General features: G+C 39.1%; 3 protein-coding genes across 3 annotated transcripts; 2 read left to right on the forward strand and 1 right to left on the reverse strand.

Moving 5' to 3' along the window:
- Nucleotides 1-1,292: 1,292 nt before the first annotated feature.
- Nucleotides 1,293-18,492, forward strand: LOC128514709 (solute carrier family 22 member 2-like). Its single transcript, XM_053488535.1, has 11 exons — nt 1,293-1,728; nt 2,573-2,676; nt 7,368-7,522; nt 8,158-8,326; nt 8,412-8,526; nt 9,208-9,308; nt 9,387-9,601; nt 14,493-14,601; nt 15,352-15,464; nt 16,226-16,325; nt 16,431-18,492. The coding sequence occupies exons 1-11, from the start codon at nt 1,312-1,314 to the stop codon at nt 16,516-16,518; spliced, it is 1,686 nt and encodes a 561-aa protein (XP_053344510.1). The 5' UTR covers nt 1,293-1,311; the 3' UTR covers nt 16,519-18,492.
- A 3,409-nt stretch (nt 18,493-21,901) lies between these two features.
- Nucleotides 21,902-34,535, forward strand: LOC128514729 (solute carrier family 22 member 2-like). The gene is made up of 11 exons (XM_053488560.1): nt 21,902-22,379; nt 23,186-23,289; nt 24,211-24,365; nt 27,734-27,902; nt 28,000-28,114; nt 29,380-29,480; nt 29,569-29,783; nt 30,155-30,263; nt 30,525-30,637; nt 32,386-32,485; nt 32,578-34,535. The coding sequence occupies exons 1-11, from the start codon at nt 21,963-21,965 to the stop codon at nt 32,663-32,665; spliced, it is 1,686 nt and encodes a 561-aa protein (XP_053344535.1). The 5' UTR covers nt 21,902-21,962; the 3' UTR covers nt 32,666-34,535.
- A 1,646-nt stretch (nt 34,536-36,181) lies between these two features.
- plg (plasminogen) lies at nt 36,182-51,095 on the reverse strand. The gene is made up of 20 exons (XM_053488557.1): nt 51,006-51,095; nt 50,675-50,704; nt 49,277-49,400; nt 49,020-49,126; nt 47,315-47,429; nt 47,093-47,232; nt 45,201-45,321; nt 44,279-44,397; nt 43,972-44,134; nt 42,468-42,592; nt 42,229-42,385; nt 40,645-40,850; nt 40,260-40,405; nt 39,273-39,366; nt 39,072-39,186; nt 38,894-38,968; nt 38,658-38,798; nt 37,712-37,818; nt 37,445-37,590; nt 36,182-36,521 (listed from the first exon to the last, which is right to left on the reverse strand). Exons 1-20 carry the CDS (start codon nt 51,052-51,054, stop codon nt 36,357-36,359), a joined length of 2,445 nt encoding a protein of 814 aa, XP_053344532.1. The 5' UTR covers nt 51,055-51,095; the 3' UTR covers nt 36,182-36,356.
- Between the last annotated feature and the right edge of the window lie 2,255 nt (nt 51,096-53,350).

Here is a 53,350-nt window from a genome sequence, read left to right on the forward strand (position 1 = left end):
GGCCGTTCCCTTAAGTCCTACTACATTTTCCAGTCTGTAAAGGGGAATACTATGATCAATCGTTTCAAAAGCTGTTTTGAGGTTGAGTAACACAAGTGATGCAACCCTGGTCAGAGGCCAATAGGAGGTCATTTACTACTTTAACAAGTGCTGTCTCTGTGCTGTGATGAGGCCCAAATCCTGACTGATACAGTTTGTTTATGCTATTTCTATGTAGATATGAACGTAGCTGCTGCGCTTCTATTTTCCAGAATCTTAGAGATAAAGGGGAGGTTTGATATCGGCCTGTAATTGGACAGCTGACAGGGGTCAAGGTAAGGTTTCTTAATTAGTGGTTTAATAACTTAAAAAATAAATAACATACCCACTGTTGAGTTAAGAATTAATTATTTTTAACAGAGGTTCTTAAAAAAATGTGTTGGTGTAGGATCTAATACACAGGTTGATGAATTTGCAGAAGAGATTAGTAAAATTAGTTCATTTTCTTCAAAGGGAGTCAAGTATTGTAGGTTCTGATCTAATATGGTTAGTTTATCATCTCTGCATCAATTTTAGTATGTTGTAGCTTTGCAGTGTCTCATCACTGCAACTACGAGGCACAAACCTGTTGCAGCATGACAATGCTCGTGTATACAAAGCCAGGTCCATGAAGACAGTGTGCATCGTTGGGATGAACGATGCACGATGAACGATGCTGGTTCTGGAGACTCAGACATCAGCGCCTGCACTCACTATAATCACAAATCCCCCCAAGCCATGCTCGAAAATGTAGTAAAAGGCCTTCCCCGAAAGAGCAAATTAGAAAACATCAGGAACAAGATGTTCAACAAGGACCTGAGGGGGCCACGGTGAGGGGTGCACTAATTTGTACATTTCATTTTTTTGCCCTAATTCCACCTTCACATGGCTTATCTTTAGACTTATTTTCCTTCGAGAGATTCACTGCACAACAACGCTGTCTCTGTTTAAGAGTCACATGTGGACAATGTGTTCTTATTGAAAGTATCGTTGATCAGGGGTGCTCTAACTTGTGCCAGTCTATTATATTTTGTATCAGTGATATATTTTGCCCTAAATCCATGTTCACATGAATCTGAGATTTTGGCATCTCTTCATCGAGAGTATTATTGCACAAAAGAGCTGTCTCTGTTACAGAGTCACATGTGGGCCATGTGTTATTCTTGATCAATCTCAGCATGACTGATTCCAGGGTCAGCCTGCTGTCTCTGGACTCTGCACTTGAACATGTGTAAATACCCCGTTGCTGCTCGCACATTGCACACTGACTGAAGCCATCGAGCTGTCGCCATCATGACCAACTTTGACGATATTCTGGAAGAAACCGGCAAATTCGGCTGGTTCCAGAAACGCGTTTTCATTTTGATGTCTCTCGTCTCGGTACCGCTCTCCGGAATTTACGTAGGGGTTGTGTTTCTGGGTTTCACGCCCAAGCACTGGTGCCATAACCCCTTGGTGAAGCAGGTCCAGATGCACTGTAACTGGAGTGTCGAGAAGGTAGTCAAGCTTACAGTACCTTTTAAGAACACGACTGCTGGAATGGTGCACAGTCAGTGCGAGAGGTTTGACATGGAGTGGAACATCACGGATCTCAGCTGTGATGAATTGGATGGCGAGATCACCCAGGCAGCACATGCTTCACTGTCCACGAGTTCCTGCAAGGATGGTTGGGACTACGATTACAAGGGACGAGAGTCCTTCGTCACTGAGGTACGACTGGACATTTATTCCTTGCCTTTCCAGATTTGTAATATACGTTGTGCAATAGTTTGTGCACTAAATATGGAATGCAACTAAATATTTTTAGTGTGGTAGGTTTCACAGATATTTCTTCATCACATGATATAAGTGGGTAAAAAAGGTCAGTTTGCATTAGCTTTACTAGAGTTCATAATGAAGCAGAACCTCTTAAATTCTCTGGGATCCAGGGTTCATGGTTTCGATCCTGCACTCAGGTCACTCAGTTCAGAGTTTTGGCATGCTCTCCTCATGACCCTGTGGGGTTGCATTAGGTTCCCAGAATTAAGGATAATAAAGTTATGGATACACCATAGACTTGACCAAGATAAAGATAAAACTCTCAAATAACATGTATGCCTGTCATTTTGGTTTTAATGCTCCTAACATATTTCAAACCGTTTGAGAAGCTTCTGGGGCTTCTTTTTAAGTTTTAATATTTACGTTAACTTTTAATGTACTTTTAACTTTTGTATGGCATATATACAGTATACATGCTTGCATTTGAGGCGGTAGAAAGTTGCAGTTCCTCTATGGGTCCTCCATGACCCTTATTCGCTGGTGTGCTCTAAACTCTTATCACATCACAGCATCCTCTGTGGTGATTCCCATTCCTAGTATTCTTAAGGGAGAAAATTCCAGAGGAGGAAACATGTCATCTTTTACATCTGGTTGACACCAGATAAGAAAGATTAGGAATCATTAAAGTATAAAGAAGTACATAAGACAATCTAATAAAAAAAAAGTCATAATAATCTTTATTAATTTTTTTAGAATGCTATCTAATCGTTATATTTCATGTTTCCCTATGTTTCAGTTCAATATGGTGTGTGATGACGCTTGGTTATTAGACATGTGCCAGGCCTCGCTCTCTCTTGGCTTTTTAGTAGGCAGCATTGCCATCGGATACTTCGCCGACAGGTACAACACACTTCTGTCACGCCTTCTTCCTGTTCATGATCATGCTAGCTCACAGTATAAGATTTAAAAGACTTCAGTTACTGACTGATGCATGCATTATGCTGTATAAGTGATGGCTAGACCTCTGCCACGATGAAAGGACCGCACTTACTCATCGGGCCTGGATCCTATGCCAGGAACTAAAGCACGAGGCGTGGTACACCCTGGATGGGGTGCCAATCTATCACAGGCACACACACACACACGAAATTTGGGAACACTAATTATAGCCTAATCTGCATGTCTTTGAACTGTGAGAGGCAACCGGAGCATGAAAGGATCTAGAACATTGAAATGACCTATTCCAGCAAAAGGGAATGTTTGTTGGCTGAAAATAAAGTAAAGAAAGTTAGCGTAATGTGCGGCCGAGATGAGCAGGACACGCAAAATCATAGAACAAGCAGACCACATGATAATCTGTGATTAAAGCAAAATCATGAGTTCAAAATTCGAAAAAAAACTGTCAACTGTTTGCGTAGCACTTTTAACAACTCACATTGTCGCTAAGCAGCTATAGAAATGATGTGTGTGTGTGTGTGTATATATATAAATTTTAGAAAAGCAATTATTCCCTGATGAGCAAGCCTCAGGACTGTGTGTGCATGAAGTTTGCATGTTCTACTTGACCTTGGTGGGTTTCCTCTGGGTGCTCTGGTTTCCTCTTACAGTCCAAAGACATGCAGATTAGGCTTTTTCCAAATTGATGAAAAAATGAATGGAAATATAATACCGTTGATCTACTTTGGGGAGATTACTTAATGATCATATTCAACATCGTAATTGCAGTATAGTACTGGTATAGTTGCAGTATAGTACTGCAATACTTGCAGTATTGACTATCATCCCATTTAATACAAGACCAGTCCACAAAAACGCCCCATTACATGTGTTTCTGGCCCACAAAAATAAAACAAATTCAATTTTAGCAATTTTTTTTTGATAGTTAATATTGCAAGTGCAATGTATTGTTAATGTATTGTAGCGTTTTTACGCCGAGAAGAATGCTGGAGAGACAAGTGAGCTTATTTGCTACCCAATGCAATGGCTGGGAGTACTTTATTTAGCATACAGCCGGTAATGGCATGAGCAGCACCTTCACTCAGGAGCCTACCTCTAATTCAGCGTCAGCCTGGACTAGAGCACATTTCACACGTCACACCTCAACACACACACAACAGGGCCGAGTCACAAACCCAAACACCTTTCCCCATCATGGTGAATACACCGACATCCCCGCAAGGCATGCTGGTCGTCAGCCGCCGCCCCGCCCACGCCACACTGCCCCCACCCGAGCTGTGACCGTCCCTGGTCACCATGACGAACTTTGTTTTGGAGGCGTGGAGGCGGTCGGCGCTGGCGGTGGGAACGCCGGTGTCCTTTGGCAGGTGAGGGATGAACGTGAACGTAGTCCTGAGGCGGTCCGGCCTCCACAGAGTTCAATGTTTCCCCGGCGTGCGGCTGGCAAGGCGCAAGACGATCCCGGTGGAGCAAAACTCGTGCCCGCCCCGCCAACCGCACCCGGTAGATGACATCGGAGAGCCGGGCTATTACCGTACAGGGGCCCACCCAGTGAGACACACGCCCGGCCGAGAGCCCCCTCCTTCTCCTTCCGGAGGAACACACCCACACCTGCTCGCCAGAAGCAAAATCTCGCCCCTGGCTGTGAGTGTCCACGCCCATTCGCTCCATGGGTGCCCCCACCCGAAAGTCTTGCAGCGGTGCCCGCGAGCGCTGGGTGGGGCCCTTCTGCCTGGCGATGAGCGGTTCACAGTTCTGTGAAACTGGCGGAGCGACTGCGGGTGACGCAGGAACATGGCTGCACGCTGGCTCGGACGGCTGCCCACCACTGGAGAGCCTGGAGGACTGCACGGGGACAATGTTCGGCGACGAGGGCTCTACGTCGTCACGGCGCTCCACTCGCTCGCAGCACCGAGGGTTTCCCGCTCGGTCTGCTACCGGAAGTTCCGCCCCCCGGGTGAGTGCTGCTAACCTGTCCGGCTGTGGTTTGGGTCCAAGCAACCTGGCTACCCCGAAGTTACCACGAAGAGTTCCGCTGGACAAGTTCAGCACCGCACCCCATCTACCCAAAATGTCCAACCCCAGAATGCAGTCCTCCTCGACATTCCCCACAACGAACCCGTGGGAATAAGTCCGTCCACCCACCTGGACTCGCACTGTGCGACACGCCCTTACCTTCACGTAGCCCCCAGCAACGGTGCCGATGCTGAAGGCAGGATCAGGCCGTCCGCAAACACGCTTGCTTTGCCCCAGTAATCCAGAGCGCAGCAGCGAAACAGTGGAGCCGGTGTCCACGAGCGCCCGCAGTAAGACGCCATCCAGCACACAGTCGATGTAGAGCCCGGCGGGGCTCCCCAACCGTCCACCCGGCGCTAGTTTAGCGGCTGCTGGTGTACGCTGTCCCTCAGGCCTGAGAACGTTGAAGCGGTAGTCCGGCTGTCCATCAGGCCTGAGAACGCTGCAGTGGTAGTCCGGCGGTCCGTGGCCTTGGCGTCGTCGCGGAATCTCGGAAGCGATGTCGAGGCCTAGCCGCGACGAGTAGCCCTGTCCCCGGCTAGGTTCACCTACCAAGCGCCACTGAGCTGCGGGCGGTCGCTTGGCTCTTTCGCCGTAATGTGCCGCCATTATGGGCTCAGCGCGCTCAGCCTCGCGCAGCGCCTCCTTACGATCACCCGCGCCGTCGCCTCGCCGCGAAACGTCGGAGAGCTGCTCGTTGCCTAGCCGCGACGGGTAGCCCTGTCCCCGGCTAGGTTCACGAACAGAGCGCCATCGAGCTGCAGGCGGTCGCTCGGCTCTTCCGCCGTGACGTACCGCCGATATGGGCTCAGCGCGCTCGGCCTCGCGCAGCGGCAGGTCGCTTTGCCGGCTAACAGCGCACGGAGCTGTCTCTTGCTCCGCCGCTTGCGCTGCGCCAGCCTCCGCCCCGAGATCCAGCGCCGGGATTTTCACTTTACCGCTCCGCGTTGGTTGCCGTGGTGTGCTCGCTTTAGCGCCGTCGGGAAAGCGCTTTTTCTTTGCGAGTAGTCGCTCCGCTACTCGGCGGCCCGCTTGGATTTTCAGTAGGTCTTCCGTTGTGCGCTCGAACCCGTTACTCTCCATCCCACTTCTGACACCAAATGTAGCGTTTTTACGCCGAGAAGAATGCTGGAGAGACAAGTGAGCTTATTTGCTACCCAATGCAATGGCTGGGAGTACTTTATTTAGCATACAGCCGGTAATGGCATGAGCAGCACCTTCACTCAGGAGCCTACCTCTAATTCAGCGTCAGCCTGAACTAGAGCACATTTCACACGTCACACCTCAACACACACACAACAGGGCCGAGTCACAAACCCAAACACCTTTCCCCATCATGGTGAATACACCGACATCCCCGCAAGGCATGCTGGTCGTCAGCCGCCGCCCCGCCCACGCCACACCGCCCCCACCCGAGCTCCAGCGCTTGCGCAATGCCAGCCGCACGCCGGGGAAACATTGAACTCTGTGGAGGCCGGACCGCCTCAGGACTACGTTCACGTTCATCCCTTACCTGCCAAAGGACACCGGCGTTCCCACCGCCAGCGCCGACCGCCTCCACGCCTCCAAAACAAAGTTCGTCATGGTGACCAGGGACGGTCACAGCTCGGGTGGGGGCAGTGTGGCGTGGGCGGGGCGGCGGCTGACGACCAGCATGCCTTGTGGGGATGTCGGTGTGTGTTCACCATGTTGGGGAAAGGTGTTTCGGTTGGTGGCTTCGGCCCTGTTTGTGTGAGGGGTGTGACGTGTGAAATGTGCTCCAGTTCAAGCTAGTGGTGAATTGGATGTAGGCTCCTGAGTGAAGGTGCTGCTCATGCCTTACATGCTGTGTGCTTAATAAAGTACTCCCAGCCATTGCATTGGGTAGCAAATAAGCTCACTCGTCTCTCCAGCATTCTTCTCGGCGTAAAAACGCTACAGTATTGAAGAATAATTTTATAAAAATCTGATGAGTGTATGGGTGTCGAAATAAATACATACATAAATAAAATGTATTTACAGTACTCTAAATACTGTCAGTGTGAGATAGGTGAGGGAATATTTTTTTGGTTTGAGCACCTGGCCCCAGGGCGGAGGCAGAAAAATGGAAGCAGAAGGCCCAAAAAAAATAAATAAAAAAAGCTCCTGTTGTGGAGGGTTTTCTGATCCTGAAACATGTTGTGTAGTCAGCTAGTGTACAAACATATCTTAACCATGTTTTACTAACTATGCATGACTGCAAATTAGCTAAATAGTTTAATGAAGTTTAAGAATCCTTGATTCTGATTGGTCAGAAGGTTATCGGTTAGCGTTGTTATAGTAACCACTTACACAGTTGCTCACAGATTTGTGGTGATCATTGATAAAGTTTTCTTTACTGTAGAATTTATGTAGCCTTTTAGCAGGATCATCATCTTCCAGGTCAGTCAGGCCACATTTATTTTTTATGTCTTACTTAAAAAAAAAGCTAAAATACTGCATAATACAACATACTGTATACTGTATATGCCTGGGTTATTGGGGATCAATATAAGAAGGAAACCTGATTCATTGAGTTACAGTAACAAAAATACACCGTGTGCATTGTGTTAATATATACAGTATGTACATTGAGACATCCTTATGCTATGTTCCTACAGGTTTGGTCGAAAATCAACTTTCCTGGTGACCTGTCTACTGAACACTGTTACAGGAATTCTAGTGGCAGTCTCTCCTAATTATATCTCCCTGCTGGTCTTCAGAGCACTGTACGGTTTTGGGTCTAAGGGTGGCTGGATGGTGGCATTTGTTCTAAGTAAGAAATTTCTCAGTGTTATACAGTGTTATAAAACTATACCCCGACTCAGTCCCAACCCAAGACCTACAAGTCCTTGTAGAACTGACCTGGTTCCAAGCTTTGCCCCATGTCCACACCCAGTTCGTTCTCCCGTTTATGGTTAGTTTATTTTAATGTAATAAATATAAACTAGGTCTTCATTTTCTTTGGCTGCTCAGGTTAGGGGATCACCACAGTGGACCATTTGTCTCCATCTAACTCTGTCTGCCACATCTTTCCTTGTGACTCCAACATCCTCCAGGCATCTCCTCCCTCACCACATCCATAAACCTCCTCTTGGGCCTTCTTCTCCTCCTCTTATCTGGCAACCCCGTCTCCAACATTTTCCCCCGATATACCCCTCATCCTCCCAGTGCACATGTCCAAACCATCTTAATCTGACCTCTCTAACTTTGTCCCCAAACTGTCCTAGCTGTACTGATTTGCTAATATACTCACTCCTAATCCTGTCAAAGCAAAACATGTTGGAGTATAAATCTTCCATTTTCTCAACAATATCTACATTTTCATCATATGACAGGGTTTCCAAGGTTGTATATTTATTCATTTTTGTTGATAGCTATAACTTGATTCCTCCCCTGTTCTATGCTCAGTTACAGAGCTGGTGGGAGTGGAGTACAGAAGGCCAGTAGCTGTGTACTTTCAGATAGTCTTCAGCACTGGGATCCTCATCCTGCCGCTCATGGCCTACCTCATCAGTAACTGGCGTTGGCTGCAGGTTGCCATCACAGCTCCATACCTCTTCTTCCTGTCTTACTATTGGTGAGACCTGGTGTTTGTTAAATCATACTGGTTTGTTGCTGCAGGAATGATGTTTTTTATTATTTTATCGTATGGATTTTGCCAGGTTTATAACTGAATCCCCAAGATGGCTTCTCTCTCAAAATAACTCCAGTGAAGCTGTGAAGATCACAAAGAAGATGGCCAAAGTGAACAAGAAGACGCTGTCCAAGAACATTGAAGTGTGTTCAGTAATAATTGTTTGATCGATTGATCCGGTTATAAATTTATTTAAGGCATTTGTTTACAATTGCTCAGTAAGACGAAACAATTTGTGCAAATGATTAAACACTGATCAGCCATAACGTTAAAACCATTAACATGACTAAACCGCCTTTGTGTGCATGAGACCTATAGTTATGACTCAGTGTTTCCGGTTGCTTCAAGAGTGATAATCTGAAATAAACGAAATGAAATTTGGGTGTAGTGGTAAGAGCGTTATAAATAATTGTCATTTTTCTTTTTATTTGTAAATGCACAGCCCAACCTACACAATTTTCCACTGGTGCTCATGATTATGTCACCAGTTTACTGGTGCACGATTGGTGCTTAGTGTTGTTCATGTAACTTATCAGTGGTCATAATGGTACAGTATGGCTGATCAGTGTAAAATGTATACAAGGTTATTACCAATTCTGAACAAAAACTTTATTTTAGCATTTTTAGCATGATAAATGCAGACTACCATTCCAAAATAATATTGGCTTTTAATACAAATTATTAATAAATTATCATAATTTCTTTAAAAGCAAGGATTAGAGGAATTTCAGAAAATTAAAATGCAAAAAAAAAAAAGAGTGACAATGTCTGTAAACATAAAATTTAAAACACAAACGTTACTTTAAAAGGTCTTTTTCTAACAGACACTGAAGGACGACACCCCTGAACTTGCTGCTGCATCGTTCATGGACCTGATCCGGACCCCCAATATGAGAAAGCACACTTTTATCCTCAGCTACAATTGGTACGTCTAAGAACCAAAGCACGGTTGTGAAGTGCAGAACACAGAGCTGTGTGTATAAAATGTGTGTTTGCCTGGCAGGTTCACTAGTGCTGTGGTGTATCAGGGTCTGGTCATGCGTCTGGGGATCCTGGAAGGAAATGTCTACATTGACTTCCTCATTTCTGCCTTAGTGGAATTCCCGGCTGCCTTCCTCATCCTCTTTACAATCGACCGTATCGGACGACGGCTGCCATTTGCAACGGCCAATATTGTTTCTGGTGTTGCCTGCCTTATAACAGCTTTTATTCCGGAAAGTAAGTTACACACAACAGCCTGTAGTAATATACATTATAATATAATATTCACTCACCTAAAGGATTATTAGGAACACCATACTACTGTAATACGGTGTTTGACCCGCTTTCGCCTTCAGAACTGCCTTAATTCTACGTGGCATTGATTCAACAAGGTGCTGAAAGCATTTTTTTAAAATGTTGGCCCATATTGATAGGATAGCATCTTGCAGTTGGTGGAGATTTATGGGATGCACATCCAGGGCACGAAGCTCCCGTTCCACTACAAAGATGCTCTATTGGGTTGAGATCTGGTGACTGTGGGGGCCATTTTAGTACAGTGAACTCATTGTCATGTACAAGAATCCGATTTGAAATGATTCGAGCTTTGTGACATGGTGCATTATCCTGCTGGAAGTAGCCATCAAAGGATGGACATGGTGGTCATAAAGAGATGGACATGGTCAGAAACAATGCTCAGGTAGCCTGTGGCATTTAAATGATGCCCAATTGGCACTAAGCGGCCTAAAGTGTGCCAAGAAAACATCCCTCACACCATTACACCACCACCACCAGCCTGCACAGTGGTAACAAGGCATGATGGATCCATGTTCTCATTCTGTTTACGCCAAATTCTGACTCTACCATTTGAATGCTTCAACTGTCCAATTTTGGTGAGCTCGTGCAAATTGTAGCCTCTTTTTCCTATTTGTAGTGGAGATGAGTGGTACCCGGTGGGGCCTTCTGCTGTTGTAGCCCATCCGCCTCAAGGTTGTGCGTGTTGTGGCTTCACAAATGCTTTGCTGCATACCTTGGTTGTGGTTATTTTAGTCAAAGTTGCTCTTCTATCAGTCGGCCCATTCTCCTCTGACCTCTAGCATCAACAAGGCATGTTCATCCACAGGATTGCCGCATACTGGATGTTTTTCCCTTTTCACACCATTCTTTGTAAACCCTAGAAATGGTTGTGCGTGAAAATCCCAGTAACTGAACAGATTGTGAAATACTCAGACCGGATAGACTGTGAAATACTCAGAACAGATTGTGAAAATACTCACAGCGTCTGGCACCAAAAACCATGCCACGCTGAAAATTGCTTAAATCACCTTTCTTTTCCATTCTGACATTCAGTTTGGAGTTCAGGAGATTGTTTTGACCAGGACCACACCCCTAAATACATTGAAGCAACTGCCATGTGATTGGTTAAATAGCTAATTGCATTAATGAGAAATTGAACAGGTGTTCCTAATAATCCTTTAGGTAAGTGTATTTACTATAATATATAATATTATATATACAATATATAGCCTGTAAAAAATATACTTGCTCACTCAGTTTCTATACTGCCTTATTCTGTATTCATGGTCATGGTGGGCCTGGAGCCTATCCCAGTAGGGACCAAGGTGGAGTACAATACACACACACTCTCACATTTACGCATTTGGTAGATGCTCTTATTCAGAGCGACTTTGTAGTGCTTTGAAGTTTCCGTCATTGGATAGGATTCATTCCGAATATCTAAGAAACAGATTTAGTTGTTGGTCTTTAGTCATCTCCTGAAGATTGTCAGAGACTCAGCTGTACGAACAGACATCTAAAGGAAATTTATTTCATCACCTACATGCCAGAACAGAACAGAAACAGTCTAGATGAAGGTCTTCCTCAATCAAAAGGGTAAGTTGCAGTAGTCCAGTTTTGAAAAAACTAAGGATTAAACAAGCATCGGAGTGGCCTGTGTGCAGATAAATGGACAAATTCTTATGATGCTGTAAACAAGAAATAGATAAGAATGAATAAGGTTAGCAATGTGTGGGAAAAATGACAGTTGGTTGACCAGAGTTACTCATAGGTTGTGGGCATTGACTGAAGAAGAAGTGATCCGATTGTTCCAGGGAGATCATAAGATCCTGATGGGGGGATGGATATGAGAATGATGAGATCTGGATGGAGACCTGGGTGTCTGAGAATGGAAAGGAGAGAATGTGTTGTATGTTATGCGCATAAGAATGGTATGAAAAGTTGTATGAGGATATACCCGTACCAAGAGACCAGGTATAGAGGTAGATTAGAGAACCAAGTAGTGAAAGAGAGAAGTGATACGGGGTGATAGTTATTCATGTACACTAGATCCAGGCAGGGTTTCTTGAGGATAGGAGTAATCTTTGCATTCTTAAATGCAGCAGAAACCTGACCAAATGATATGGAAAGGTCAATGATGGTTGTGATGAATGGGAGAGGGGGTCTTGTCATGTGGTCAGACATGTCTCAGCCTCACTCACTCTCAGCACTGAAGCCCCCCAGGGTTGTGTTCTGAGCCCCCTGCTGTACTCCTTGTACACCCACGACTGCGTGGCCACTACCAACTCCACCGCCATCATCAAGTTTGCTGACGACACTGTCGTGGTGGACCTGATCACCGACAATGATGAGTCGGCCTACCTAGAGGAGATTGTAAATCTGGAGAACTGGTGCCAGAGGAACAATCTTCTCCTGAATGTCAGCAAGACAAAGGAGCTGATAGTGGACTTTAGTACAAAGCAGGAGAGGAACTACCAGACCACCATCATCAACAGAAGCCCAGGGAAGAGAGTGGACAGCTTCCGATACCCCGGTGTTCACATCACGCAGGACCTGTCATGGTCCTGTCGCATCAACACCGTGGTGAAAAAGGCCTGGCAGCGTCTCTACCACCTCAGACACTTGAGAGACTTCAGACTGCCCTCTAAGGTGCTCAGGAATTTCTACTCCTGTACCATAGAGAGCATCCTGACGGGAAACATCACGACCTGGTTTGGAAACAGCACCATGCAGGACGATCTCCAGAGAGGGTGGTGCGATCAGCTAAGCGCATCATCCGCACCGAGCTCCCTGACCTGCACTCGATCTACAGCAGGCGGTGCTGGACCAAGGTCAGGAAGATCGTGAAGGACCTCAGCCATCCCAACAATGGACTGTTTTCTTTGTTGCGGTCTGGGAAGCGATTCCGCTCCCTGAAGGCCAACACAGAGAGACTTAGGAGGAGCTTCTTCCCGCAGGCGATACGGTCTCTCTATCACATCACACCACACAGAATTAATATCTTTTAAACATTGACATTGACTGGACAATCATGGACACATTCATGCAATACATATTTATATATCTGACCATTGCACATGACACTTTCATAAGTCACTTTTCTTGCATATTTGTACAGCCATTGCCACTTTAAAATTTTTATATATCCTTTTTTTCCTTTCCCCCCCTATATTCCTATATTTCTATATTTTGTAATATTTTTATTATGCCCTTATTTGTAAGGTAACAGTTTATTTTACTAGTTAAATTTATTTTCTTACATATTTCTTTTTATTTATATTTATTGCTTATATATAGTTTTTATTCTCTTTTTAAGGTCACCGGCGGTCGTACAAGCATTTCACTGCATATTAGACTGTGTATGTGACAAATAAAATTTGAATTTAAATTTGAGGTTGTCAGAGGGGAGGGTGAAATCTCAGAGAACAGTGAGAGGAGTGTTATCAGAAGGGAAAAGACAAAGAAGCATGTCCACTTCATCAAGGAAGTTTCCTAGAGTACCAGGAGAGCAGTAGATAACAAGGATGTGGAGGTCGATGGGGGAGGTAACCTTAACAGCATGAAATTCAAATAATGAAAAACTGAGATGAGACGGAGACAGAGGTGTGAAGGACCATCTCATAGACAACGAGAGACCTGTACCACCACCGGAAAGGGTAGCCGGTGCAGCTGAGTTCTGTGGAGATATCCAGGTCTCAGTTAATGCCAAAACAAATCAAGAGGGTAGTGGGTAGCTAGGGCAGACATAAAATCTGCTTTCTTTACAGCAGACTGGCAATTTCAGAGCCTACCTACCACTAGTTCTAGACCTGCTGCTGCTGTGTGAGAGAAAGTGTCTCAGTGTGTGAAAAAAAGTGTGTACACTCAAGTCTAGGTACCCAATAAAGAACGTACTATGTTCTAAAAGAGAGTACAAAAAGTCAAAACCTTCCTTACCAGTGGGGAAAAATCCAACATAGAAAAACTTTAAAGATAAACCTCAAAGAACTTTATTGATCTCAGAGGGAAATTGCTTTACTAAAAGCTCACTACGGGCTATTTAGCCTAATCAGTATGTTTCTGAGAGGTAACCGGAGTACCTGGACGAACCCATCAAGCACAGGTAGAACATGCAAACTCCATGCACACAGACCCGATGCAGGAATTGAACCCTGACCCTGGAGGTGCATGGCGACAGTTCTAACCTCTAAGCCACCATGCCATAGGAAATATATATAAATCAAATTTAATAGATCCAAAATTAATAAAAAAAAAAAAAAAAGAAATTTCAAACACATCTGCATCTGTTGTATATTATTAAATGTCAATTACCCGTACATTTCTTAAGCATTGTTCATAGTTAAACAAAAATCTAGCCATAACCCGAAAATTCGCTAAAGGAAATAAAGCAAATTTCACTTTCGATGAATTATATTATATTATATTATATTATATTATATTATATTATATTATATTATATTATATTATATTATATTATATTTAGTATAATAATTCTAAATGTAAATTATTTTATGGAACACTTTATTATATTATATTATATTATATTATATTATATTATATTATATTATATTTAGTATAATAATTCTAAATGTAAATTATTTTATGGAACACTTTATTATATTATATTATATTATATTATATTATATTATATTATATTATATTATATTATATTATATTATATTGTATTATATTATATTATATTATATTATATTATATTATATTATATTATATTTAGTATAATAATTCTAAATGTAAATTATTTTATGGAACACTTCCATAAGCTCCCAACCACATTAATGACACTTTTCCTTCCCTTTATTTATGTTTCTTACAGATTTGTTCTGGTTTAAAACTGCTGTGGCTTGTGTTGGAAGACTGGGAATCACTATGGCTTTTGAAATGGTTGTGTTCGTAAACACTGAACTGTACCCGACATTTATAAGGTAAAGTAGTTCTAAAGGGTAAAAGTTACACACTGCAATATGACCCAGCATGACAGTATGGCCCACAAACACTGTGCTGCTGGTTCAAATTGGCCTTGATAAGAAGGGGTGGACGAATAACTAGCCTTGATGGGTGGGATGAGCATGCAACGTATCCGTTATCATCCAAATATCATAGGAAAAGGTCAGCAAAGCCTGGTTCAGCAGGCTGTTAATGTAATACTCACATGTGTTTTTTACTGCTCAATTCAACAACTGAAGAAAATCATTCCGCTCTGCACTGAATTTGACAAAGGAATCCTTTCCGTTTGATATTTTGCTTTACTTGTAAGAATCACCAACTGGCTGATACAAGAAATCCCACCACCTGCTGCACTATGCACAATGATAGAGCATGCAGTCTGATTGCTGTATGTACTAAGCTTGAGCTGCTCTTTCCAGAATCAGGTACATCAAGTTATTTAAAAACAGTGATCAAATTTAGCAAAATAAAGCACAATTTAACACCAACCAGAAGTCTAATACTAGTGTAAGGTTAGTTACATTTGTTCTTGCTTTTTTTAATTATAGTTAACTGGATATCCATGAATATCCAAACATAATAATTGGGCTGGGATCCCAGTGGGCTTACTGATGGAATTATACATCTAATAATTACTGTAATTTGTAAATCTTTCTGCTATGAAAAATTTGCCTCACAATGTGCAATAGTAGTCTCTAACTGAAGAGGAATTTCATACATTCCTGCAGGAACTTGGGTATTTCCATGTGCTCCACTTTGTGTGATATCGGAGGTATGGTAGCACCGTTCCTGCTTTACAGACTTGCAGTCATCTGGCTGGAACTACCACTTATAATATTTGGTATGTATAAAGCAAACCTGTTTTTAAAACTGTTTTTTTTTTGTCTTTTTGTATGACCTAAGTAAAAAAAACATGTGATCTTAGATATATTAGTATTATTGCTATATACTCAAAAAGTAACTTTGTGTAGCCTTCAGACTCATATGAAGCTTCTGAGCGGATATCGGCTAAAGTTATGGTACCTTTAGAATTTGCCTTCCGGCTACTTCTGGTGAAAGAAACGAGTTAAATGTATACTAAATACACCATAACTTTAAAAGATACCAACCCAGTTTACTGCTCAGGAGCTTCATATAAGTCTGAAGGCTACACAAAGTTACTTTTTGAGTATATAGCAATAATACTAATATATCTAAAATCACATGTTGATCCTTTCCACTTTTTTTTGTAGTGTTACTACCTGGAACTTAAATATGTTTAATCAGGATTATGTGTCATGATGCAACAATGAGACCAAGGGTAACTCTTATTATGATGCTTCCACCACCATGCCTTAATGTTTTCAAGGTTTTGAGTTGTTGGGGTTTCTGCTAAACATAGTCGTTTGTGACAATTAGGTAAAATCTACACATCTTTTAAAGTTACCCTTGCTGTCCAGTTTGCTTAAAAAAATTTTTTTTATTAAAATTTAAATATTACAATTAAAAGGTTGAATGAAATTGGCTTAGCAGAGTGTCTGTGGTAGTGTATGACAGAAGTACAGGTTAGTCCAGAAAAACAATACATGGTGTGTTAGACATGAATTTGACCAACTCCATCAGGAATCCTGGCAGTGATAGCAGGTGGTTTAGTTCTGCTGCTTCCTGAGACCAGAGGCGTACCTCTTCCAGAGACCATCGATGATATTGAATCCCCACACAGGTCAGTTGTTTTTTTCTAAGTTTTTTTTTGTTTTTTGGTGGTTCAAGCATCATCACGGGCATGACAACACATATTATTGTTGTATTTTGTTTCTTTTAACCTCAGAAAAACAGAGGACATGAAGAATAGTCACCAGATGGAGAATCTACTGCACCCAGACGTGACGAATAATAAAGAAACTACGACAGTCTGAAAGGAATGTTTTGGCTCAGACAAATGTAAATGGTAAATCTGTGACACTTGGTTAGGGGTTCTGATGGACAGGCTACAGTTTAATAAAGAAGACCAGGACTGATTGTCACAGTAAAATATCCTTGTTTTAAAAAAAAAGTTGAATTCAATATCGATTACCAGTCAAAAATTTGGAGACGAGTTTGGATTTATTTTGGATACATTATAGGACAATACCGAACATTGGTAATTAGGTAATAAGCAATAAACAACAACAACAGTCAGGTGCTATTTTAAGACATGAAGGTCAGCTGTTCTGGAACAAAACTTGCAAAAACAGTATTGTCAAGTGCATTTGCAAAACCTATCATGCACCATGATTCGACTGGCTTTAATCTTGATTTACTGGCTGTAACTCAGTATTTACAGATCATAATATCAATATCTCAATATCACCTGCTATTGCATATTTTACAGCATTGTTTTACAATGTAAAAAGAAAGAGAAATCACTAAAGACAGTGAAATTAGGAAGTCTGTCCAAACTTATGACTTATAGCATATTTGAACAACAAGGATCCTGTTTGTGTGCTGTTTGTGTGCTTTGCAACACAACTGGTAAACCGATTTATATATTCTAAACTAATTTTTATTTAGTTGCTTTTTTATTGTTTGTATCATTGTTATTGTAAAATGCCACATTTGACTGTTCGTGTTATTTGTGATGATGAAACATTTTTTGAAGCCAGATTTCTATCTGCTATAAATGAAAATTCTTCCTTGTAAGAGTGCACATACTTTTGCACTGTTGAGGCAACCTCTTGAAACCATAATAAAAATACATGTTATATTATATTATATTATATTATATTATATTATATTATATTATATTATATTATATTATATTATATTATATTATATTATATTATATAGCCATGTCAACATGGTTATGTATGTATGTATGTATGTACTGTATGTATGTATGTTCCTTATAGGCTCTTCCACAGTTTGGGGGATCTGGACCAAACTTGGCACATGTATTTGTCATCCCCCTTGTCAAAATACTGCTATGTTTTTAGCCCCTAATACTCACTCACTTTTTTAAACAAATACTAATTTCATCTTGTACTACGCACTCTTTTCATGATGGCGAACGAGAAAACTTTCACTGCACAATAGATTGCGTTTTGTATGTTTGCCCACTTACAAAGTAATAAAGGGTCTGTAATTGTTATCATAGGTTTGTTTTAAAGGATAGAGACAATATATCAGCCAAAGATCCATAAAAAGCACATAATACTAAGGTTTAAATTGTATTGTATTTTACTAAGTAAAATAAGTATTTGATTTCCAAACAAACCATGACTTAGTACTTGGTGGAGAAACCCTTGTTGGTAAGCCCAGAGGTAGTAGTAGTTGACATTGTGTTACCAATGGTTTGTTTGGTGCCTGTGGTTCCAACTGCATTGAAATCATTCACAAGCTCATTCCGTGTAGTTCTGGCTGATCTGTCACTTTTCTCATGATTATCCTTACCCCATGAATTAAAATCTTTCATAGAGCTTCAGACAGAGGGCAATGGGTGGTTATTTTTTTATTTCTTACATTTGCGTATAATCGATCCAACAGTTGTCTCCTTCTCACCATGCTTCTTATTGATAAAGCCTATTCTAGCCTTGTGCAGGTCTACAGTCTTCTTCCTGTTGTCCTTTGACAGATCTTTAGTCTTGTCCATGGTGGTGAGGTTTGCATGGAAGATAGAGAAAAGATGTCTTAAATACACTTAACAAGTTGTTGTTAGGAGCACTTTTTTTTTTCTGTGACAAATCTGTGTACCACATGAGCACATAACGAGTCCATGGGACCCAGAATAATTGTTGGTTGATAGGGGATCCATTATTTATTTTATTTAATGAAATGCAACTCAATTTATAACCCTGATGTAATGTGTTTTTCTGAATTTTCTATTAAAATTCTGTCTCTATTCTTTAAAATAAATAAATGAAATTAAACAAACAAATAAATAAATAACGTGCCTACAGTATGCTTAAAAATATAGACCCTTTCATAATGCAAATGTTTTTCAACATTTTTAAAAATAAAAATCTGAAAAGTGTGCCCTGCCTTTCTATTTACAGTAGCCTCCTTTACTCTCTTTACCCTGAACTAAAACCCTGTGGAACCAATTGCCTTTTGAAGTCCACCTATGTATAATTTAATCCCGGTATAAATACAGCTGTTCTGTGAAGACTTCATAGGTTTTTTAGAGAGCATTGTTAAAAACAGCATCATAAAGCCCAAAGAACACACCAGGCACATCAGGGATAAAGTTATGGAGAAGTTCAAAGCAGGGTTACGTTATAACAACATACCAAGCTAACCCTAGAGCACTGTGCAATACATCATCCAAAAACGGAAACAGTATGGCACAACTGCAAAACTCAGAAGACATGGTTGTCCTTTCAGAGAAGCATCCAAGAGGCCCCTTGAGGAGATGCAGAGATCCACATGACTCTTGACACAAACTGCAAACGTGACTTTTTATGGATTTCTAGCAACATTGGCTTTCTTCTTGCCACTCTTCCATGAAGTCCAAATTTGATTTTCCCACCATAACTGTGGATAAATATATAAAATGTCTATATAAAATAAATAATATTTTATTATATAATAAAATGTAAGGAGATGGCAGAACTAAACTAAAAATACTAAATTTCTTACAGGATTTACTGATTTTCTTTTTTCTCATGTGTGTGATAATCTTTATAATTTATTTTATAAATATAATAAATAATTTGACACCTACCATTCTTAGGAGGAAATCCAGCTGTCACTTAAATTAGCCACATATTACCTCCGAGTGGCGCAGTGGTAAAGTGCTCGCCCTATCACCCGGAGATCGTTGGTTCAATCCCCGGGTGATGCTGTAACCTCTCACAGCCGGAGGTCTAGAGAGAGCTGATTGGCCGAGCTCTCTCAGAGGGGCGGGATGAGAGGTACTTTGTGCTCCCACATTAATCACGGCTCTACAGCCAATCAGGGGCATCTGTGAGCTCGCGCACGCGGAAGGAGCGGCTAGCGCTTTCCTCTGAGTGTGTTACTCCGCCCCTAATGGTGCGTGAGCAAGCAGTTTAAAAAGAAGCGTTTGGCTGGCGTCACGCTGTTCGGAGGAAACACGTGCTGGTCTGCGGCCCTCCCGACTGAGTGATAGTAGGAGCCTTAATGTGGGAGCCCCCTAGTGACAGGGAGGAATTGGCCACGACTAAAATACAAATAAATAATAATAATAAAAAAATTAGCCACATATCTAATTATGCATAATTTTTTTTTACTTAATATAATTTTAAATTCACCACCTATTCATTTGTCATAAATGGGAAATCTAGCTATAAAGACCTAAACTGTTTTTTTTTTGTAGAATTTTGTAAACATCTTACTTTTCAGAACCGGAGGCTGCCCATTGCTATAGACACATAAAAGCTAACTCTAACTCCTTTAAGAAGTTCTTTAAGATAGGGAGGGGCAACCCATTAAATGCCCTGTTGGGTAAGAAGGGCAACCTTGTATTCGATTCTGAATGAAACAGGTTAAAATGAAGAGATTTAAGAATAAGCGCAATATGGTCACATTTACGTGCCCTCATCAGGATCCTAGCAGCACTATTTTGAATACTTACTGCAGCTTTTAAAGGCTTTTCTAAACACTTTGCATTAATCAGTAATGAAAACTTGGACGCCAAACATGCAAATTTCTAAGTTCTTTTGTGCGAACATTCTTCCACAGAAAGCAGGTTGTTGGGGAGGCCATAAATGGGGACCATTTGGCCAAAGAGGTGGTTGTCACAAGGAATTAGGACAGCCTGACAGATAAATTGTGCCAGAGGAGAAGTTCTAGAACCTATTGCACATGGACGGCACGCTCTTCTGTGGAGTTAGTAAAGATTAAAAGGAATAAATCACTGAAAGACGGGAGGTGCATTAATAAGACCGAAAGGCATAATTAGGTACTTTTAGTAGCCCAAGAGCATAATGAATGCTTTTGAATGCTTAAGTCGATACAGGGGTGGAGTTTTCGTCCTTTTTCTTTCTTCTTCTTCTAACCCTGGCAGAGATTTAATGCAGGAAGATCCTTTTCTCCTCCACAAACTCACAGAACTTTATCGTCTCACTCTTTGTTCTAGCTTTTTCCTGATTTCTGTTTTTTATGGATTATATTGTGAATTTAAAGAATTGTTGCTATAATATTTTCACAGTTATGTAAAAAAAAAGTCACTATTTAAAATGCACTCTGATTATATTTCAGCACTGCGAGTGATGAGGGTAAAAAAAAAAGTTAAAGGATTACAATAAAGGTGTGATTTTGCATGAGATGCGGGTTTTAATTTGTTTTCCCACAGTTTGTAGTCTTGACCAAATAGTACGATTTGATCATAAACCAACTTACTGTGTCTTTTTTATAACCTGCAATGTTAATGTTTTATATTCTGTGATTCTGTGTTTGAATGGTTTTGTGATTTGCAGAGAGACTACTGATGAAGTTGAGTGTTAGGAGGAATCACTATCTCCTCTCTGCACGCACACACTTGTTATTTTTTTTTATTTATTTATTTTTTTATTATATGGGCAGAGCCTATCAGTGATGGCTGTTTGCTCATCTCTCTTTTTTCATTTGAAAATGTTCATACTGAGACATCGCATTATTTCAATAAAAAAGAACGGCTGTTAAAATATTTACTGTTTTCACTAAGTGTTGTTTTCACACTGGGTCACCTGCTAGGTTCTGATATATTTACACTCCAAATGTCGAGTGAAAGTGTTTGCTTATTCTTAGAAAGAAAAGAAAAAGAGGGGGGGGGGGGGGGCAGCGGTAAAACCAGATACATGTATGATGATGTTTTTACTTTTAAAGCTTTCAAATATTCCTTTATTACAAGAATGGAAAATAGAAAGATATTATTTCAGTGGTTTGCATGATCTAAATAATCTCCAGTTCCTTGTATTTCAGTATATATATGTATGTTCCATGTATATATAGTATATTTTGTATGAATGTACATTTCAGTGTTATATTTTGCCCTAATTCCACATTGACATTGAATCTGACCGTAGGCTAATTTTCCATCAAGAGATTCACTCCACAACAATGCAGTCTCTGTTTAAGGGTCACATGTGGTCAACGTGTTCTATATTTTGTATATGTGTACATTCTAGTGTTATATTTTGCCCTAAATCCATGTTTACATGAATCAGAGCTTTTGGCATATCTTCCATCGAGGTGCTCATTGCACAACAAGCCTTCTCTGTTAAAGAATCACATGTGGACCATGTGTCCTTATTCTTAATCAATCTCAGCATGACTGATTCCAGGGTCAACCTGCTGTCTCTGGACTCTGCACTTGAACATGTGTAAATACTCTGTTGCTGCTCAGACGCTGCACACCGACTGAAGTCTTTGAGCTGTCGTCATCATGACCAACTTCGACGATATTCTGGAAGAAACCGGCAAATTCGGCTGGTTCCAGAAACGCATTTTCATTATATTGTCTCTAGTCTCTGTGCCGCTCGCTGGAGTCTACGTTGGTGTCGTGTTTCTGGGCTTCACGCCCAAGCACTGGTGCCATAATCCCATGGTGAAGCAGATCCAGATGCACTGTGACTGGAGTGTCGAGAAGGCAGTCAGGCTTATGATACCGTCTCAGAACAAGTCTGCTGAAGTGGTGCACAGTCAGTGCGAGAGGTTTGATGTGGAGTGGAACATCACGGATCTCAGCTGTGATGACTGGGATGGTGAGATCAGCGAGGCAACGCGTGCTTCTTTGCCCATGAGTTCCTGCAAGGATGGCTGGGACTACGATTATGAGGGAAGAGAGTCCTTCGTCACTGAGGTACGACTGGAATTGTCATTTGGTCCAAAATGTTGTGCACCAAATAAGTGATGCAACAAAATATAATTTATAGAATTTTTTCTTTTTTTTGTGTGGTAGGTTTCATCACATGATATGTGATAGTTGGTGAAAAAAGGTCAATTTGCAATTTTTTGGTTTTAGGTCCCTAATGAACAAATCAGACACAGTCGTCTTTAGAGATGATGGGAAAGTCGGTTCAGATACGACTAACTCCTAAATAATTTTTTTTAAAGGAGTTTTACTTTTAAATATATGTTTGCAAGTGTTACCCTTCTTCTATAACCCTGGAGGTAGCATGCTTTAAACTATTTATACCTCACAGCATCTTGTATGGCAGGGGAAAAAAAGATTTTAGATCAAAGTCTGAAAAAAAGCATTTTATTGAATCAGGATATTTATAAAATAGTGATACTTACAGAATTGCAATATATACTGAATTGGTACCTAGGTATCATGATTATATATCATATCAGGACGTCCCTGGTCCCCGATTCATGTTCCTAGTAGTCTTAAAGTAAAAAAAATCCTTAGTGCAGAAGAAAACCTGTGATCTTTTATACTGTATCTAGTTGATACCAGATAAGAAGGATTACGAAGTATTACAAAGTAAAGACAAACAGTGCTAGCACAAGCAGATTCACAGTTTGTGGATCACGTGTTAACTACAAATGGGTGCTTTTTTGGTGCTGTGTGCAAAAAAATCATAATCTGAATTAATAATTTTTCATAATTGAATTTTTAGAACGCTGTCTGAACATTATATTTCATGTTTCCTTCTGTTTCAGTTCAATATGGTGTGTGATGACGCTTGGTTATTAGACATGTGCCAGGCATCGCTCTCTCTTGGCTTTTTAGTAGGCAGCATTGCCATCGGATACTTTGCCGACAGGTACAACACACTTCTTCCAGCCCTTCTTTCTGTTCACGATCCTGTGGTGATAATCTATAACAAAGATTAAGCAAGAACAGTATTGTCAAGTGCATTTGCAAAATCCGTCGAGCACCATAATGAAACTGGCTCTCATGAAGGCCGTCCCAGGAGAGCGAGACCAAAACCTACCTCTGCCGCAGACGAGAAGTTCATTTAGAGTTATCAGCCTGAAAAATGACCAATTAACAACCAGCACCTCAGATTAGAGGCGTTATGAAGTCTTTACAGAGCAGAAGTAGCAGAAACATCTCACCATTAACTGTTCAAAGGAGATTAATGCATTTTTGGACGCCTTCAGCATTCCTTTACAATGTAGAAAGAAATAAACATCAGGAACCATCATGGAGTTAGAAAGTGTTCTAAAACTTTTGAACGGTAGTGTGTATATATACAATGATGCATAAAAGAGTGGATTAAAATTCCTCCACAGCTATACGAAAGACTTATTGCCAGTTTTATACTGGCAGTAATCATGCCTGGGTGCTGCAAGTGAAATAAAGTTTTTTCACGTAGGGCCAGGTAGATTTGGACACCTTTTTTCTCGTAATAACTTAAATTAAAAAACTGCATTTTGTATTTATACAGGTTATCTTAAACAAAAAAAAAGAATTAATTAAAATTAAAATTTGTTAGATGATCTGAATCATTTAAGTGTGACAAATTTGCAATATATATATATATATATATATATATATATATATATATATATATATATATATATAAAATCAGGAAGGGGACATCTACTTTTTTATGGCATTGTATATTGTTTGTCTGAGGATATATCTGCCTAATACAAACACAGAGCTAGCATAATGTGTTCTTCTGTACCAGTAAAACCTTAGTACATTGATACATCTTCCTTATGCTATGTTCCTACAGGTTTGGTCGAAAATCAACTTTCCTGGTGACGTGTCTACTGAACACTGTTTCAGGAATTCTAGTGGCAGTTTCTCCCAATTATATCTCCCTGCTGGTGTTTAGAGCACTGTACGGTTTTGGGTCTAAGGCTGGCTGGATGGTGGCATTTGTTCTAAGTAAGAAACTTTTTGCTCTTATTCAATACTGATATAAGGAAGTTTTTTTTTCCCCCAGAAAAAATAGGTATACAGCATTATACATACAGGCTTTATCAATGAAACACTGTTTTATTGGAAAAATGAACAAAAAATCACTTGATTGAGCAACACACTAATGGAATCACTGCTGTAAAGTAAAAATGCAATTCTTTTCATAAGTAAAGTGTAGGTTAATTAGTTTCATTTTTACTTTACAGCAGTGATTCCATTAGTGTGTTGCTCAATCAAGTGATTTTTCACAATCAAGCAGTGTTTGTGTAGAGCAAAGAGAAAGAGTGTGTGTGTGTGAACCAACAGGTTTTCACTGTTTAACTGTGGTTAAGGCATTGGACTGTGGTTCGGAAGATCCCAGGTTCAAACCCCACGACCACCAAGTTGCCACTGCTAGGCCCTTGAGCAAGGCCCTTAACCCTTAACTGCTCAGATGTATAATGAGATAAAAATGTTAGTCGCTCTGGATAAGAGCGTCTGCCAGATGCCTAAAATGTAAATGTATCCATTAAAACATATAATTTATTCTGGTAGGAATACAGTAAGGTTTTCGAATAGGAAAGAAACGATTGGCATTTATTTCAGACATATACTCTCAGTTAATTGTTGCCAGTTTTCTTTTTAGTTAATGGTAGAGACGGGTTGTTTATTACCCCGTAAATCGCAAATAATAGACAGGGTTCAAGTTGCATATTAAATACATTTGAGAGTAGCTAAGACAAATGTTTAGCTTATGAGGCTAACTAGACGGGGTACATGCTAGGAAACAAATACACACGAAGACCAGATTTCACAAACATGCAGTGCTTTTTATTTACAGACAACAGCATTGCAAACAACAACATCTTCTTAATGCAGTACAGTAGATACACAGACAAGTGATCTAAAGTCTCAGTGGCTTTACAGGGTCGCCCAAGGAAGGGGGCATTGGTCCACCTGGCATTAGTTGAGTGCGATTAGAGTCCTCATGGCTGCAGCACGGTAACCTGGTTAGTGCTAGACACGGCCTTCTCCTTAACCTCAGCTGTAAGGGCCACCTGCCAATAACCCTTGGTGAGGTCTACGGTGGTGATGAATCAATCCGCAAGATCATCTACCTGGGGCAGCAGGTATGCATCAAATTCTAAGATCTGGTTTCTAAGTTCTGGTTTAGAAAGAGCTGGATAAACCAGTTGGGCTTTGGCACAGTCACTATAAGGGCTGAACAATGGGCTAGTAAACATCTCTATGATGGCACGGCATAGCATTCTCTCACTTTCAGCGTTTATGGCGTGATGGAGGGCTTCACGGCCTTAGTATGGGTACTGTCTGACTGTTGCACTGAGCAGCATTTTGCTGTCATGACGTAACAAATGTGTGAGCACCATTTTAGTAGCAAACATATAGTTGAACTGATCCACAAGCTCACTCAGCACTTTATTCTGTGTGGGAGTCAGTTCCTCTTTATGCTGCACGAGGTCATGGCCCTGCTCGTTAGATGAAAGAGGGGCAAGAGCTGAGAGGCATAGCAATAGTTCAATCCACCTTTTTGGAAACTTTATTGGATATAGCTCAGTGAATTTCCACTAACCTGGTTATTGCAGGGTGTAGTTCACAGAACCCACTCTTTCCAGAATGGTGAACGGCCCTTGCCAGTGGGCCATGAACATACAGGTGGCACTGGGGAGAAAGAGTATTTCTCTGTCACCAGGCTGAAATTCCCGAGACTTAGATCTGGTTTCTAAATCCTTTTCTCTGCTCCGCCTGGGCTTTCTCCATATGCTGTACAAGAATTGCAAGCACACCGTTAATATTGGGTTGTAAATCCTTAGGGTATTCGATTTCCAATCGAAACTGTGATGGTTGTTCCTGCCAGGCTTAGCTCGGTGAGGCAGTTCATCTGTGGATGGTAAACACGGTGCGGATCTGCTTGATCCTCAACAGCCGACACATATCAGACATTAACTGTGACATGAATGGCATACCTTGGTCAGTGAGTATCTCTTTGGGCAGTCCTATGTAGCAAAATAGATGCACCAGCTCTCTCGTGATGTTCTTGGGCATTGCTTTCTGGAGTGGCTCAGCCTCTGGATATCGAGTTGCATAGTCTACTATCACTCAGATGAATTCATGTGCTTTTGTTGATGTTCGGGAAAGCCCAACAACGTCTATCCCAATGTAAACTACATGCTGATAACCGGCAGTTTTCTGACTCAGTGGGCAGAGCTGACATAAGTTCTTCACTTCGACATGCAGCCAGTGGAAGCTTTAAAATTTTTTAATGGAGTTATTCACCTCCAAGTGTCCTTGGAGGGGTCTACCTTGACCTGTGGCCACAAGGAGGTTGCACAGCTTGCCTCTTCTCTGTGTGCAGTGGTAAAGAAGGCCATTGCACACTAAAAAGTTGGGCCCTTCTGTGGAGATCTGGCTTAGGCACGTCTCTAACTCCTAGGTGATGGAGGCAAGATAGCTCAGCTTCCGGTGCCTGAAAGCCTTGTGGGAGCTGTTCCAGCAGCACCTACTGTTGAATGCTTATTTCCAAGAGGTGCCTCTAGATATTCTTCTGGGATTTATTGTAGGCTCGATTCTGGTGGTTTGATAAGGCAGGAAGAAACAAAAAACAAGTTCCATAAATACGCATTCCTTTTTATTTACAGAAGTAACAAACAACGGTCAAATGTCTTCTTAATGCAGTGTGTACTTAGATAAGCTATCAGACAAGCTCTACGGGGTTACCCAAGGCAGGGGCATAGGTCCACCTGGCTTAGTTCAGTTAACCAGTCCTTGCGGTCGTGGCGAGGTGAGCCGAGCAGACGAGGTGCATGGCACAGAGCAGGAGGTGCTTTAGAGGCAGAGGTAGCGGCAGCAGACTGCTTTCTTCTTGGTGAAGTATTTCCTGAACTTGCAGGATTTGCAGATATAGGTGACCCGCGTAAATGCGTGTTGTGCAAGTACATACTCACCAGTCTGGGGTTCCACGGCTCTTTTATAGGCCATGCATGACAGCAGAGTTAGAGAGCCACGCCCTGTTTCCACACACGCTGAAGCTGCCGAAATTGCCAAATGCTCTAGGTGCCGTAGGTTCGTGCATGAAGTTGTCTGATATATGTGTGCACACTGGCTTTTAGCCCACTGTCACAATGAATACTTTGGGCAAAAGGCAGTGTTTCTTCCTGGACAGGGTGCCGAACTATTGATGGGCACACTCCCACACCCACTGGAACACACAACCACACACTTAGACAGGAATCAGACCCTTGACCCTGGAGGTCTTAACACTATTAACCATTATCTAAATGTTCTTCCTATGTACAGTAGGGGTTTCCTACCTATAGCCTCCTCTGTTCTATGCTCAGTTACAGAGCTGGTGGGAGTGGAGTACAGGAGGCCAGTAGCTGTGTACTTTCAGATGCTCTTCAGCACCGGGATCCTCATCCTGCCCCTCGTAGCCTACCTCATCAGTAACTGGCGTTGGCTGCAGGTTGCCATCACAGCTCCATACCTCTTCTTCCTGTCTTACTATTGGTGAGGCCAGGAGTTTTGTTGAATCATACTGGTTTGTTGATGCTTGAGTTAGAAATGATGTTTTTTTTTTAGTTTATTTTATGGATTTTATCTTCAGGTTTATTCCAGAATCCCCAAGATGGCTTCTCTCCCAAAACCAGTCAAGTAAAGCTGTGGAAATCACAAAGAAGATGGCCAAAGAGAACAAGAAGACACTGTCCAAAAACATTGAAGTGTGTTGTATGATGTGTTGTATAGTTAATAATTCATTTGAAGCATTTGTTCACAATTATAAAAAAAAAGAAAAAAAAGGTTTGATCAAATGAATATACACTGATCAGCCATAACATTCAAAATATTAGCATTATAACCACCTAGGATTCGGATTCCCCTTATGCATGGGGCGTGGCTCCGCAGGGCCTTTTGGGGGGGGGGGGGGGGGGCGTTATGGTGCTTGCATCAGGCCATTATCAGCTGGCCCCTGTGTGTGGTGGGCTGTGTTGCACTGGGAGTTTTGGTGCTTTGCACTTATAGCCAGCATTGACTTTATCCTACAATTTGTGCTTCGTTGGCTTTCTGTGGGACCAAACCAGACAGGCTGGCCTTGGGCATTGATGCCCATCATGGTTAGTTTGTTCCCAAGGTAGGTCGGGCGATGCATCACCATAGGCTTAAGAGAGGATTTTTTAAATTGTGATTTTTAAATCACATTTGCTGTCACTGTTGTAGGCACTTACTCCTGCCTGCTTCTCTGGACATGGTTCAATCAGTATCAAGGAATTATTGTGTCTGTCCCTTTCTGGGTGATTTCAGTCTGGTTGAAAATTGCCCAAATTGTTCTGGTAGACTGTCATGCCAAACTTTAGGCACTGCAGCGCATTTTGTATGGGTTCTGAGAGGACTCACACTAACATGGTTTTATCATATGTAACCTGCTACAATTTGTGGGAGTTGCAAGCTAGCAGGTTTCACAATCAACACTGATAGCATTACCTTATCTTGTAACTTGATAATGTCTTTAAGAGAAAGAACAAACATGGACAGTTATGGAAGTGTCAGAGAAAGTACAGAAGCATGAAAACATCAGGACCCATATGGAAAACCCTCTCAAGCTAGCTGACTGAAGATTGAACTTTGATACACAGATGGATGACGGTCACATGAGCGGGATAATGAAGCTGAATGAGGATGTTGATGACGAAACAGGAATATTTCATCTAAAATAATGCAAATAATGCAATATCTTTATCAATACAGAACAGAATCTTATTTCAGAACTTACTATAGACTTATATAGACTTCTTTCAGCAAACAGAACTTATTTCAGCATTTGCAGCACAATTTCAGCACAAATAAATAAATGCAGCATTTTTAGCACAAACAAACAAATGCTCATAATTTCTTTAACAGCAAGGACTGGAAAAATGCAAAAAAATAAAAATACAGACTGACTCTGTGAACTAAAAAAGTTCTACTTTACAAAGTTTTCTTTCAACAGACACTGGAGGACGACACCCCTGATCTTGCTGCTGCCTCATTCATGGATTTGATCCGGACCCCCAATATGAGAAAGCACACCTTCATCCTTAGCTACAATTGGTACATCTGAGAACCTCAGCTTAGTTGTAAAGTGCAATTTACAGAGCTACATCATGTGTATGAGCTGTGTGTTGTGTTTGCCTGGCAGGTTCACTAGTGCTGTGGTTTATCAGGGTCTGGTCATGCGTCTGGGGATCCTGGGTGGAAATGTCTATATTGACTTCCTCATTTCTGGCTTGGTGGAATTCCCGGCTGCCTTCCTTATCCTCTTTACAATCGACCGTATCGGACGGCGGCTGCCATTTGCAGCAGCCAATATTATCTCTGGAGCTGCCTGCCTTATAACGGCTTTCATTCCGGAAAGTAAGTTACGCACAGCTCACTGTGTCACACACATGTGATGGAAATAAAAGCTTGCATGAATTAAGGCTAAAAAGAAACCATCTTACCAAAGACTATATTATATAATTGTTTTGGCCTAAAAATGTGTGTTTCATAGCCACATTCAAGACTCAAGAACCCTATTATCATTGTGCAAACACATTCATATAGCACTTTGTATCAACTTTCAGCAGTGCCTTTTATGTATGTACTGCATATGTACTGAATAAATATTTTTAAAAATTCCATGCAAATTTACAAAAAGTTTTTTTTTTTTTATGTAAACCATTTGCATAAACTCCCAACCACATTAACAACCCTTTTAACTCCCTTTTAATATCTGCTTCCTACAGATTTTTTCTGGTTTAAAACAGTTGTGGCTTGCATTGGGAGACTGGGAATCACTATGGCTTTTGAAATGGTGGTGTTCGTAAACACTGAACTGTACCCAACCTTTATTAGGTAAAATAGATACCAAATCACAAATGCACATCAGACTGTATTAATGTACATAATTAGTTTTTTAGTTTTTAGTTCAATTGCATTTGTTCTTGCTTTAGTATTCCAGTTAACAGGACGCCCGTGCAAACAAAATACTGAGCTGTGATCCTGGTGGACTTACTAATGAAATTATGCATCTAATAAATAATTTGCATCCTTCTGCTGTTTCACAATGTGCTATAATAGTCTCTAACTGAAGAGTAATTGCATACATTCCTGCAGGAACTTGGGTATTTCCATGTGCTCCACTTTATGTGATATCGGAGGGATTGTAGCACCGTTCCTGCTTTACAGACTTGCAGTCATCTGGCTGGAACTACCGCTTATCATATTTGGTGTGTATAAAGCAAAACCCTACCTTTTCTCCTTTCTTTTTGTACTGTATGATTTAAGTAAAAAAAAAATATATATATATATATACAGTGAGGTTAATAAGTATTTGATCACCCCAAGTTCTCTTATTTAGAAATCATGGGGGGGTCTACAATTTTCAGCATTATATATATATATATATATATATATATATATATATATATATATATATATATATATATATATATACTGGTCACAGTGTTATATTAAACAGTACACGCGTGCACGGATGTTGATTATACCAGTAAGAGACGCGTACTAAGACCCTGCAGGGGTGACGATTACCCACAATTCTGCAACACAAGAGGGAGAAAAACCATTGGCTCAGTTGTGATCATGTGACGCTCGGTGTCAAAACAAGAAGCGCATGTGTGATACATGATACTTGTAAACCAAGACTTGTTCGTTTAACAAGCCAAAATTTATTAAAATTTTTTGCTTGTCTTGCGGAACACTCGCAAACCGCGTTACTCGCAATCTGAGGTTTCACTGTATATTGGTTTTATACTGTACTTTCTAACCACCAGGGTCAATTTACAATTACCTATGTATAGCAGCTTTAACTGATTGTTTTCTTTCCTTTTCATTCTTCAGGCAAAATGAAAGACATTAAGTTTGGGTTTTGGAATTACTGCAGATAACACAAGGGGTTAAATAGTGTGTGGTCGGATATTAAAGGGATAGTTCAGATTGTTACAAATGTGCTCTAAATCAAAATTAAAGTGCACATACTGTAAGTACCATAGATATTGTCTGTTATACAGTAAATGTTCCTGTTCTGCACGCAGACCAATAAAGTACAGTATGTCACCCAGAACACTGGTACAATGTAAGTAACTGGGGCCAAATTTCACAACAATTTCACAAATTTCACAAAATGCAGTCCAAAGTTTAACCAAGACTCATACAAAGGTTCAAGTAGAGCTGAGTTGGTACAGTATGACTCAAAGTTATAGTGTATTTAGAGTTAACCATTCACTACTTCTGGTAAAAGAAGAGAGTTAAATTTATACTAAATACACCATAACTTTAAAAGATGCCAACTCGGTTTAGCTCAATGTGACTACAGAAGCTTCTTATAAGTCTTAGTCAAACTTTGGAATGCATTTTTGCACGAAATGAGTGTTGTGAAAATTGGCCCAGATTACATACATTACATTTACAGTACATACAGTACTTACAACTTCACAATCAGGTGCAGAGAAGAACTTTGAAAAAATTCTAACTAACTTTTAAATAGTGTGGAAAAACAAATAGGTATCAGTTTAAAAGTTTGTATTTGCATTGAGGAATGTGATATTTACATTCTCTAATAACTTTCAGGGGCTTGCAAAAGTATTCACGTGAATTGATCTTTCCGCTTTTTGTAGTGTTACAACCTGAACCTGAAATAGATTGAATCTGGATTATGTGTCATGATGCAACCAAGAGGCCAAGGGTAACTCTTAATATGATACTACCACCACCATGTCATACTGCAAGAAAAGCAATTAAGATTTCAGCAGTGTTGGGGTTTCTGCCAAACACAGTATTAGGTCAAATCTCTATCTCTTTTAATAATATTAAATTTAAAAGGTTGAATTGAATTTAATGCATGCAATGACCTTGGCTTAGCAGAGCGTCAGTGGTAATGTATGGCAGAAATGATGGTTAGTTCGGAAAAAAACAATACATAAATACATAAGTGTATAAATTTGACCAACTCCATCAGGAATCCTGGCAGTGATAGCAGGTGGTTTAGTGCTGCTGCTTCCTGAGACCAGAGGCGTACCTCTTCCAGAGACCATCGATGATATTGAATCCCCACACAGGTCAGTTGATTTGGGTTTTTCTTGTTGTTTGAGCATAATCACTGGCATGACATCACAATGTTATTGATGTATTCAATGTCTTCTTACCACAGAAACAAAGAGGACATGAAGAATAGTCACCAGATGGAGAATCTACTGCACCCAGACGTGACGAATAATAAAGAAACTACAACAATCTGAGTGGAACATTTTGGCTGGAACAAACGTAAATGGTGAATCTGTGACACCTGGTCAAGAGTTGTTGTGATGGATGGGCTACATGTCTTCTGTCCAGGACTGTCCTCTGTCATCATATCCTGTACACTAGAGGGTGCTGTTTATAATGAGTAAAATGCAATACATGTTTGAACTAAGAGGATCCTCAAGCTGAATATGTACTGTAGTGGTTTGGAAGTGCTTTGAAACTCAACTGGTGAACAGATTTATATATTTGTTTGTTTGTTTCATTATTATTATTATTATTATTATTATTATTATTATTGTAACATGCCCCTTTTGACTATTTCTGATGATGAAGAAACATTTCTAGATGTCTAGCTGCTGTAAATGAAATTTCTCTGTTGTAAGGGTGTGCAAACTTTTGCATTGTTGAGGCAACCTATCAAAATGATCCTATATAAACAGATCCCCATGTGTTTCTAGACAAAGTTGGGTATAAATGTTTTTATAGACCGAACTGAATAAAAGATCCCCACTATATTTCACAACTGATTTGCATTTAGTAACGCCCACAAATCTCCATAAAAGGTAAAGCACACAAAGAGCTTAAAATAGTGACAAGAGGGTTTCCTTATCAGGTGTTAGAGTTATTATTTTTTCAATATAAAATAAGTTAATTTCAATCTCTCCCTCTTGGATCTGATATAAACGTATTAAATCTTCCATGCTATGACCTTCCTGTCTACTGTTGGATTTGATATTAACGTGCTAACGCTCCCACGCTCTCTCTCTCTCTCTCTCGCGCTCTCCGTCTGCTGAGTTAATACTTATTGCTTCGTCTCCATACAGACATCTATACAACTTCCACTCATTTTTCACAGTTTCACCAGGACATGTTGAAAGGGTTTATGCTCTTTGAAGTTACAGATGTAAAAGACACCAAACATACAATATAAACACGCTGTCTTTTGCTGTTAATAATTAGAGACCTTTCTGACAGACAACGTGTCTGCACATTTTACAGTGTCTCTCCTGGTGTCAGTAAGTTTATCCAAGCACAGACCAAGAGACTCGTTCATTTATTTACAATGTTTTAAACTTTACATCAAGCCATGCAATAGAGCTTCCAATAATGCAGCTCAGCAACCGCAGCTAATCAAGCACAACAATTCATGGGCTGTATAAAAAGAACAGGAAAAACCCTCCAGGATATCACCCATAGGTCTGCTGAAGTGCAGTTTTGAGGCTCAAATGAGAATGTCCTTGTTATCGCCATCAATCACACACAAGCTAGTGAGCTTAGCTTTAGCTTAGCTAAAATGCTATAGTGGCTAACATTCACCTACATGCTAATGCATTAGATTGAACTCTACTCATTCATCCATACCCTACACGTCATCCTATGTTAACCTCTACGTTGCTTGTGGTAAGTTAACGTACAATGATTCCAGTTAGCTGGTTAGCAATGCAGCTGTTACTCAAATTGGCCACACCCCTAATTATGCAAAACTTACTATAATGTTAACTAATTAATTTAATAAAAATTCAACCTGTAAGGTTGTCATGAATGAGAAATCTAGCGGTAGAATCTAAAACCCTTTTTTTGTATCAATTTGTAAAAATGTTTATTTTTGTGGTACATTTTAATGCGGGGCTTTATGAAGATCGACTCATTTTTGGAGTCAGCCCCCAGTGAAGATTCGAGGAACTGCATGCTTCGGACGAATTTCTTTTACACTAAATCTAACTCTAACTCCTCTAACGCCATGACGTTCATCAAACAGTAACTAATTATATGATTTGAATCTTATTTCATTAGTGAGTCTTCTTTGATGTTGTTGCACCAAACTTCTGTTAAGGCCCAAATTAATAAATTTGTTCACGTAGTTCATTTGAAGCCCACTGTGTGCATCATTTAAATAACTCTGTGTTGCATGTTTAGTAGTATATTGTGGCGTGGGCGGGGCGGCGGCTGACGACCAGCATGCCTTGCGGGGATGTCGGTGTGTTCACCATAATGGGGAAAGGTGTTTGGGTTAGTGGCTTGGCCCTGTTGTGTGTGTGTTGGGTGTGTGACGTGTGAAATGTGCTCCAGTTCAGGCTGACGCTGAATTGGATGTAGGCTCCTGAGTGAAGGTGCTGCTCATCCCATACTTGCTGTGTGCCTAATAAAGTACTCCCAGCCATTGCATTGGGCAGCAAATAAGCTCACTTGTCTCTCCAGCATTCTTTCCGGTGTAAAAACGCTACAATATGAATTATCCTTGTAAAAATACATACATGAAGTATTTATTCTACATACAGATGTTTTTAAACTTTTGGTTTTTGTGAATTTTGTTTTTTTTTAAAAAAAGTGAATTAAAAAGCCTTTTTGTTAATTCATTAATAATTGATGAATTTATCATCTAAAATATAATGCATTTTAAGCTGTTGTACTAAACTTAAGTGTAATAATTTTAAGTATTTGCCCTAGTTAATGAGCTAATGATTATTAATTAGGATGGTGAAATTGAAATTCATTATAATGATGTTTCTATGAATCCTGACCTTAAACCTAAAAATTTTTAACATCCATGCTCAAATTAATCATGAGCGAATGAGGCCTTGATTTCCTGGCACTCAGAAGATGCACTGTGTTCGCTGTCTGAATGTCATCACAAACAAGAAACACATGAAGCAGTTTTTTTCTGTGTGTGTTATACTTGCCTATGAAACATAGGGATCGCTATCTGTCGTCTTGCGTTGAAGGCGCCTGTCAACGTCATACTTTTCTTCTATCCACAAATCCTTCTAAAGGCATTCATGTAAATTTGACCAAACCTGTACAGTGCACTAGTTGTTTAACTTTCTTATACATTTTATATTTCTAATATAATGCCATATACTGTAACAGTCAGAGGATCAGTGATGTGGCTACATGGTAATACCAAATAACGCCACAAGGTGTCTCTTCCTTTTTGTTGTAAGGGAACACTACAGCTGAATGTGTTTTTTCGAGGAGAGATACTGCTCTGATTAGCTACCTTACAAAATCTTTATAAGGAAGGGAAGACGTACACTAGCTATTTCATTTGTAGAAGTAGCACATTCAGTGGGCAGGCAAAGAAGATATATACGTTCATAAGTTCTTTTTATTAATCAACTGGTTGGTTTATATACTGATTAGTTTATAGATAAGTACAGTGGAACCTTGGATTACGAGGATAATTTTCCCGAAGCCGGCTTGTATTTCAAAACACTCGTAAACCAAATCATATTTCCCAAAAAAAATAATGTACAGTAAACTCAAATTATTTGTTCCACCGCTAAAAAACTGAGAAAAACTGTTGGCTCAGTTGGGATCACGTGACACTCGATGGCAAAACAAGAAGCGCATGCGTGATACGTGATACTTGGTACTCCTAAACCAAGACTTGTTCGTTTTTTTGAAGTCAAAATTTATTAAAAATCTTTGCTCGTCTTGCAGAACACTCGCAAACCATGTTACTCGCAATCCGAGGTTTCACTGTATATATTAAATAAATCAGTACTCCGGAATTCAAATTTCTCTTCTTTAATGTGTACATACATTGCCACCTGATAAAATAAAATGCAACATTAAAGCAGCAAAATATATTGGGATTTTTTGAGGCTTTAAAGGGAGTTCAGAAACAGAAACTTACAAATTGAGATTTTTAACAAAGAAGTTTTTAATTTGCATTTCGGACTTCGATTAATACGATTTCTTCATCTCTCGTTCGATCCAGTCAACGAACTTGGACACTCGAGCGTACACACCAGGTTTCATTGCATTGGCACAGCCAAGACCCCATGATGTCACTCCCTGAAGAATGAATGTGTTCTGAGCAAAGCATACAAGAGGTCCTCCACTGTCACCCTGAGAAAGAGAGAGAGAGAGAGAGAGAGAGAGAGAGAGAGAGTCACCTATAATGGTCTATAATAGTCTTGCTTAAAGCCACAAAATGCTTCTTTTTATCTTTTGCGTACTTTATTTACCTTGCATTGATACTGATGTGTAAAGGGACTCATGCATCTGCATATGACAAGTCTACTCTTTCTGCAAATTGATTTTACTCATTAAAGGTATCAAGACTAAAATTAGTCAGCCTTTATTAATATATGTTTCGTTTCGTTTTTTTTTTTTTTTAATGGCTTAAAATGCCTGTTGGACATTACAGTCCGTAAAATAAAACATTTAAAATATTTAGTGAACTCATTGTCTAAAAGAAAAAAAAATTAAATTAATTATTAGCTATGTTAACAACTTCCTACTTAAATAAGGATGTCAAACGGTTTAGCCGTGTACTGGTACAGCACATTCAGTGTTCTGGAACATGTTAAAGCTTACACTATAGGTGCTATATAATGTAAAAAGCTCTTCCCTCACCGGCCTCTTATTCTTAGACTAAGGAAGAAGGAAAATCCTTTTTTGTCTTGTCGCAGAGAATGAAAAAAAAAACCGTTCTAACTTTTGTTTGTTTTAAAGAAGGAAGCATTGCAGTGTTTTAACTGTGTATGTGTTGAGACTAATATACTGTACAGTAGATTTGTATTATTGAGATACTACAAAAATAATAACATGAAAGTAAGCACATAATTATAAATCTTTGATTTGTAGCAGAAAATAGAGTTGCAGAAAATGTATGAAAGATTAATAGACCAAAATAGAGCATTCTTCAACACTGTGGTAAAAGCATAAACCAGATAAAAAGGTGTAAAACTAGAAATTCTAATGTTGTAAATGAGGTGGTTTAAAACAGTAAACCGATCATCAGCCATGTCTTTTGTGAGCTTTGTTACCTGACAGCTATCAGTTCCTCCCTCTATGTTTCCTGCACACATCTCGTGGTCCTTCACTCGGTTGTTCAGGTAGGCCGGACGGTTGCACACTTTGTTTTCAATAACCGGGAAGCCGGTCTCCTTCAGAATGCCTTCTCCGCCCGTCCCTGATAAACACATCAGGAAAGAAAGATACCGATCCTGATTGGGTCCACAAAGTCTGCTCATGTAAAGGTTGTTAATCACATGCTGTGAAAGAAGAAGGTATAGTTGATGTGCGTTCTGTACCATCGGTTTCTCCCCAGCCGGTCACGTAGCATTCTGTCCCACTGGGTACGATGTAGTCTTTCTCAGGCAAACACACTGTAGACACTTTATCATTTATAACAGCTGGCCTGAAATAAGGAAAAAAATGCATTTGTGGCTTGTTTAACAATACAATGTGATATAAGAGTATGAACTTACAGTTCTCTACAGTCATTATGTCATTCTGTCTGTCATGTACCGTATTGTGCAAAGGTCTTGAGCCCTCCTAGACTTTCTTGTATTTTTTATGTAATCTTGAGGAATAATTCTCTTTTTTTTTTTTTTTGTCTCTCATTTTCAGCCCAGTCCCCGTATCTATCTGAACATAAAAACATCTAACTTAAGTCCTGACCCAGTGAGAAACAGGTGCAAATGATGACAGATGATCAGGCCGGTGATTATTATACTGCTGATGCTCAATGCTGAGTGGTTGGAACAGATGAGAGGGAAAATGAGGTCGCTGCTGAGGCTGTTACATCAACTACCAGTTTTTAAAATAATTTTTTTAGGCACTTTGCAGTCTGTCGCGATAAGATTTGTTTTAATTTTATTGCCATGTCATCTACATCTGCATAATTGTAATTTATTTAATATAAAGAAATGTATGGGGTTTGAGACTTTTGCACAGCACAACAAATATACCCTAGGGAATACGTAAGACTTTCTTATCACTATGAACAAATTGGAGAAGCAATTTCCTTTACAGGAATGACGTTTTCCCCACAGCTTTTAAGGTCAAACTTTGAAGTAAAATAAATATATATTTTTAAGATTTTATTTTTTTTTGGTCAGTCATTATTGGTGCTCAGTAAACATTTGGAAAGAAGGGTATTAATCTAGCTATAATCTAAGCAGAAGTCAGTAAACATTGTATTTTTCTGATTTTCAGTATTTAACACAAATTTAATGCTGTCGAAAAGTTCCTCACCTTTGCAGCTTGAGTAAAGCGATATCTGCTCCTGACGGCTCCTTTACAATCTTTTCCAGATCATGGATCTGTTTGGATGCCTCAACCGCTTTTTCTGTATAGATTCCCATGTACACTTTGTAGGCAGATGGTCTCATAGATCTGGAGAATGAAAATTAAAATATGACCTCATCAAGACAAGATGTTATAGAGAACCAAACTCTTGATTTCCTATACATCAGGATGCTGTAACTCACCGTTCAAGGCAGTGAGCTGCTGTAAGGACCCACTGCGGGCTAATTAAAGTTCCTCCACAGAAGTGCAAACCGGTGCTGGAACACAGTTAAAGTTAATGCAGTGCAGACATACAGTACAATACAGTAGATGTAGTACATAATTGGTGTAATATGTTCAGAAATTCTTAGAAATTCCTACTTGGTTCTGAGACTGATCTGCCAAGGCCAAGAGTGAGCTTTGGAGATGCATCCTCCGACAATCCGGCCAAAGCAGCGTCTTGGTTTTATTGCCGGCGAGCCGCATTTTGGTCTTTCTGTTCGGAAAAGGGTTATTTAAAACTCTTGCCATGCTGAGAAGCCATGACATCACCATGTCAGGTAGAGAAATGACAGTTCATACCACAGTCTGGAATCTGACAGTGGTCCCACTTCTTTGAGGGATCCGTAGTGTAACACCAAGGTCCGTTTGGGTCGTTATCAGGATTTCTGCAATTCTAGACATTAAAAAGATATTAGAATGTTATTTAAATATAGAACATATTGAAACACTTTACTTTAGAGTCTTAAACCTTCAGTTAAGCCCTCAATTGCACCTGTCATTAACACAAAAAAAGCATTTCTAATGGTTTTCCTTTAAGAGACATCCGGGGTCATAAAGCATGGTTTTGTCAATCTTGTCCACCTCAAGACTTTGGCCATCATAGGTATGTGATAAGACATTGTCATTGCTAAATTTGCATTAGTATTGTATTAATACTATTAGTATGGAAATATCATCAGAAATAATACGCATGACTCTAACGTTACAGTGTCATGTCATTGAAACAGGAATTTATAAAAATGTCCCGATAGTAGTACAGATGTTTATACTGAACGTACAGTGCAATAACATAAATATATGCAGCAGCATGACACTGACATAAGTACTTATCCTAAAAGTACAGCGCCATTAGTATTCATACTGACATTACTATGTCACGACACTGATATAAACATTCATATTGACATTACAGTGTCATGACATTACTTTAGGTATTCATACTGATGTTGTGACTATTCATAAATATCTAATGAATCCTTCAAATAAAGTGTGTTTCTTTTTTGTGCTTGAAAAAAGTCTTTATGAACAATTTCATATCTGACAACAATCTATATTTTTCATAGACCCTATTTATCACTACCATAACTGTTTTGAAATTGCTGTATTCTGTACAGTAGGTTTATGCCATTTTTTTTAGGAGATTAAGAGTTAACCTAAGGACTATGGAACAGTGAAAAATTATATCGATGCATTCCGAAAAAGTACTGTTGTTTGTGTTCTACTTAACACATAATTATTAATAAATTCTTGGCACATTTTTATATATTTTTTTGCTTTATGACTTACATTAGAGTCCAGACCCTTGTTAGGGTGGGATGAAGGTTTAAAGGTGGTACTGTGGGGGGTTGTTGCACTCCACGCTTGGCAGGTCACTCCTGCTGCCGTCTTCGATACCGGACCTCGATAATCTGCTCCGTTGCCGATCTTGCAATCTTGTTTTATTTATTTATTCATTTTTAAAGCAAACCACAAGCAGTGTTGGAAATCAAATTCAATAGCAGATTGGGCAAAACAATGGTTCTTCAATTAAGGGGAAAAATTTGTACTCCCTTGGACTGAATTCAATGAATTTTACATTTAAGAACCATGACTGACGCAAAAATTTACATTTATGGAATTAAGCTGATGCTTTTATACATCTGAGCAGTTAAGGGGTTTCATGATGACAGACCTGTGGCTTCTGAAACAATCGGGTCCTTCGCTGTTTGGGTCGGCAGGCGTTCCTCCGTGATGACTGGGACCTCAGGACGACTGGGCTGGGATGTGCTACCACAACGGTCTATCCTACAGTACTCCCAGCGCATACTGGGGTCAGTGGTGAAGCACCATGGAGCGGTGTCACCATCAGGGTTCCTGCACAGGTTTCTTCTCAAGTCTCTGTGTGTTCAATGGGAAATATGGTTTTGAACATACTGTACAGTATAGTCGTAAGTTGTTGTTACAAGGCTAAACAGACACAACTAAACTGCTAAGCCATCCCCACAAATCACATGCCTAGGATAAAGCAGCTAAATGTTAATGTTTTTACATACTGCCATTTACCTTTTTTTAATTTAACACATGTTGAAATTGTAAAATAGTGGTAATACAGTGCATCCGGAATAGTGTTCACAGTGCATCACTTTTTCCACATTTTATGTCACAGCCTTATTCTAAAATGGATTAAATTAATTTTCCCCCCCAGAATTCTACACACAACACCCCATAATGACAACATGAAAAAAGTTTACTTGAGATTTTTGCAAAAAAAAGTCAGAGCTTCAGAGGTCCTCTGTATCAGGCCTGCATGGTAGAGTGGCCAGAGTTTCTCATCAGACCTGAGAATTTAGTTTCTCATAGTCTGAGAGTCCTTCAGGTGCCTTTTGCCAAACTCCAGATGGGCTGCCATGTGCCTTTTACTAAGCAGTAGCTTCTGCCTGGCCACACTACCATATAGGCCTGATTGGTGGATTGCTGCAGAGATGGTCGCCCTTCCGGAAGGTTCTCCTCTCTTCACAGATGACCTCTGGAGCTCTGACAGAGTGACCATCGGGTTCTCCCTGACTAAGGCCCTTCTCCCCCGATCGCTCAGTTTAGATGGCCGGCCAGCTCTAGGAAGAGTCCTGGTGGTTTCGAACTTCTTCCACTTACGGATGATGGAGGCCACTGTGCTCATTGGGATCTTCAAAGCAGCAGAATTATTTCTGTAACCTTCCCCAGATTTGTGCCTCAGGACACGGAGGTCTACAGACAATTCCTTTGACTTTATGCTTTGTTTGTGCTCTGACATGAACTGTTAACTGTGGGACCTTATATAGACAGGTGTGTGCCTTTCCAAACTCCAATTAAGCTGCAGAAACATCAAGGATGATCAGGGGAAACAGGATGCACCTGAGCTCAATTTTGAGCTTCATGGCAAAGGCTGTGAATACTTATGTACATGTGCTTTTAAATTATTATTATTTTTTTTTAATAAAGTTGCGAAAATCTCAGGTAAACCTTTTTCATGTTGTCGTTATGGGGTGTTGTGTGTAGAATCCTGAGGAAAAAAATGAATTTAATCCATTTTAGAATAAGGCTGTGACATAAAATGTGGAAAAAGTGATGCGCTGTGAATACCTTCCGGCTGCACTGTATTTTACAATCAGTTTAACTGGATATTTTCTTTTAAAAGAGCGATCTAAGTAGAACCCTTTTAAATAACCCTATCCTTTAACATTATGTATTTGTGGTTTTTGAAAAGGTTTTAATCTTTTCGGTTGTTCCTAAGCCTTACGCGTTGGGGAAAGCCTGTGGTGTCTTTGTGTGTTTATGAGGCTCCATAGAGCTCCAGAACTGGCACTTCTTCCCACTGATGGTCTCTGACATGACTCCACGGTACGAGCTGCCATCTCCTGTGTAACAGTCCTCAGCTGGAGCAATAACTGGCTCATCTGTAAAAACATTTACAATAAATAAAGAATATTAAAATATCTGTGAAGGGAGGAAATGAACCAGGCTGTTTGCAAGGCTGACCGGGGCGTGGCTCGTCACCACAGGTTGGTATGTTGCAGTACTCCCAGCGGGTTTCTGGGTCGGTGGTGTAACACCAGGGACTTCTCTCATTGTCAGGGTTTCTGCAGTAGTTGTTATTCAGACCCCTGCAATAGACAGAAGTGAATGTACAAAACAGTACAGTGGGATTTAGAGGGTTTGGTTCATTTCACAATTGTGGTGCAGTTTAGCGACTGTTACCTTTTTTTTTTTTTAAGGATTTAAGAAAACATGCATTTAACCATCTCAGGAAATAAAATGTAACTTTTTACAAGCGTTCTTTGTTGCTTTGCATAGGAAAAAGCAACGGCATTAAAAGACATAGATATATAAAAATGTATATAAATAAGTTTAATTAACACAACAATTGACGCACAGCTTCACAGTGCAGTAAGTTTGGTCCGTTGGGTTTTGCATAACAAAAAGTAATCACCTCCAAAAGTATTGGAATATTTAGGATGACTCTTTTTTTTTTTTTTTTTTTTGGAAATCTAGTGACAGACTTGGCCAGAGTAAAACCGATCACTGATTTCCCTTGACTTTGTTGTGTTGGCAAAGTGTTTTAAGTCGTTGCCTTGCTCCATGATGAACTTCAATTAATTAGATTTGATTTTAGACTTTAGATTAGATGTTTTGGATCATGAGCAGATTCATGCTTTCTGAATCCATGCTTTGGCATTTCCATCACTTTGGAAGGGGTTATACTGTTCACCCCTGTTCTGTTGAGCTTGATGATGTCATTGTTTACAGTTATTTCTTCATACCTTTCACACTCATGAACTGTGAACTTTTTTTCTGGCTAACCTGTTCTATGTCTAGTTATTAGTAGACCAGATCCAAATTATTGTATTTGCTAGGCCCTATACTTGAGCAATAGCTGTAATTGATTTTCCTCTTCTCTTGCTTTTCTCCCATAGACAGCTGTGTGGCCTTTGCGTTGGTTTATCCTTTTTAACAGATGTAGTATTTACAGGCAAATCCTAGAGCTCAAACCCAGAGCAGACATTTAGAGTGCTTAATTGCTTAAATAATTGATTTAACAGTGCACATTTAAGCAATAAGAAAAAAACCCTCTTAATTACATGTCCCAATATTATTGATCACTTGAATAATACCTGGTTTAAAGCAAAAGCTTCCATGTTCTGAGCCTTTTAAGACATTTGAGTGTAAATATCTGGAAATTTTGATCTATCAGCTCATGTTTGTCTTTTGATCTTGCTGTTCCAATACTTTCAGAAGGGGGTGTTTATCAAAACTTACCGGACAGTGCTCTCTGATTCTCCTACACACGATTGTACATGGAGTTATAAATATTAGATGTTTTTAAACTATTGCCATAGAGGAACTTGGAAGCAAACGACTAGATGAAACCACTTTTATCTCTAAGTCTTAGACTAAACCTAGACTCATTTAAATTATAAACTGTTCCTGTAATTGATGACAGATTATTTACGCTTATCATGGGTAATTACGCATTGTTCCTCACTTGCACGGGTAGTTCTCTGGTGTTCTTGAATGCTTATGAGGAACCTGAGATGACCATGTTTGGCATGTTTTCCCTGATATGGTCACAGCAATTTTGCCTCTGTATGAGTTCCCGTCTCCTGTAGCGCAAGTCAACTCTGGTTCGGTGGTTGGAGGTTGGGATGCTGTGGGGTTTAAAAGACACATACAATTTAGTGAATTAATTTAGAAGGCTCTCAGTCTGATATCAATAAACATCTCTCAGTCCTGTTTAATTGGTTCTGTAATGGGTGGGTTAGATATCCGAGGGCGACCGTATAGGAGCTTACTGCAGCGAGGGACGGAGCAGTAATCCCAGCGTTTGGTTGAATTCGTGGTGAAACACCAAGGTCTGGGTTCCCCGTCTGGATTTCTGCAGTAGTTCTCCTCCAGGTACTTGTCAGGAAGACTATGCACACAAATAGCAATATATTAATGGGTATAAATGTAATATCTTATTACATAATACAGGGATTTCAGCATGCTGCATCTTTTATACCTCAATTATTATATTATTTTTTTTAAGAGTATTGTATTGCTTATTTACAGTTTTTGCTGCTGTTTTGATTGACACAACCTTGTCTTTTTGGCTTCATGGGTAGATTTTCATGTTTTGCTTTTAGATGTCTTTATATAAAAGGGATTTTAAACATATTATCTACTAGGGAAAGCCTTCTGCTTTCTTACTGTTCAAATGCTCTACAATATATAGCTACAGTATGCTGTATTTACACAACTTTCCATACTTTTGAATCATTTATTGCTTAACGTTTACTAATAAGAGTAAGAATGAAGAGTATGAATTCACGTATCTGTATTTTATTTGAGTAGTTTCATTAGTGGATACTTTATTTTTTCTCTACTACATCCTACATGAAATATGTACTTCACATAAACATTGTGTTAAAGTGGAGGACTTCTACTTTTACTTATGTAATATTTTACCTAGGGTGTCTCTACTTCTACTAAAATGAAGGATTTGTCTACAGTACTTTGCTGTACTGTAATTAGCACAAGTAATTTAATGAAGTTCTGCCACTTCTATAATCATAAGGATAAAATAAAGTGCTGAATCAATTTTTTTGATTAGTTCTGTTTTTTTTACTTGTAAAAGATATTTTATTTTAGTATAACTTGATGTGCCATTAAAAAATCTATCGCATCCTTATGACCCCCCATGATTAATTAATTAATGCATAATAAAAATCTTACACCGAGGGAATGTATCCATGATTATGGGGTTTTTGGGAGTCCCAGCGCTGACAGGTGAATCCTCCCTCAGTTTCGGAAATCTTCCCTCTGTAGTTTTCTCCACTACAGTACATGCATTCCTCTGTAGACATACAAGGGCACATGATGAAAAAAAAAAAAAATCAATCCAGTCTTACAGAATCAAAAAGCATGCAAATTATCATTTTTTTATTTGGTTATTTGACGTTTTTTTTTTTTTATTATTTTTATTTTATTTTTATGTTTATATTATTCTATTTTTATATTTTTATTTTATTTTAATTACTTTATTATTATTTTTTTATTTAAATCTTCTCTACCATCTTTATATGTCTTCTTAAATCTTTATTTTCATCAGGAGTTTGTTCTGTAATGAAAGAGAATTTCCCCACGGGAATCAATAAAGTAATTCTGATTCTGATTCTATCTGTTACATCAAGGTTCTGACATCTAGAGGAAGTTCTTTCCACCAGCTACAGTAGGTGACAGAATAGCATACAGTAAAGTCTAGATGTATGTCTTCCTCGATCTCTGAGAGATGGTGGGACCACTCGAGCAGTGCTGGAGGATCGGAAGGAATGTGGTGCAGTGCGGGGTGTGATTAGAGTGGAGAAGTAAGACGTTGTTGGACTGTTTCAGCTTTGTAGTCAAGTGTATCAGTGTTTTGATTTTAATGTGGGCAGCTACAGGAAGACAGTGAGAAGTAGGGTGGAGAACTTGAGAAGGTATCAGCGGATGCTGTAACTTGGCGCTAACTTGCAGAAACTGTACTCACAATCATTCATCAACACCACTTGCACATTACAGGAACTCGACTGGGAGTTTAGTCACATCACCATACAGTCCTGGCCTCACTCCAAGACATTTCTACATGTTAAGGCCATTAAAGGAGTTCCTGGGAGGCCAGCGTTTCGGACAGTGTTTCAGGCAGTCTGATCACGACTCTGATCGGCGTACTGAGAAAACGTTCTACCTTGACGGTGTCCAAGCAGTAGTGAAACACTGGGATAGGTGCATTAGTCTAGCAGGGGATTACGTATATGAAGAAATTTAACTCTCATAACTGTGTTCTGTTGTTCTATACAAACAAAAGTCATGCCTCTTGTATAAAGCTCAGTCTAATTGTAAATCATTGATGTTTACCTGATTATTCATAAGAGATCTTCGATTTGTCTTGCTTGCTTTAATGTGTATGACCTGCTGGACTGGGCCAAATGTTTAAGGTTCTGCATTAGTGAGCAGAAGGTTGAGGGTTCAAGTCCCAGCCCCAAGCTGCCAGTGTTGAGCTTTATCTGCTCTGACCCCAGCTCATTCATCTTCTATACTGCTTTATCCTGTATTCAGGGTCACGGGGACCTGTAGCCTATTCCAGGAGTCTTAGGGCATGAGGCAGGGGACACCCTGGACAGGGTGCCAATCCATCACTGGGCGCACACACACATTGCACTATGGGCAATTTTGGGAACGCCAATTAGCCTAACCTGCATATCTTTGGACTGTGGGAGGAAACCCGAGTACCCGGTGGAAACCCACCAAGCACAGGGATAACATGCAAACTCCATGCACACAGAGACGGGAATCGTGTCTGAACCCTGGAGGCGACAGAGCTAACCACTACACCACCATGCCGCACTTCCCAAACTAATATGCGAAAAAATTCACTGTGCAGTAAGATACATGTGACAAAAATGTAAGCCTTAATGTTAATATTGTTGGACAGACCCTTTCTGTCCCTTTTCTTTCTAAACTTGTTTTGATCTGATTATTCGGTGTATGCCTATGACTGCGTATGACTCTCTGATTTTGATGGGATTGTGTGATTAGACCTCATGCATATAGATCCTAACACCTTGACTGAGTCAGTTAAGTCGTACCATTGCAGCTTGGGATGTCACAGTTCTCCCATCTATTGTTCAGGTCCATGGTGTAGCACCAGGGGCCATTTTTGTCTCCATCTGGGTTTCGACAGTAATTGGACTCCAAGTCAGCCTTTGGATGTGTCTTTGGGGTGATGCTACAAGGACAGCGTGGTTAACTTTTAAAATCATATTCATAATTGGGTATTGTATAAACATTATGACTTCTGTAACACATACTTTGGCTTGTGAGGGAATGAACTTTCCCAGCGCTGACACATTGTTCCTGATTTTGTCCTTGTCTTTGTCCCTCTGTAGTCGTTACCAATGCCGTTCAGACATTCAAGTAAATAATCTGGATGGAAGAAACATGCATTGTGTGAAATCTAGAATTTTGAAGAAAAAAAAAGACTCAAAAATTTACAACAATCCAGTATATAATAGTGATTAATATAAAGCTTGTGATGTGCCGCTGCACTACGCTCAGAGCTGGTGTTTGGGAAAAATAACCAACACCTTCTGACCAATCAGAATCCAGAATTCACCATCAAATTCATAACATTATGTATAATAACCAGGGCTCGATTTGTGGGGGGTGCGGGGGGGTGCAGGGGGAATGCCATCCCCCGTGTTGAAAAAAACGAAAAAAAACTCTTCCCCTCTGTAAAAACCACCATCCCTCTTACCATCCTCTTCAGATTAATAATGCAACCGTGTATTATGTAAAATTTGTCATGAAAATTAAATATTAAAACTCTCTACATATGATCATCTATGAACTATAAATAATGATGATTAGCCAATCAGAATTCAGTATTGTGACGCGCTGCTCACAAGCTCACGCATCTAGTTAGCGTCATTTTTCGCGCTGTTCGCATTTTCGCAACGGCCAAGAAAACAAATCCTCTCAGCTGAGACGCGATGAAAACAAAGGATTCAGTTTAACATGGGAGTTTTCAAATGTCTGACAGCTTTAATGATTGTAAAAGATGAGTTCTTTACCCAAGTTGTGTCATTTTTAGTTCAGTTTTTTTCATCAGGCCACAGCAATATTAAATTAAATTATTTAATTACTAATGTGTATGTAGCTTTTTATTCTACTCGTATAATCCTCGATTGAAGCTATGGAAAGAATCAAATGGTAGTTTTGACAGTTGCACGTTGATTTTCAAACTTACATTTTGTTAAAACAACTTTCTCTTTAGAATTTGACATATTTTGCAATCATTTCATATGATTAGTTGCCCCTAATAAATACTAGATAACACCACACCCCTTGAATATTTTATAATGTTTTTTTTTTTTTTTTTACAATTTAACCGCTGCCAATAACTTTAAATTGTATAAGTTCAAAAGGTTATCAATTGACTTAAAATATCATTTTAATATATTGTTATATATTATGAGCGGCTTTTATAAAAATTTAATTTTGACTCAGATTTATGAGAAAATTATAATTCAGTTCATTATGCTTAAAAGTTTGTACATTTAAATTACTAACATATTTATATTCAAAATTCAAAAAAGTCAAAATTAAATTTTTATAAAAGCGCTCATAATTTTTTATACTTTGCACAACATTTGTTGATTCCTATGCTTAGATTTACATGTATATTTAAAGAAAAAAAAATATATATAAACAAATATTATAAAAAATAAACAAAGTGAGCTCTTAGAAAGAAAGAAAATACCAATAGAGAAGTCACCATTATATATAATCTGTTTCACCCCCCCCCCCTTTTTTTGTTTGTTTTTATAAATGACATATTTATAAGAGAAAAGATTGTTCTTTTAAAGTACTGATGTTTAAATTCATCTAAATGCAAAACATTACAGTTACAAAAAAAATATTATAATTCATATCATTTAAAAGAATTCCAAAAAAACAAACCCAAGTCCTAACTAAACCATATTAATGTGTGCTTTATCTCTCGACTACACGTACCTTTCTTCTCAAACAGAGCTGTGCTCATTCTCCGATACACCGGCTGTATCTTAGAGTTGGCTGGTATCGTTATGCAGTCTTGATCTTTTTCGATGAATACAAAAGACCTGATGAAGAGAAATCAGCACCGATTTAACTATCAGCACTACCTTGAGCAGGTCATAAAATGAATAAAATATAAATCAAGTTCAACGTTTATTTGTCATCAACACAATTATACACAGTACACCGTGGTGCAGTAAGTAAGTGTGTGTTACCTGCATGTGAACAGTGTTTCTGCATTGCACCTTAGTGCGCATTGTTCTGCTGATGTTGCTGGGTACTGCCTTTTTTGCAGCGAGATAATCCAAGCGCCGTCGGTTTTAGTGTACGCATCTAAAACTGTGAACAAAAACAAAAGATCATGACGAGTCTACATTAGTCAGACTGCTGGTAATCATTAATAGACTGATTTTCTCTAATGGAACCATGGAGGCCAAAGGTGACAAATTTGATTTAAATCCTTTTTTTATAAATGTGGTAGGACGTCCGGTCAACATTTACACACACTACAGGTGATTTGGGAACAAGTCTTTGGACTGTAGAAGAAAACCTACCAAGTGTAGGGAGAACATGGAAACTTCATGCACACAGCCCCCGAGGCACGAAGGGTTACCCTAACCCTAACTCTAAACCTAACCCTAACCTGAACCCCTGAGATAAATCATGTGGATGAAGAGCAGTAATTAAAGTTAATGCTCACATCAAACATCGGAATGGGAAATACATGATCTCTTTGATGGCATTGTCAGCATCGTACCACTCTTGGTACAAGTTCTAGTGTTTCAAGTGGTTCTGAGTATAAGGATCTCCTAAGATTTTTAAGCGGAACAGTTTGTAGACAGACATTCAGAAAAGAGTTTGGGTTCACGATGATAGCAGGGTTATAGTACGTAATAGTATAGTAACTAATATAATAACCACACTTACAACTGCGGTGAACAGAAAAGCATCGCAAAACATTAAAAATGCCAGACCTCGAGACAGCAACACAAGAAGGCACAATATAACAGGATCAGGAACTTGAGGCTACATTAAGGACAGGCATTTAAAGTTTGAAGCCTAATTGAATACCTGCATTCAAGTTGAATTTTGATGATGAGTGTTGACTTTGATATCCACTGGATAGTTTATCTCATACCCATGCCTATCTCGTAGCTGCTAATCTGATAGCTTCCATATATACCGACTCATCAGTTTGTTAGTGATGTGTGCACTGGTTTATCTCTGTGTACGGGTTTACAACTGACAAATCAGAAAAAAGTATATGATTGTTTTTTTTTTTTGTTAGTTGGCTATAAATAAACACAATGTTAAGTTAAAATGTATTCACTCCGTAGTAAGACCCTACGTGCACGATAAAACCGTTGTACTTTATGTTACATAAAAGTTTAAAAATCTATTCAATTATAAATTAAGTTATTTCATTCGATTAAACTTCCAGATAAAAGAAAAAAAAAAACGTAAAACAGGAGGCAGAGTGGTTTAGGGAAGGATAGCGATGTAGAGTTCCAAATATTAAATGATGTCATACACATTACGTTTTTTGATCTATTAACTTTTATTTCATTAACACTTTTGAAGAATTAATATGGCTGATTTTTTTTTAATCATACCTGAGCTCTGGGTCTGAACTTTAAGGACACCTGTTGAAGATAGAAGATATTAGTTTTACACATTTAGACTGTTTAATAAGCAGAACAAATAAATACAATATATATTGTAAATTATATACACTGTACATTATATACACTGTACATTATATACATTGTACATTTTATATATGCTAGTTCAGCTTGATTAACTATATATAAACCTTTTTTTAATTACTGAACAATGAAATACATGAGTTGTAACATATTGTGAGCAGCACATAGTTTAAGAATTATTATTATTATTATTAGTAGTAGTAGTAGTCTTAGTAGTAATAGTAGACAACAGTCTCACCTGCATAAAGGAAAATACAGAGAATCACAGTTGCTTTGTGGACGTCCATGCTGTACCACTAACACACACTGATTCCAGAGCAGATTTTGTCTCGTAGTCCGTGTCAATAAGACAAATAATCATCGGTCAATCATTTTCCTAACAAGGACATAGAACAGAGTTCATGTTGTGTTTGCCGGACCTACATTTACTGTTTGTGATCACATTGTATCTTTCAGTTGTATATATGTGTACATACATTTATATAATCTTGTGTCTGAATACTGTTTATTATTTATTTATTTATTTATTTATTTATTTATTTATTTTCATTATCATGTTGCTGATATTTGATTGTATCAAGTAGATCTCATCCTTCAACATTGCCTCGTTCATGCTTAACTGAGATTTTAAACATCGTTATAAAAAAACATAACAGGCAAAAAGCATAAACAGGCCAAACGTTTAGCACGAAATCATCCAGCTATGGATTAAAAACAACAATTGTTTGTGATAATTGAATCTTCATACATTTTAAAAACTACAATTCCAGCTCGGAGTCTCAAATCAATAAGTTAATATCTAACCTTTATCCAAACTCAATATGCCAAACAAGTTTTCGCAAGTCTGAACTCAGTGTACAAACAGAGTAGAATATCCTGACCAAGTCAAATATAGTGACCATGTACATATACATGAGATGCTTTTTGTTTTGTTTTTGTTTTTAATAAAATTAAAGAAATTAATTAAAAACATTTGAATGAGTTTTCTGGGTGCAATGGAACAATCTTGACCGTTTTTCGAGTTTTGAGGGTCCACTGGGTACTCGTGCTGAACCACTTTGTCCCCTGACTCTAAGCTTGGTGGTTATTTGTCTGATTGGAAAACAAAACATGCCTTGAAAAATTCTATTACTATGATAACAATCATGTAGATAAAAAATAATTCACCTGTTAAAATCACTGCTAAATCACTCCATAGACTATAATGGGGTTTGGACAGTGGACACACACTGAATGTTTCTCTTTCCCTGATGTGTGCTCAATTTTATACACCCAACAAACATATTGGGAAGAAAAGTCTCCTGTCTTGTGTAAACTTTAAATAGAGAACATTGGGGGATATCGAGGGTAGTTTCAAAAAAAACAACAACATGTGAGTTTTGCACAGGATAAGCAATGCATTAACGTGCCCATTAATGTTTATACCACATGGCTGTTTATTGAATTCTTGACTTTGATTGGTCAGAAGATATTGATTAACTTATATATTTTAGTAGTACTGTAACTCTGACATAAATGCAGCTGCAAATAAATGCACTGATTTTATCTCATTGTTACTACAGCAACATCAAATACACAGAGACGTGTTTAGTAACGTAGTAATATATTTAAAACCTTTGTAAACCCGCTTTTCCCATAATCTCTAACTTTTTACCAGTGTGCTCCAAATTGTCCCGAATTAAAATACTTGACGTTGCTTGGTTGCTCAACTTTGACATCGCATGCCTTACTTAAATCATCTAGGAATTGTCTATGTATTACCTAAGAAATGACACAATGTACTTATAATTTTAATATACTGTAATTGTTAATGACTCAGTTACACACTAAACTCCTGTCGAGCTGTCTGCGAAATTGTCCAAAATTTGTCCAGGTAGTTTTTTTTTTTTTTTTCATTTTGAAGCTTAAAATAAGATGATTTAAGACAAGACCTTTAGTGTGTAATAGAAATCTGTCAGTGTAAATATAAACTATAGCCTGCATCCTGTGACAAAAGTCAAATGTACATAAAAGTACAAAAGAACATATTACTATACAGTATATAGTATTGCCTGGGTTTTTTTCTTTAAAAAAGAGAAAAAAAAAATAGCAAGGTTTATTTACTTGACATAGCCAACTAGGTATTAATCATTAATTGATTTATCGCTGTTAGGAATTTTTACCAATTAAAATGTTTTAACTGATAATGTCGGGGTGGCACAGTGACGTAATGTTCCTCCTGTGCTTGATGGGTTTCCTCCAGGTACTCTGCTTTTTTATGATACTTGACTAGAACAATAATGTCTTTCACTGGTAATAAATATTGGGCTTTTTTCTGTAAAAGTATGTATGCATGTAAATAGTTTAGCTATATTATGAGTTAATTATAATAATAATAATAATAATTATTATTATTATTATTATTAATATTAGTAGTAGTAGTAGTAGTAGTATAGTAGTATTGTTTAATTAAACAGTTTAGATATCATTAACCATAAACATAACTAATTGTGATTGTGCAGCATGTTATAATTAATAATCAGTGATTAATTAACTAGTGATCATTAACGCATTCTACTATTGGTTAAGATAAGTGTACGAAAT

This window comes from Clarias gariepinus, chromosome 27 (genome assembly GCF_024256425.1).
Source record: "Clarias gariepinus isolate MV-2021 ecotype Netherlands chromosome 27, CGAR_prim_01v2, whole genome shotgun sequence".
Lineage (NCBI taxonomy): Eukaryota > Metazoa > Chordata > Actinopteri > Siluriformes > Clariidae > Clarias > Clarias gariepinus.

Bases quoted from the DNA above. Each gene is read 5' to 3' on its own strand.
- plg (XM_053488557.1), bottom strand. From the start codon at position 51,054: ATGGACGTCCACAAAGCAACTGTGATTCTCTGTATTTTCCTTTATGCA. The intron at 47,430-49,019 runs GTACGTGTAGTC...TCTTCCATCCAG, and splicing joins AGCTCTGTTTGAGAAGAAAG to ATTATTTACTTGAATGTCTG. The intron at 44,398-45,200 runs GTAAGATTTTTA...TTGTGTGCATAG, and splicing joins CATGGATACATTCCCTCGGT to TCTTCCTGACAAGTACCTGG.
- LOC128514729 (XM_053488560.1), top strand. From the start codon at position 21,963: ATGACCAACTTCGACGATATTCTGGAAGAAACCGGCAAATTCGGCTGG. The intron at 24,366-27,733 runs GTAAGAAACTTT...TTCTATGCTCAG, and splicing joins GATGGTGGCATTTGTTCTAA to TTACAGAGCTGGTGGGAGTG. The intron at 29,784-30,154 runs GTAAGTTACGCA...TGCTTCCTACAG, and splicing joins AACGGCTTTCATTCCGGAAA to ATTTTTTCTGGTTTAAAACA.
- LOC128514709 (XM_053488535.1), top strand. From the start codon at position 1,312: ATGACCAACTTTGACGATATTCTGGAAGAAACCGGCAAATTCGGCTGG. The intron at 8,327-8,411 runs GTGAGACCTGGT...GGATTTTGCCAG, and splicing joins TTCTTCCTGTCTTACTATTG to GTTTATAACTGAATCCCCAA. The intron at 16,326-16,430 runs GTCAGTTGTTTT...TTTTAACCTCAG, and splicing joins GATATTGAATCCCCACACAG to AAAAACAGAGGACATGAAGA.